At 38.0% G+C, this 72,089-nt stretch overlaps 3 protein-coding genes across 3 annotated transcripts; all 3 read left to right on the forward strand.

Annotated features, from left to right (window-relative positions):
• Positions 1 to 2,415: 2,415 nt before the first annotated feature.
• ACRALDRAFT_1071748 (uncharacterized protein) lies at positions 2,416 to 3,739 on the forward strand (the record flags this gene model as incomplete). Its single annotated transcript, XM_071017893.1, has 4 exons — positions 2,416 to 2,602; positions 3,381 to 3,424; positions 3,610 to 3,627; positions 3,722 to 3,739. Coding segments are annotated over 4 exons (267 nt in total), but the record flags the coding sequence as incomplete, so codon positions are not given.
• Positions 3,740 to 15,362: 11,623 nt separating this feature from the next.
• On the forward strand, positions 15,363 to 15,823 carry ACRALDRAFT_211903 (uncharacterized protein; the record flags this gene model as incomplete). Its single annotated transcript, XM_071023802.1, has 4 exons — positions 15,363 to 15,367; positions 15,446 to 15,624; positions 15,670 to 15,708; positions 15,753 to 15,823. The coding sequence occupies 4 exons, from the start codon at positions 15,363 to 15,365 to the stop codon at positions 15,821 to 15,823; spliced, it is 294 nt and encodes a 97-aa protein (XP_070874238.1).
• Positions 15,824 to 26,199: 10,376 nt separating this feature from the next.
• On the forward strand, positions 26,200 to 27,900 carry ACRALDRAFT_1051635 (uncharacterized protein). Its single transcript, XM_071015695.1, has 4 exons — positions 26,200 to 26,349; positions 26,406 to 26,658; positions 26,716 to 26,798; positions 26,874 to 27,900. Exons 1-4 carry the CDS (start codon positions 26,331 to 26,333, stop codon positions 27,593 to 27,595), a joined length of 1,077 nt encoding a protein of 358 aa, XP_070874239.1. The 5' UTR covers positions 26,200 to 26,330; the 3' UTR covers positions 27,596 to 27,900.
• Positions 27,901 to 72,089: the final 44,189 nt, after the last annotated feature.

The following is a 72,089-nucleotide window of genomic DNA, read 5'->3' on the forward strand; positions in this document are numbered from 1 at the left end:
CGAACCCGTAGGTAATCAGGGCTCTGACCGTATAAGCCCGGGTTACCGTCTTTATAATATACTCCCTTTAGGGACCAGCGAGGTCCTTAGCCACGAATATACGCCGATAAAAAAGAGACGAACTATTACTAGACATTACCTTCTTAAATAGATCCTATTCTATATCTGTATTAACGAGATTTAGCAGGCTATCCTAGACCCGGCCTATAATAGTAGCCTTAGAGTCACCTTAAATAACTTAGCCCACGGAATCCAGTTTAATATATAAGGCGCTACCCTTATTAGCCACTTTATACTAAATAAAGTACGAGTTTACCTATATCTATAATATTAGCTTACCCTAATTAGGGTAACACGATAAAAAGCATAAAAAGACCTTACTATTATATCTTAGACCGTTATAAAAATATTATACTTATTAACTATACCTGCGATAAGTCGTGTCTTAGACTAGAAGCATAGTATATGATAAACTAACTCTTAATAAGCCAGCGCTTCCTTACGCTTATAAGAGCTAAGATTATTAAGCCCCGTAATTAGAGCTTTAGCGGATCTTATTACTATTATTAAAGAGAAGTTTATAGGTAAAACACGATATTAAATCATAAGATAATATAAAGACGTAGAGCCTAAAAGATACGCCTCTGGCTAGCAGCCCTCCGCCTTATATCCCTCGGAGATAAATAACGTGGCCTAGCGATTTATAGTTTTAGTGACTTAAGGAGGCGTAGTTAAATAAATAGCCTATTTGAAATTATTAAAAGATTAGGCTTTAAGTATAATTCACGATTACTTCCCTTATATCGCTTTATTATACGGTCGCGACTATAGGTATAATAAAAAAGGTACTATCTAATCTTTTTATCTGATTAGATCGGTTATATAGTAAGCCGACTTCCGTATTTAGATCCCACGCCTAATTTACTAAGTTACCTTTATCCGAAAGCCATAAATAGTATTAGGATTACCCTTTCTTTAATAATCACGACCCTATTTAACTAGTAGCCGTAATAAAAACTCTAGTTAAAGCCAGTCTCGTAAAGGAGGCACTACCCAGAAATATTAGATATCGATAAAGGATAAATATCCCCTATTACTAGCTCTTATTAACCCGTTTTCCCTCTCTCCCTTTTTTTTCCTATATTATTAAGTTTATTTCCGACTTACCCCCTATTGGCTTCTTCGCTATTCATTACCCCTATACCCTTACCTATTTTTCTTATATTTCCCCCGCCTACACGTTAATATAATTAGGCTAATAGAGATATTCAGAATATCGCCGCCCCCGCTATTAACTACTAGGAGCCGGCTCCCGCTAGTCCGATCCTTACCGCTAATATCGTACCCGCTACTTATATCACTATTAATAAGACTATACGCCCCCACTATATTAGCGATCCTAGTAATAGCCGATAGGTGTTTGCCTAGTAAGGTCTGCTATATCGTTTATTCGATATCTCCGATAACGCCGCCCCCTTTATAGGTTTCCCCTAATAGCCTAAAGATAATATACGCGTAGTCTAGCACCTCCTCGAGAATATTATAGATAGCGAACTTAACGCTGCCACGATTAATATAATACTCCTTTATATTCCTATAATAAGTATATTTAGCGAGAGGTCTAAGGATCCTTACCTGGCAGTATAGTTATAATTTAGGATATACTATAACCTGATAAATAAGAGGTAGCTAGAGACGGGTAGTTTAGAGGATATAATACGTGTAATATTTAAGCGTAGATAGGAGGATAGCCGTCCTATAGCCTGGATTAATATTACGCCTTACTAGGAGCTAAATAGCCGGACGCTAATTTACTCTCCTTAGCCGCTTAAGGTAATTAACCGTATTAAGAGTAGTCGCTTTATACCTATTATTTATTACTTCGATAATCACTTTATTAGTCTAATTATATATTAAGAGATATAGTATATATATAGGTATAATAGTATTTAGAATACTAGTAATACTAAGGGCCGCCTTTAATAGTTATTTAAGTACGCTATAGGTTAGCTATATAGTATTAATATAGCTGATAAGGCTGTCTCTAGCCTTACCGGCCGTTTTTATATTATTCCCGGTCCTTACTGGACGGATAATTACTTATACGGCCTCTTCGTTATTGAGTAGATGCGAGCTATTATCTAAGAGGGCTACTTATTCCCTTAAAGCTTAAAGATTCACCGGTTCGTATAAGGACGCTGCTACTCGAATAATGGTATAGCTTATACGCGTTATATTAAGGAGGAAGGGCTGTCTTATATTAGAGTAATTCTTGGTTTTAGCTATTAAAAGACACTAGTAGTCCCGGTGGTCCCTTAGTCCCCTTTACCGCCACCTCCTAAGAGTATAGGTTTTACTCCTATTAATAAACCTATTATTAAGTCTAAGCCTGCTGCCCCTGGTTCCTCTAATTAGGTTAAGAAGAAGCCTTACGCCCTAGTTAGAAGCACTCCTAAGAAAGATACTAGTGTCCCGGTGCGTCCTAAGACACCTAAGGCTATCTTTAAGAAACCCGCGGGGCCGGTCACGCCTAAGAAGGTTACTAAGGTCACGAAGAGCCCTAAGAAGACTCCTAAGCCCTTTAAGCCTTCTAAGTTTATTGGTATTAACTTAAATAGTTATAAGATTATTTAGATATCCCTAAGAAAAGTCTTAGTAAAGCTCCGGAAGATTAATATTTAGGGTAAATAGACTAAGGATATAAAGGAGTAAGATAAAGGTATTAAGATATTCTATAGTTACCTATTCTATAGACTACACGACTCTTAGCCTATAAATTCCCGTATTAGCCCGATTAGGCCTAGCTTATTCTCCCGAGATAACTAGGTTCACTTATATAATAGTGTTTACCGCGTAACACTTTATAACGCCGCCGTTAATAGTTCTTTATATATACCGCCCTTATACGCGATTCCCTAGGAAGGATAATTACGGTATAATACTAGTATTAAGTAGGATAAGGATATAGTTACGGCCGCTATAGAGAGAGCTTATACCGAGAAAGAGGATTATATAGTTAGCGGACGGACTCTCCGTAAGCGTAAGTGAATTATAGAATAGTTTTAATAGATTATATTTAGCTTAATCAGGGTAACCTAATTATATTTAGAGTTATTATAGCCACGAGGATATAAGTCAGATAACCAGGGCCGATTATAGAGGGGTGAATCGGAGGCCTAGTGCTATATTATTAGGATATCACGTAATATTATAAGACGCGCGTATCGTTTTTTTCTATTTATCTTATATATTATATATACGTGGCGACGCTACCCAGACACAGAGGATACTTATTATCCTATATAATGATTATCCTTTTAACTCTAGGTTTTGCTATATTTATTATATTCACTTCGTTTAAGCTACGTTGCCCTGATTAGAGCAGCGCGCACCTCTAGGAACCTCTTTTAAAGGTCTCCCTATTGTATGTGTTGTTTTGGTTATATACACTTCGTCGTCTTAAGCACTCCTGTTATCGAAGGCTTATCCGAGTTTACACAGCCTAAGCCATTCTGCATAGTAACGGCTTTGCCTTTCTTTAATATTTATTTATAGACTTTTTTTATTATAGTTACGTAGCTATTATTATAGCTTAAATAAACTCTATAGTCTCTTAAAGATAGCAGAGTAAGTTATAGGCGGTAAACTCCTAAGTATTATTACTTAGTTCTTTATAGATTTAAATTAGGTTAATATAATATCTATACTCTAATAAAAACAGGCATATTTTCGTAATTAAGCTCTCCTGGTTATTTAACGCTAGTTATACTATAGGTAGTAGCTTATCCTAATCGTTTTAGGTATAATAAATAAACGCTCGGAGGTACGCTTATACCTTTTAATTAGCTTATTCGGGGGCGCTATCGGTCTAAGGGTAATAGACTATACTTAGTCGCTATTCGATTCTGGCTAGTTTATAAAACTATTGCTAAAGGCGGCTTATCTAGTTAGATCTTTTATCGCTTATAATCGAAAAGGGTATATTATAGAATCGGAAGTAATATTATAAAGACTATTTAGTATAGGCTTCTGCCTTTATAAAGTCTATCGCATCGATGGTAATAGCGTTCGTTAATCGGTCGGTTATAACCTATAGGTATCTATACTTCTTCCCTTTAACGGGTAATAGGTCCGTTATAAAGATTATCGATAAGTCGCTCCTTATTCGTTTCGGAATTAGTAATAGCCTTAAGAGTCCTTATCTAGTATTTCTCTACGCGTGACTTTAGTTGTAGATATAGTAGTTCTGTATAAACCTGCATATATCTTTATTTATCCCTAGCTAAAAGAAGCGTCTTACTATAAGAGCGATTATATTCTCTTACCCTAGGCGGCCTTTAATCGTAAAGTCGTGTATAGCCTAGACTACCGGAGTTTATAGGATACTCCCTTCTTAGGCTCCTGGCACCTATAGGCGGTCTTAGAATATTAATAGCCTTTATAAGGTAATCCCGTATTCTACGATCTAAGCTCGGAGACCTAATAAGGGGGAAACTATTAACCCCCTCCTAATATAGCTTAAGTAGCTAGGCGGTATTAGTTATTCTCCTTTACCGTGGAGTCCTATAATATTTTATAGGTTATTAATAGCTTCGAATATATATAGGTTCTCGCAAAGGATATAGACCCTTATCGGGATAAAGGCTTTTAGGATTAATTATATATACCGGGCTTATTCTCGTGTATCTAAAAAGTCTTTTAGCTTATTTTATTCTCTCCGTAAAAAAGTATCGGCGGTATAGTTATTAGCGCCTTTATAGTATTCTAGTATAAATTTAAACTAAGCTAGCTCGCTAGCCTATCGACTTTATCTTGTATTAAGTATCTTTTTCGTTATAAAATACTCTAATACCTCATAATTAAATAGGATTATAAAACGACTATAACTTAGGAGCTCGGCTCTTTAATACGTTACGTAGCTTATAATCGCTAATATCTCCTTACTATAAATCGAGTAGTTATACTCGGCTCCTATAAGTCGCCGCGAGTAATGAGCGACTATACAATGGTATCCTTATTTATCCTTCTAAGTTAAAGCGCCCCTTAACACGAATCCCGAGTAATCGGTTTCTACGAAGGTCTGGTTATTCGAGACCTATTATCGTAAGATTAGCTTTTTCCTGGAATTTCCTCTTAACCTCTGCGAAGGCAGCTTATTTATCGGGGCCCTAAGTAAATATCTGGTCCTTCTTTATTAATCTCGTTAACGCTACCATAATATAAGTAAAGTTCTTTACGAATATTCGGTAATAGCTTATAAAGCCTAGAAAGCCTTGGACTCCCTTTACTAAAGTCGGGGCTTCCTATTCTCGGATTGCTTTTACGAAACGCCCTAGCCGGCGGTAACTATAGATCCTAGATACTTTATAGTCTGTACGCTAAACTCGTACTTCGCTAGGTTAAGCGTTAACCCGACGTCGTTTAGAGATTATAGTATTAGTTTAACCTTTTTCTTATAATTATAAAGAGATCTACTCGAGTAAATAAGGATAACGTCGATATATACGATAATAAAATTATTAAGGGAATGTTAAAGAGTCTTATTAATATATCGCTAAAAGGACGCGGGAATATTACTTAATCTAAAGAGGTAGACTAACTATTTAAAGGAGCCGAACCGGGCTCGGAATATAGTCTTCGCTTTATAGCCGGCGGCTATTCGGATCTTATAAAAAGCAGTCATTATATTAAGCTTTATAAACTAGTTAGCTTATTCTAGGCTCCGGAGTATCTCTGTGATTAGAGAGAGAGGATAACAGTCTCTTTATATAATCGCGTTTAGGGCGCGGTAATTATAATAGAATTATAGCCCGCCCCCTAGCTTCTTTATAAACAGAACTAAAGCTCTAGTAGCTACGCTACTAGCCCGTATAAACCCCTTATAGATTAGGTCGGTAAGGGCCTTCGGTAGAACTAATAGCTTTTCTCTTAATATATTATAAAGAGGGCCCGAAGGTAGTTCTAACTCCTTTTTATCGGGTCCTCGTATAAGGTTTATTTCGTAGTCTACTCCGAGTCGGTAAGGAGTGTGCTGGTTCGCTTATAAGTCTAAGAATAAGGGGGAAATTATTATAGAATCTTTTCCAGAATATACTTCCAGGGATTAACTAGCGACTTATAACGGAGGACTTTATTAATATCCTTAATACTAATCACGTAGAGCGCTAGTTCCTTATTTCCGAACCGTTATTTCTTTTATAATCGATATATAATACCGGTAAATACTAAACCGGTTATTATTTAAGCTCTATGAATTTACTCTAATATTATCGAGCTTTTCCTCACCCTTTAGCCGGATATCTATCCGGGCTATTCTATAATAGAGGCGGCGCCTTTTTATATAGTAAGTAATATCGTTCTATTCTATCTAAGGCTTGCCTAAGTATATATTATAATCTAATGCTAGTATTATATAAGCGAATAGTTATTATATATATCTACCGATCTTAAGGTTATATGCGGTAATACCTAAGCTCTTAGTAGACCCTATAGGGTTAGCGGACCCTAAAAGGGGTTTTCTAGTCTTATCGATTAATAGGAGGCAGAGGCACTTTATAAGACGTTCGCTTATAGAGCTAAATAACTACTACACGACTAAGATATACACTCTTTCTAATCCCTTTATTCCTTTATAGTCGGCTCTAATGCCCGCTTTCGTATTAAAGCTATTTCTTTTCTAAGTCTTCCTCGTTATCCGTAACTGCTGTATAAATCGTCTTATTATCCGAGGTCGCCGAGACCTTAGCCACGCGGGCCTCTTTCTAACCTTCGGCGTCTTTTTTTTAAAGCGGTATATCCTGGTAAGGTATCCCTGCTTTCTATAGTTATAGCACTCTCTTATCTCCTTTATCTTAGTCTATACCTAATTAACTCCTCCTATACTTATATTGCCGTTATAATCGAGGGTATGGTTATTATTATTATTACGGGGTACTTAATTAAAATATAACCTTATAGCAAGGGCTTTAAGCCTTTAAGCGATACTCTATGCTTCGGTTACCTAGGCATGGTAATTATCGGGGAGTTTTACGGTGATAAGTATAGTATAGACTCGATTACTAAACGCTCCTTCTAGGAATATAATCTTTATAGTATTATCCTATTAGTCTTTATTAGTAATAGCTAGTTATTACGTAAACCCGGGTATAAAGCTCCTAAATACTTAGTTCTCGCGCTATTATAGTATCCTTAGGGTATTAACCGTATAAGGCTATTGATTAATATCCTTATATATATAAGCGAGGTAGTGAAGGAACTCTTCGGGATTATATTAGCCGTTAGTTCCGTCCGCTGCGTAAAAGGAAGCGATGACGCGGCGAGGTACTTCGTTAAGATAGGCGTTAATAAAGTACTATTTCTTATAAGGGCTCTAGAAGAGATATTAATTTAGTAGGAGTGTCTCGCGAACCTTAGATAACTAACTTATATACCCTAAGCATTTACTATTAAACTTTTATAGTAGTGGGAGTGCTTTAGTCTAAGGATTCGACCTAGGCGCTAGGTTAGGCGTGGACGTTTAAGTAGTCGGTTAGAGTCCTTATATAGTCTTTAGCGATAGGGTAGCTAGACGCGGCGTAGTTATATATTATTGGTTTTATATTACTTATAGTAGCTGGTTAATAGCGTTCTGTTATTCTTAGATCTGGGTAGTTAAGGTCATAACCTAAGTTTATGGAGGGTTAATAATCTCCGTCCTCCACTCCGTAGCCTTAGGCGACTCGCCCGCTAAGAGTGACTGTGCACTAGGAGGAGGTAGATTGAAGTAGTAGTCTATCTTTATTAGCGTAGCGCGTGGGTTTCTCTAAGCTTTAGATATATAAGCGGTAGGTTATAAGTTATTTATAAAGCAAGGCCGAATAATTGAATTATCTCTTGATATTATACTTGTAATAAGTAATAATTATAATAATAATAAGTATAATATCTAAGTTAGAATAGACAGTATATGGTTATAGCTATATAACTAGACGTTCACTTTGTAACCAGCTTAACGTATACCACAATACTAAACGTATTATACGTGTATATATACTTGGCTTATAATATATATAATATAAATACACTAGGTATCGTCAATACGATATCTCGGTTATTACTAAAGCTAATAACGTGGCATGATAACCGTCGCGTAGGCTATTGACGTAATAGTCGCTACCCAATCTTCTAGGGTCTTTTGCTAGCCCTGGATCCAGGAAGAAATCCTAGAAGTCAGCTCTTTACATAATCATAACACATATATAGCTTTATAGCTTTAAGCTCGCGTAATAAGCAGTAATCCTGCGGATCTACGAATTTAACAGCTTTTTACTTTATTATCCTCTTTTCCGAGCGTATAGCCTACTACTCATAGCTTAATTTATTAAAAGGTTATAAGCCCGGCTTAGTAAAGAAGGAAATCGACTCCTTTCCACCCTTTTATTCTACTAGAAATACCAAAAAGACGCCCGCTTTTTTCGGCCACGCAAAATACTAAAAAGACTCCTACCTGCCTTTTTAGGCCGTCCCTTTATCCTCCCCCGGTCGTCGATCCTTATCTCCGACCGTACGAAATCCCTTTATCTCCCGAAGATAGCTAATCGAATCGAACCGTTTATTCCGATACCACGGTTTAAAGCTCTTTATTCTTCCTAATACGGTTACTAAGAGCCGTGCTAAATAAGCTCTTCCTGACTAGAAAGAACTACACGATCGGAATAAGACTCTTTATTACGATCGGATATACTATTCCTTTGTTTTACGAAGGACCTTTTAAAAAAGAAGAAAAATAACGAATACGTGGATTAAACGCAGCTGCTTTTATGGTTATTATAGCTCCACGAATAACAGCTATATTAATTAAGCCACTTAACCTACCGCGCTGCCTATAATAACAGGATATCGTAACGTGGTATATAAGGCTTTAGTAAAAAGTCCGCCTATGGAAATCCTGTTATTCGCTTAGTACGAGTATCGCTTTTCTTTATGCTGCGAGATCTATAAATAGCTTCACCCTTTAGACCCACTTTTAGACCCACTTTTCGAACCTAGGCTAATCAGAACCTTACTTTCAGCTCGGTATTCTTTGTTTCTGTCCTTTATCGATAACGTAATAAAGAAAAAGAAATAAAGGAAAACGAATAAAAATAATAAAAACAAATCGTTAAATAACTTAGTTAATTCTAACCTAAATAAATAATAAAAAATATCGTTTTGCTACTTAAAAATGGCTTAATAAGAGCTAAAAGAGTTCCCTAAAGAAATCTCTCTCTAGTAGCCATAACGCACTTCTATAACTAACAATAATAATAATAATAATAATAATAATAATAATAATAATAATAATAATAATAATAATAATAATAATAATAATAATAATAATAATAATAATAATAATAATAATAATAATAATAATAATAATAATAATAATAATAATAATAATAATAATAATAATAATAATAATAATAATAATAATAATAATAATAATAATAATAATAGCAGTAGTAGTAGTAGGTTAGATGTATGAATCGGAAAGTATAAAGAACTGAATTCTGTAGGCCTTAATTAGTAGCAAACAGCTATAAAATAGAATCATCGGTCTTAATAAATATTATCCGAATCATTATAGCCACTGCCTTTAATTAACCCGAGGGATTAAATTAATCTAACGTTAAAAGACTATTCGGACAATTAAACGATTAACGATTATACTTAGTATTCATAGGTATATATAGTATTCCGAAACAGGGAAAAAGTGGATTTATATCAGAACTATAGTCGGAATATCCAAGTGGTATAGTCGGAATATCCAGTCTCTATATTTAATATCGTACTAATACTCTCTTATAGTCTAAAATAACTATAAGTCACACTTTATACGATACTAATATTCTGATAGTTATAGGCCCGGCGCTCTAGTAAACGCCTTTATTCCAGTCGATCTAATAGTTCTAGGCTCTAAGCCTCTTTAGTTTAAAGCCCTCTTTTTATAGCTCTTAATCGTTATAATTAGAGCCTCTCTTATTAAGCCCCTGCTCTATCACGGATAGAGTCCTCTACTAGCCCGTCCGTCTATCTATTATCACTAGGCCCTTTAACCACCTTTATTAATTCCTCCCCCCCCCCCCCCCTCTGTTATTCCACGCCATTATAATAGCTTCGGTTATACTAACCTTCTTTAAGGACTAGCATTCCTAGTATGGTAGGTTATAGAAGTCGCCCTTTCTAATAAGGTTACTAAGCTCGTGGACCCAGATCTTAACGATAATAAACGCCCGGAACGCCTCTAAAAGGTTGGCCCTCCCCCCGAAAGTAATGATAGAAGTTAGCGCTGAAGATATAAGCTATAGCTCCATGCCTATAATGAATATAAGGAGAAAGCCATAATTAAGGCGGTGCTAGGTTATATTATTATAACCGTGTACCGGAGTCTCGCGGAGTTCTATACTAGTAAACATAACCCAACGGAAATCCTACGAATCCTAAAGGCACGCCTTAAGCCTAGTAACGCTGCCTATAAGTATTTTATTAAGCGCTATTAGAAAAGTTATATATAAGTTACTAGGAAGATATCTTACTAACACTAGCTTAACGACCTCCCTAAGTTATATAAAAAGGCAAAGACGTATCAAGCTCGCGTGATCGATTCGAAGATAGACTAGCTTACCGGATTTTTTAACGCGATCGATTAATTTCTCCGGAATAGTTAGAAGCCCAGTTTTCTATAATACTATTAATATTAAAGATATAATAAAGAATACTCATAATAACGATAAGTATAATATCTGAGTTAAAATAAACAATATATAAATATAGCTATATAACTAGACGTTTATTTTATATCCAGCTTAACCTCTACTATAGTACTATACGTATTACACGTATATATATACTTAGCTGATAATATATATATTATAAATACACTAGGTATCGAAAATATATTATCTTAGTAATTACTTAAGCTATTAATGTGTCGTGATAACCGTCGCGTAGCCTGTTGACGTAACAGTCGCCACTCAATCTTTCAGGGTCTGGTGCCAGCCACGGATCCAGGAAGGAATCCCAGAAGTCAGACCTTTACACAACCATCTACACAAGAAGTAAGCCTACGGATCTATGAATTCAACAACAACAGTTATTTACTTGATTTTCCTCTCTTCCACTAGAACAACCTATCACTTATAGCCCAATTTATTAAAAAATACTAATGCAAGACGACGACTATAAACTACCGGATATTAAGGCCGTTATTCATAAGTACACTACCTAGTTATATTATAGACACCCTTTATATTTAGATGGGAAGCCGGGATCGTCGTTATTCTATATAGCCACGTTTCTAAGCAAGGATAAAGAAGGTTAGTAACCTAATCACTAAAAGGATTGTTAAGAAGGACAGGGTCAGGGTCCTTAATAGGAATTCATCTACGATTACTATATAACCTAGGAAACCCAAACCTACTATAAACTAATTTAGACCTGGCCGAATAGTAATGAGGCCCGAAAAGGGAGTCCTTTAAGATCTCTACGGAGATAGAAGAATACTATAACGAGGTTATCGCTAGCTGTTACGGGTTAACCCCCTGGATATAATCAGGTAAGGCACCGGATCTTCCGACTAATTATATCACGTACCCGGTGGGTCGCCGCGATAATATATTTAGGTAGTAAGCACCTACAGAGATGTCTCCTTTCCTCCTTTTCTCCTTAGCTTTAGATAATTTTAATAAATTAGGCTACCAGTAGTAGGCTGTACGCGCGGAAGAGAGGAAAATCAAGCAAAAAGCTATTGAATTCGTAGATCTGTGGGATTACTGCTTGTTGCGCGAGCTTAAAGCTATGAAGCTATATGTGTGTTATGATTGTATAAAGAGCTGGCTTCTGGGATTTCTTCCTGGATCCGGGGCTGGCAAGAGACCCTGAAAGATTGGGTGGCGACTGTTACGTCAACAGCCTACGCGACGGTTATCACCCCACGTTATTAGCTTAAGTAATAACCGAGATATCGTATTTACTATACCTAGTGTATTTATATTATATATATTATAAGCCAGGTATATATATACGTATGATACGTATAGTGTTATCATATAGGTTAAGCTGGTTATAAAGTAAACATCTAGTTATATAGCTATAACTATATACTGTTTATTTTGCCTTAGATAGTATAGTTATTATTATTATGATTATTACTTATTATAAGTATAATTTCAACACCCCTCCGTAAGCTGACTCTTATATAATAAGTGCAGCTTAGTCAGGTTATAGTTATGGTTATGTTATATCGCAGTAATCCTAGTCTATCTAAGACTAGAATACATAGAGGAAAAGAAATTAGAAGAAACCTCTTCTTTTGAAGTAAAGGGAAAATTCAAAGAACCCTTATTATTATTATAGTATATTATTCAAAGGAAAGTTCAGGAAAACCTTTGATATCTAGGAAAGCCGGAAGGTAAAAAACCTAGTTATACCCCCTTATAAAGAACTAAGAATTCTAAGTATTACAACCTAATATTTTAATTCTTTAATATTATTATACGGCGGCAAATCATATTCAGGCAACGTATCGTCCTTATAACCTAGGTTCATATAACCGCAAAGAGTATTATGAGTCTCTTTTGCTAGACCTTTAGTGATTATATCAGCTATATTAAATTTCGTATTTATATATATAATTTTTATATTATCATTATAAAGGTATTGCCTATAGTAGTGATACTGCCTATCGATATGCGTTACTGGTTTATAAATTTGAGGGTTTTCGGCGGGCTTCTTTACACTCTCACTATCTATTAAGATAGTAGGAATCTCGAGAGTTTTATTATTAGTATTATTAGTATTATTGCCTCTTATATTAGAATCTAGACCTAGATTCTATAGTATATCTTTATATAGATTATAAAGATAGATTCCTTCTTTAGAAACTTCTATAGGAGGCATATATTCGGCCTCTGTTATTAATAAAGCAACGACCTTTTTGTTTAGTTAAGGTCCAACTAATAGGGTTATTTACTCCCACGCAGTAAATATATCCTAAAGTCGAGGTTCTATCTTCGATTATATCTGAAAAGCTAGTATCAGAATGACTATAAATACGAAGGTCTTCTTTATTATAGTTATATAAAAGACCGATGTTAGGATATGTATTTATATAAGCCTAGATTTAATTTAACGCAGTAAAGTAATCTTATAAGGGATTACTTATATAGCGAGAACACTAGTTAACTACGTACGTTATATCAGATCTTGAATGCAAGGCTAAATATAATAAAGCCCTGATTTCCTGTTAGTATTTATTTATATTATTAGTTATTACTTGTTTAGGATTTAGTACTAGGACCTTCTTATGTATACAAGGGGTATTAACCCTTTTCAGACTTTGTTTATTATACCTTTTAAGTATCTTATTAGTATAAGGTAGTTAACTTATAGAAAGAGTCTTATTTTCTTTATTTATATGAATTATATCACCTAGAAAGGTATTTATTTCATCTAAGTCTTTAAGTGTAATATCTTTAGATATCTCCTTAAAGAAATAATCTAAAGTGTTCTTAGAAGGGCTCAAAGCCAGTATATTGTTAATATGGCACAAAACAATAGCTCGTTCTTCTATTCTTTTATTTTTATTATATTTATAAAAGGAAAAACGTCCGTTATTATATTCAGACACCCGGCAACCTAGCTTAGATAATATCTTAACCAGGTAATTATACCAGAGTCTAGGACTTTGTTTCAACCCGTACAAAGCTTTATTAAGCTTGTAGAGTGTTATATTATTATTATTATTTTCTAAACCATCTTCTTTCTCGAAGCATATAGGTTATACAGCGTATATCAGGCTATCTATATCGGTATAAACTAACGCGTTTTCAACGTCGAACTGCCTGAACTTCGAGCCGTGTGATACGCCTAGTATTAAAGCTGGTTTATAGCTTTCTGGCCGGCAGGTAGTAGAAAAGCTTTCTAGATAATCGAGACCTAGAACCTGATTAAACACCTGAATAACCCACCGAGCTTTATATTAAATAGCTTCGCTAGAGCTATTATATTTCATTCTAAAGACCTAACGACCTCCTAGTATATGGTAGTCTTTTTTATTTTATTATAATTATTAGGCGTGTTTTTATACTTATTAAGTCCCAGGTCTTCCCCTTTTCGAGTTTAGTTATTTCTGCTACTATCGCGTCTATTCATTTATCTTTATCTAGGCAGTTTATAACCTATTTATAGGTAGCTGGTTCGTTAATCGAATTTACAGTTGAAAGAAATGGGGAATTTTCTTAAAACTATAGGTTTCTAAGTATAGTATTGTTTATAAGGTATAGTGCACTATTATCAGAGGGTATTAAATCCTTATAGTCCGGTTTTAAAGGCTTTAAAGGTATGTAGACTTCTAGCCTGGTACTGTGGCTACTGTTATTATTATTAGCCGGGCTATAGTTAATATTATTATTATTATTATTATTATTATTATTATTATTATTATTATTATTATTATTATTATTATTATTATTATTATTATTATTATTACGAGCCTTATACTACCTCCTCCTGCTAAGTCACTGCCCGTTACCCTTTAAGCTCCTATTCGGTGGGCTTATAGGCGCGGGTCCTTCCTTTACGTGATTATAAAGCGCTATCGCGTTATTAATTAACGTTATTAATTAACGATATTATAATAAGTTAAATTGCTATAGTAGATTACTTTATACGTAGTCTAGAAAATGAATTTAATTATTATAGAGGGCTAGACCCGTGTTACGGGTCAGGACGTTGGATATTACGTGACTATATACGCGGTCCCAGGGATCTGGTCTTGTTCCGGCTATTCTTCGGAATAGACCCGTATATCTAGCTAGCCTTTCGGTCGATCTTTTCACGATAATAACCTATCACCCATCACAATCACACTTTGTATTATCCTTCCTTTTTCGGATATCTAGACGATCCAGAAGAGCCGACCCTATGCCCGCCTACCTATCTATAGCTATCTATTCCCCTAATCAGACCACTGCCGACCCTTCTAAAGGCCCGGCGACTATCTCCTCAGGACCCTTTAGCTCTAGATATGGACCCGTAACGAGCCTGACCCTCCCTTCCGCTAGCCTACTATTAGACAGTTATTTATTTATTTGTTTAGCCCTATGCGGAGCCATTCTGCATAGTAACGGCTTCGCCGTTCTTTAATTAGTGCTCGGAGGCGGATACAATCAGCGTAGGAGATCACAATCCTACGCATAAGGGTAGATCCGGCCTACCCAAACAAACAGCCTATCAGCGTTATTGATTAGCGATACGGTCACGTTTTCTTTATTCCATTTTAAGCCTTTAAGTCTTCGGTTTTAGCTTCGGTTTTTAAGTCTTCGAGATCTTATATTTTAAATACGATGCGGTTTCTAGTTAGTCCTCTAATAACGGGCGAAGGGCTTAGGATAAAGCCTAGAAGAATATCGCGTTACGTGGGCACTAGAAGAAGAGGTCCGAAAGAGGACGATTCCGTTTCTAGTTTTGATTCCGGTTACGATACAACAACAACAAAAACACTAAAAACAACCTATACAACAAAAACTACAAAAACAATATCCCAGGGCCCGAGTCTGCGGAAGAGCGATCCCGATAATACTTCGGAAGAGCAGAGGCTGCCTGCTCGTCAGCAACAGCCGTAAACCATCCCGACACAGAAACTGCCTATAGATCAACAGTCCGATACCAGTCCCGATTCGACGGATCCTAGTACCACGGATACGGAAAAGCAGAGACTGTCTGTACACTAACAGTCCTATCCGACGCAGAGACTGCCTACAGATTAATAGTCCAATACAAAAAGGAAGACGCATCGGCGTCTTAAAAGGAGGATATATACCGGTAGTCAGGGTAGTCAGAGTCACGCGTAGGATACGTTCCTATTACTCTTAATCAGGTTAACCTCCTTTTTTAAGGTCTTCGCGAGAGTCACGCTAGTGTAAAGGACCCTGCAGGAGCTATACGCTCTACGATCAGAAGATTCTTTACCGTTTACTTCCTGTTTATCTAATCAGACTAACAGTAACGTTACTCGTAGACAGCCTACCAAAGGCAGCTATAGCCCGAGCTAAACAGTAATTAGAAAAGCCGCCGCCGCGGTGGAAGTACGACTCCACGGCAGAGTCAGGAACTAAGTCCCCCCGCCCTGTAGCAAGAGAGTCCCGCCCGGCATATTCCTATTTACCTAATCAGGTGCTATTCCTATGCTTAGAAAGGTTACCGTCGGCGTATATACCCGAAAAAAGCCCTAGTAGCTGTATAATCCAGAAGAGCTTATAGGATAGCTCCGCGCTTTAGAAAAACTAGCGCGTTGGTTCTGTTAATCCTATTATTCCGGCGCTGAGCTCCCGTGCTAGCTTTATTATACCCGAGGCTTCGAAGAGCTCCCCTGCCTCCACCGATTCCGTGGCACTGGTCCCGAAGAGTCCTCCCGTGGACTCCGCGATAAAGGAACCCGCCGTTACCGCTACCACCGCCCCTCCCGCTATTCCTCTAGTCCAGAGTCCTCCCGTGGACTCCACCGTTCCCGCTATTCCGGCGCAGAGCTTCTATACTAGCCCTGCTATACCCATAGACTCCGTAGTAAAGGAGAGCCCCGTTAGCTCTATAGTTTCGGAGAGTCCTCCTATAGACTCTTCTATAAAAAGCCCGCCCGCTAATCAGACTATCGGTATTATCGGCTCCGTAACGGTAGATCGGGTAGTTAAATCTATTCCCACCGATTAGCCTATCGCTATTCCGCCTAGTAACCTGTTTTCCCTTTTACCTCCTAACTTCGAAATTAGTTACCTGGAGTAGTATAGACGTTACCTTAATCCGTACCTCCGTAAAGATATCGAAGAGATCTTCGGAGACTCCCTTAAAGCTATGCTCGAAGAGGTATATACGCAGATTGATAAAGAGATAGCAGAGGCGATCGAAGAGGCGCGACGAGAGCAGAGTCTTTATAACGGGCGTTAACGTCTTCTTTTTAGGTGGATTTACCTCTAGGGCCAAGGGATTTCTAATCCCACTTTTCCTTACTATCTTCCTCCCTCCTCCCACCTCTTTTTCCTCTTCCCTTTTTTCTGCCTCCTTTCCCTTTTTTATTTTCCTCTTTTCCCTTTACCTATTCCTTTACCTAATCAGGGTAACAGAATCGTTTTCGGAAGCAGAACTCGTTGGGGGACTCCGTAGGAGCTATTCTAGTTCCTAACAAGGGCCGCGTCTTCTAATCGACGGGGGCCGCGTTCATAGGCTCGTATCTAGGGCCGCGTCTTCCTTTTAACTACGCCCTAGAGCCGGATTTTTTTTTCCCGAAGCTGCTCCGTCAGCCTAATCAGGATTTTCTTTTATTATTTTACCCTTCTTTTTATTTTTATTTATTTTTAGGTTATTTAGAAAGCTGCCCTTAAGGGGACCTCTTCGTATAGCTTTAGGGCCGATAGTTAGAGTCATACCCTCCCGATTTCACCCTGCCTGCCTCTTTTCTTTTCCACACAAAGACCCTAATCCAACCTATTCTTTATATAGAAAGCTATACGCACAGGAGCTTCTACGTACAGCTTTAGAGCCGATAGACAACTAGGCCCGGGGCCCATCCCATAAGTCTATAGGAGGCTGCCGATTTTTCATAGATTTTTCCCAGTCCATAAGTCTATAGGAGCCGCCTACACAGATTCTCAGCTTTTCTTTAAACTATATCTTTTCCAGTTTTTCACCGTTCCTTTCGCTCGCAACCATATTAGCCTGATCAGGAGAAGACGAATCGAATAGTTCTAATTTCGATTAATTTAGGTCGCTAGTTATTAAGCTATTCTTATCGGGTAGTTTAGTGGTACGCATTGGATATCCTCGTTATATTTAAAGCAGACCACGTGCCACTAATCCCGCCCACTCTTTTTAATCCTGCCTACCGTTTTCTACCGGCAGAGTCACTATAAGCCTATCCTGCTTACCCTTTTCCCTCTCTTTTTCCTACTATTTTCACTACTCTTCTTTTCCTGATATCTTCATTCCTTTAATCGGCCCGAGTCTAATCCGCCTACCTACGGTTAATCCCGTTAATCATGCTACTATTCTTCTTCCTGTTACTTCGAGTCCGGCCACGATACTACCGCCTCGAAGAGTCCTGTTATAAGACCCGGTTCTGTTCTTCGCCCACCGACTCTACGAAGAACCGATAAACCGCGATACTTTCCTGCCTTTAACGAACCGACCCTCCTACGTGCTATGCCACGCCACTGCCGAAAAGATCCGACCTGCGTGCTTTACGCCTATAAACCGAAGTGGACTGTCTGCCTTAATCTAGGCAGTAGAAAGAGATAGATATACTCTACGAGAGACATAGGAGTACCGAGATACCTTCGTGTAGGCCCGTCGCTCGCGATCTTCCTATAGACCTCGAGAATATATAGTTCCGGAATCCTAACCAGTCTATAAACCTCGAGACTCTCTATTACCTACTTTTACAAGCTACGCCGTTAATTCTCCTATCACAATCTTTACGGCTATTTCTACCTAGTTCTGCGTTTTGCGTCGTTAATCTTTTACTAGGGCCGCCTGCCCTGTGTATACGCTTATCGTCACGGTCTTCTCGAAGACTACGCTAAGGCCGCCGCCTATTTTACCGCCGCCCGCGACTAGTACCGCCGCCGCGTTACTTATTCCTTATACAGAACCAAGGAAGCCGCCGCCGCCGCCTAGCTTATATACAAAGGACCTACGAGGTCGCCTTTATATCTTTAAGGTCACTATCCTTCGAGCCTGCGTCTTTAAGAGATATTATCAGGAATACACGCGCGACGAAAGAAGGATTGCTACTACGTGTAGCTAGAAGAGGTGGATAATACGGAAGCTATTACTATACAGGCTGCTTATAGATGCCCTGATCAGGGCGATAGAGATATATTAGGATAGTTGCTATTTATATTTAGAAATTATTAAGACTACGAGGCGTGGCTTAATAATTTAGGGCCGATTATAGAGGGGCAGACTCGTATTCCGGATCAGGACATTAGATATCACGTAACCACGTACGCGGTCCCAGGAATCTAGTCTTATTCCGGCTATTCTTCGGAATAAACCCGTATATCTAGCTAGCTTTTCGTCCGATCTTTTCACGATCATAACGTATCACCTATTATAATCATAATTTCTATTATCCTTCTTTTTTCGGATATCTAGACAATCCAGAAAAGCCGACCGTAGGCCCGCCTGCCTATCTATAGCTATCTGTTCCCCTGATCAGAACACTGCCGGCCCTTCTAAAGGCCCGGCGACCATCTCCTCGGGACAATAGCTCTAGATACGGACCCGTGACGAGCCTGACCCTCCTTTTAGCTGGCCTATTAGTTGGTTGTTTATTTGGCCCTACGCGGAGCCGTTCTGCATAGTAACGGCTTCGCCTTTCTTTATTAGCTAGAAAGGTGGGTCCACAGGAACTATAGTCGGAATATCTAAGTAGTATAGTCGGAATATCTAGTCTCTAAATATATACCTATAAGGAGGGGAAAAATACTATAATATATCTATTAGAAGTACCTTTATATTCGGAATAGTACTAAGGCTATATCGGTATATTTTATGCCTATAGGTCCCGTATATAACGCTATATAGAGCTAGGGAAATAGGTTTCGTTTTACTATAGTACTACCTAGTACTTTATAAATAACCCGCCCGCCTCGATCACTGCGTTATGTAGATCAGGCATTATACTAATCTTCTCTTCTAAAAAGTCTTTAGGTAGTTAATTCCACGCCTCTTACCTATTCGCGTAGCCGCGTTTTCCTGCGTTATTAATATCGTGGCAGGGAAAAATCAGGTTGTTAATATCGTGGAAAGGGAAAATCAGGTTATTAATATCGTGATATAGTTAAAAAAAAGGAAGTATAAAGGTAACGAGTTATAAAAAGATATACTAAAAAGTGTATATTCCTAAATAGGAAATAGGTGGGTCCCAGAGTACTTTCGGACATAATAAAACTTATACCCTTAACCTTCGTATACTAATATAGCACTAAGTAATAAGTACTAGTATCCCGGAGAACCCTATCTGGTATCTGGCATAGGCCTTACCCTTTTGGGCTAGGTTGCTAAGGCATATTTTCGGACACAAAATTAGACTCTGGGCCTAAGGTCCCGGTATATTATAGAGTCGCGAAACAGGGACGGAACGGGTTATTCCGTACCGAGATTAGAAATATACGAGTAACCTACAGGGTTAAGAGCAGAGTTTTTCCCGATCTTCTAGCAGATTAGATCCTTCTCCTACAGAGTCAATTACATTAACAGAGTCAATTAAATCAACAGATTTACTGCTAATTTTATATACGCTATTTATATAATACACGCTGCCCGGCGCCTGCTACGTCTTAGGATATAAGTCCGCCCCCCGACTAACCGCTTACCCCACCCTCCCGATTATATAACTTAAGGAAGCGACTTAAATTATTAAGACTAATAGTTTTAATTTACTAGCTATTCTAGTAGGAATTCGGAACACTATTCCTTAAACTGCCTCTCCTATTCCTCGGTAGCAATATTATGTAGCTAAATAAGCTACGTTCCACGAGCCTGCGCCCTCTTAATCGCCTCGATACTAATAAATCGAGTATTAGGATCCGGCACCACCTTTAGCTGTTTATACGGCCGTAAGCGCTCTATTTAATAGCTTAACTGATTAATCCGAGTCTCTTTTATAGCTAACTAGTAGTTTTTAACGTTAATAGCCCTTCCTGCCTGCTTGAGCAGTCGCCTAGACCGGCGCGGGGTTATAGCCCTAAGTCTTGTATATCCTAACGGCGTGGATATTAACGCCTATAAGTCCCTAAGCTCCCTTAATCTCCGAGGAGTTATCCACTGTATATCTAATGGATTTACCCGCTTTATAGGGGTCGTTAGGATTATAACGGGATTCCTATCCACTACTTAAGAACTTAATAGGACCTGCCTTCGACTAATAGGCCATAGCCCTATAGCTTTCTATCCCGCCTTGATATTCTAAGCCGTTAACGCGTTAATCCGTGCCTTCCGATAGCACTCCAGAAAAGCCCGTTTACCGATAGGCGACGAGTCTTCTAGATCAGCCACGTTCTTTAGATATTTTCGATACAAGGACTTTAAGGGACTAAAGACCGATATATTAAGAGGTTAAGTGATATGGCTGGAATAGGCTAGTAGAAATAAGGCTATAATATTCCTAATAAAGCATTGCTATATAAAGTTAGTTAAGACGTGGCTCCTATGCCTATCTATGATTAGAAGGCGTGGAGAATCGGCCTAAGCCGCTGCCCCTTTTATAAAAGGATTAAAGATATTTATAAGGTAATCTAGGCCTATATCGTTTATAGTCTAGCCGTTTTTAGTAGTAGTAAAGCGCTAGTTATCGTATCCGTCTATATCTTAGGGAAACCATTACTATTAGACCGATTTTCCCTTAAAAATAATAAGCGGCGGTAAGAACGTTCCTGTTATAGAGATATACTCGATAATCGTAGTCAGAGCATTAAAGAAAAATTACAAATTACAAATTACATTACAAATTACATGTAATGTAATGTAATTTATCCGGAGAAAATTACATTACATTACATGTAATTTGTAATGTAATTTTGTAATGTTAGGGGAAAAATACACTTTTTTGATATATAGATTAAGAGGGTATTTAAGGATATATAGTATATATAATACTATATATACTACCCTAGGATTATACTAAGTAATACAGACTATATATCAGAGTATAAGTGTTTATATTTCTATATATATAGAGTAAAGGTATAGGATTATAACACTTAATATATAAATATATACTCTATTTAATATACTTTAAGAGGATATTATAAGTGTAATAAGAATATAGGACTAATATCTTTATTATAGTCTTACGCTTTAGGGAGTTATCTCTTTAATACCTCTAAATATTAATATTACACTGTCTTTAAGTATTAAAATACTAGTATTATAATACTAACACCTAGATATAAGTACTTAGTCAAAGTCCAGCTTTCGGTATAGTAGGTTTATAATATCTATAGAAAATAACTAATTTAATAAAGTTTAATTAGCTATTATATAGTATATATATTAGAACTAACTTACTATAGTAGTATACTCTATATTATATTTTTAAAAGCTACTATTAGAGTAACTTTACTTCGAGACTCCTAAAATAGGATTATATAAGCCTAGGGCTAAGGAATGGCTAGATTCTATAATTACGGTATAATATATTAGAGTTAAGATATAACCTATAAGTTTAATATAAAACCGGAGATTAAAAACAGAACTATAATAGGTACTAGAGTGATTGGAATTAGAGTGAATTAAGTCGATTAGTATTCGATAGTATTTAATAATAACTATAGAATATACTAGCTAACTAGGAAAAGAAGATAGATAGAAACAGAGGGAGACGTAGTAGATATATATATCTTTATGCTCCTGATTCTTCTATCTCTAGCTATATAATAGTTATTAATAGCAGGTATTACTATAATATACAGTATATGTATAGAATAAGTATAATTAAGTATTTTATATATATATATATATAAGGTAGTATATATACTAGATCTAGTAATATAATTATATTAGATATTAAATAGTAAATACTTACTATCTAAGATATAAAAGTATTTACTAAGCTATTATACGTCTAAGTATTATAGACTCGCTATATAAAATATTATTACTATTTAGAAACTAATAGTCTAAGTATTTAAGATGCTATTTTCTAAGCCTCGGTAGATATATAGTAAAGGTCTCTATAGCTAGCTAGAAACAGAAACCTATTATTGGTTATAAGGTATAGTTAATTATACTAGGGAACTTAGTTACTCTAACTAGGGTAGTACCAATAAGACTAGATACTAGATACTACTAGTTATACTTATATATATACACTACTATATATATTATTTACTATATTATATATATACTAAATATTAACTAATAATATAAGTAAAATATTCAATTAATACTAGTAGCGATATACTTATATACTTATATTAATAATGTTAGTATATTAGATACTTATTATATATAATATAATAAGAGCGATATAAACTCAATGATTTGAATATATATTTATAGAACAATATATATAAGAAATTAATCTAAGCTCTAGCAGTATTACCTTATTAAGAAGAGGTAAGTATACTAGGTAGAGAAGTACTATCTTATAATAGAATTTAATATATAGACTAAAAGAATAAGATATCGTTTTATATATTTTTGTCTTAGTAAGATAGGATAGTATAAAAACTAATATATATATTAAAACTACGTTAAATTTAATCTTAGTATATTAGATTATTATATATCTATAACTATATTATTTATTCTTATCTTTTAACTTCTAATAGCCTTAGCGTATATAATATTTCAGGAATAGATGTATAATATTATAAAAGAATATTATACTACGTGAATATACGTATTATAGAACTATTAGAATTATAGCTAAGTGGATATTATATAAGCCAGTAAAAAGACATGGGATTAAATAAAAAACAGTAATAAGACTAATTCTAAAGCTACGCTATAGAAATCATTATTATAAAATCATTAAGTTATACTATAGGCTAAAAGATTAATAGTTCTAATTCGGGAAAGTATAATATGATTCTATAAATTAGATACTATCTATATATAGTAGTAGCTATTTATTAAAGGAAGCTACTCTATAATAGTCCTGAAATAAAGGCAACTTATTATACTAGTTATACGTCTTTTTATATAAATAAGTGTAATAAGACGACCGTAGAGCTGTCGGTATATTATTAGACCAATAGCCAGGTATAGACTACTAATCCGAACCTATATTATTATAAGTATTAAGAGATATAGTTTAATGCCTTAAGTTAAGGTCTTATTTAAAAGTCAGCGCTTAGTTAATAATAGTATAACGACTACTCTACGATTCTAACCTATTAAGCCTTTTCTATAATATCCCCTCATTTACTAAACTCTACGGACTTTCCTTTATTATAATAAGTTTAATAATCTATAAGGCTTTAATTAATAATATAAGTAGTTATCTAAACTGGACTTAGGCTATAGCCTATTAACCAGATTTATACGTTTTATAACTATCTTATCCCCTATAATAAGATTACTATTATATATTTATAAATATAGATAGTTTATTTAAAGTAAGTAACTATTAATAAAGTATAGTTGCCAAGAATATATACTATAGCCTGCTATTATTAAGCTATTCTAATTAGTATAACTTATATTAAGAGATATCTCGGCTAATATTATAGCTTTATATTAAGTGTTTATAGTACCTAGTATAAGAATAGCTAGTTATAGTAGTATCTTTAGCTATATTATATAGGATATATACTATTAAAAGTATCCTTATATATATATATATATATATCTGATTATAAGTATATATAGTGTATTATAGCCTATTTAGAATATAAAAGATATACCAATTTTACTCGTATATATCGTTTAATATATAGAAAAACTATACTAAAAAAAGTGTAATTTTTCTCCTTATATTACAAAATTACATTACAAATTACATTATATATAATGTAATTTGTAATGTAATTTTTTTAATGCTCTGATCGTAGTCTAGATCTTTGTTTCGGCTACTTTAAAATAGATCGACTTCCTCTTAGACTCTCTAATAATAAGGCCGTTAATAGTAAGCACCTCCTATATCCTAGTCTTATCTATATTAAACCGAAGGTATAGGAGAATATCGCGGAGGGCCGGAGCCTTAACCAGGTCGAAGAATCCCTGGATAATCTTAGTTATTATGCCTTCGACACAGTTCCTCGTAATTACCTTACCTCGGAGAGTCTTTATAGTGGTATTACGGGCAAGAAAGCCCTTTATCTATCGTTTTTTAAGGGGAACGTTATCGCCGTTTAGACGTAGGAGACGCGGCGAATTCGTAGATCTGGGCGTGGGTTAGGGCTATCCTAACGGACCCCTACATAATAATCTAATTAGCTAAAAGACTCTTTTATTCGGTGGAAAGCCTTTATAAGGGTATAGCAGCCTCCCGGCGCGTTACGCTGCCGTTTACACGGCCTCGAAGAGTAAAGAAGGGCACTCCCTAATCTCGGTAAGCTTATCGCAGGCTTTTACCCGCTAAGATATCGTTATACGCGTTTTAAAAGTCTTATTCTATGTATTTTAGTATACTAAATACGAATATCTAATTAAAAAAGGGGATTTATAATATTATAGTAGGAAAAACGCGGTTGGATTATGGCGTTATATAGGTGGAAAGGTTTGGAAAAGGGTGATCGGGAGGGTGGGGTGAGCGGTTAGTCGGGGGGCGGACTTATATACTAGGAATCCGACTTGTACCTTATTTGGCTAGGAGACCACCCGAGAGATATATAGGTACTTAAGCGTGTCCACTACTCGTATATTACGACGTGACTTAACGATGTACCGGGACCTTACGCCCAGAGTCTAATTTCGTGTCCGAAAATATGCCTTGGTAACCTATCCTAAAAGGGTAAGGCCTATGCCAGATACTACACCTCCGCCGGGGTTTTAAAGGTTAGCTCGTATACAAATAAATATGACTGGCCGGGGCCCACAAGTCGACCCGCAGGTGTAGATACTTACTTTTATATGTAATGTGCTAGTAATCATAAGTACATACACTTAAGCCGAAATCTTTGTTCCTCCGCTTAACACCATCATCAGTCTCATACCTGTCTATACAATCTTCCCCATCCATTCCAATAACCTGCTATAAATAATAAGGCATTATACGAACTAGAGCCTCTAAAAAGCCCGCCAAGTGCGTCCTAAGCAGCTTTAATAGCTACTCGAAGCTCTTCCCTTCCTAACCATTAAAGACCCTTAGTCCAGCTCTTTATCCAGAACCATGGTGATAGCTTCAATTATTATCCTGTGTCTTAACGTCACTCATATCGTCATAATCAGCTGTACCTCTCCATACAAATTTGTATAGGAAGATACCCATCGGCGGTATAATCCAATGAGAGGTTGAGATGTGGGGCGAAGTCATAACCTAACCTTTAAAACCCCGGCGGAGGTGTAGACAGGGTTCTCCGCGATACCGGTACTCCTAAATAATAACCAGATAGTCTTATCGGGGACCTTAGGCATAAATGCCTGACAATTAGTATCGTGACATAGTTGAAAAAAAAGGAAGTATAAAGGTAGTGAGTCGCAAAAAGATGTACTGAAAAGTGTCTGTCCCTAAATAGGAAACAAGTGGGTCCCACAGTACCTTCGGACATGACAAAACTTATTACGCCCTCTGCCTTCGTACACCAGCGGAAACATTTTGCGAGCTTGTTAGACCTTGACATTTTCTCCGAGCAGCCGATCGAGACAACAGAATGGCACCCGGTAAGCCAGGTATTAGCGGAGTCTATACCACATACATTACCTCTTCTCTAACACGAACCCTCCAGCGTCTCAATACGAACTGGCGCAACCGCCCGGTGATGCCGTCACGGCACTTGCCTATGCACCAGAGTCGCCAACTAAACTGCTTGCGTCGTCCTGGGACAAGCGTGTCTATCTTTATGACACTCGCAATGGTTCCGAAGATGCACAAGGGACTTTGCTCGACACATTTCCACATAGAGCCCCCGTGTTAGACGTGTGTTTTGGAGCTAGTGATACCGTGGCATACAGCGCGTGTCTGGATTGGCAAGTTTACAGGTACAGCAGCGTCCTACGACCCTCTTATATTAGGAGTGACCTCTAAATTCAGGACAGAATCGATTTGGAGACGGGTGAAAAGACGTCGGTCGCCCAGCATGGTGCGCCGGCCAGATGTGTGGTATATAGCCCGCAGCATTGTGAGTGTCTTCACCCCCTTCCCGGCTCCTGGACACTGGAGCTGACATTAAATCCTCTTCTTTTCCTTCTCCCAGCTCTCCTTATCTCTGCATCTTGGGACCAGTCACTCCAGGTTCATAACACAGAGGACCCGTCGACACCGAACATAACTATACGTCTCCCAGGAAAACCCCATGCTCTCGCGGCTAGTCCCTCCAAACTCGTCGTCGCCATGACGGCACGCCTTGTGCACATATTCGACCTGACCTCGCTCCCGTCCCTGTTTGGCTCCACAAATGCAGCCGAAGTCAAACCCTGGCAACAACGCGAATCGTCGCTCAAGTTTCTCACCCGCGCCGTCTCCTGCATGCCCAATGACGCCGGCTACGCAACGTCCAGCATAGAGGGCCGGGTTGCCGTCGAGTGGTTTGAAGACTCCGCGGAATCCCAGGCCCGCAAGTACGCCTTCAAGTGTCATCGGCAGACCGCACCTGCCGGCGAGAGCGGTGGTGGCGGCGATATTGTATATCCAGTTAACTCCCTCGCCTTTCATCCTATACATGGAACTTTTGCATCCGCAGGAGGCGACGGAACGGTGGCGCTGTGGGATGCCGAGGCCAAGCGCCGCATGAAGCAGTACCAGAAATTTCCGGATAGCGTCGCCGCCGTGGCTTTCTCGGCGGATGGAAGGTACCTCGCGATCGGCGTTTGTCCAGGTTTTGAGACCGGCATGGAGGATTATTCTGGTGAAGGCAAGACCAAAGTCTTCATCCGGGAGCTGGGCGACGGGGAGGCCAAGGGCAAAGGTGAGAAGTAATTTTTCTCCAGTTATATTAAAATCACTACGACGCAACGGGTGTCCAGGTGGATGTCTGGCCCATTAGCTGACGGATAAGCTGGCGCAAGGCGTTGGGGGCGGATCTGGCATCTTTCCTTTTATAGGCAGGGCACACGTGATATAAGGAAATGCTTGTGTTGATATCACACAGCCAGCGGGCTAGCAGTTAAACGACTAATGGAATATTTGGCTTACCCAGTATATATTATGAAATTGGGAGCAGCCTAGTAGAAGTTATATAAGGGGACTAGTTAATTATAAGAAACTATTTGCTATTTAATCTGCTATAAGGTTAAGTGGAGGTACTTACTTTCTTATATAAATATACTGTTTAAGGTGCTATTATTTAGAGAACTATAATATATCCTAATGATATTTCTTTCTTACCCTTATCGATATTTTTTCCTGTCTTCGGTCTCGGGATTATTAGTTATTATATCAGGTAGACTAGGGCAGGCATAAGATAGATTATTCCGTTCCGGATTAGATATAAGTTATCTTCTATACAATTAAGGGCAGAGTTTTCTAGTAGATAAACTAGTTTTATATAGTTAATTAAATCTATAGATCTACTCTTAATATAATATACGTATTATAGGATGTAAGTAAGGAGTAAAGGAAGCTATTATAAGACGAATAAGAAGGCCTACTAGTGGACTAAGGGAGGGGGTACTATACTAAGATTATTCGTTAAGTTCTCCTAAGAAGATATAGATATAAAGGTCCTTACTTATAGACCTCTGGGTGCCACTTAATAGGAAGGTATGAGTTATATAATCTCCTCTCGGAGTAACTAAAGGACCTTTATAAACTAAGTAGCCTTACTATCAAGGCTATTACCCCCTTTATATACTCTAAGCTAGCTTTCGTATTCTAAATACACGATAAGCCTTCTCTAAACATAAAACCACCTAGTAGTTATCACGTAAGCCTCTAGAACCTCTTCACGAGAGGCCTCTATAGCTTACGCGATAAGCTCGTACTAAGCACTAGTAGGAATCTTAGAGCCTTATAACCCGAATTAATAAGTCCTCTTTATGCCTCTTATAGATTTACCCCCCTCTCTTTAACTCCTGCCCTTAGGAGTAATAGAGGTCTAGAGGTGATAAAAAAGAACGACTCCCTTAGCCTAATAACTCTTCTACGCGGAGAACTCCGCCTAATCTAGGAACCTCTTTTTAACCCACCTATAGAATAATATCACCCCTAAAATAAGCATTAAAGAATAAGAGATAAAAGTAAGAGATAAAAGAAAAGGGGATAGAGCTTATAACTATAAAGATTCCTCTTAAACACTCCATGGATAAACGTGATTATAAAGAATAAAGTTCCTTAATAAAGAGTATTATCCTAAGATAACCTAACTAGCGGCTAATACTATAAACATAAAGGCCCTATAAAAGCAAAGAGACTACTACTAAGAACTCTTCTAAGGGATTCCACTATAAGCTCCTAACTTATTATCTAATCTTTAAATAACTTATATAATACTCTTTTACCTGCTAGAGGCCTATAACCATAACTTATAATATATAAAGATAGAAGGTGCTTCTAAAAAGGGAAGTTATAATATATAAATAAGGCTATTTTCTATAAGAGTTCAGGTGACTAGGCACCCATAGGCAGCTCCTAACTTATCTATAAGACCTTTTCGTTAACTCCTAACTTTTCTTATTTTTCTTCTTCTTATTCTTTTAAAGAGCACCTTACTTAATAACTATAGAGCTACTTATCTAGTAAACTCGCTTGACCTCCTTAAACCTAGTATATTTATTCTATTTAATAGCGAATATATTAAGGCCGGCACGACTTTATTTCCGATCTTAGGCCACGGTACCCGAGTACTATAAGAGATTTTTAATAGCGCTAAAGGCGCTTTAAAGGTAGATTTAACGCTAAAGAAGGTGGCTATTATTGAGGGGTTTTATACGAATATAGTCTTAGAGGCTTTACTACGAAAGGTTAGGATTTAGGTCTAAGCCTACGATTATTCCTTATACTACGGGACTCTAAAGAAAAGCGAGATTTTATTAAAGATAAGCCGCCAACATAACCTTACCTTCCTTAAATATAAGCCCCTTTCTTTATACTTCTTTTCTTCCCGTTTAGGCCCTAAAAGCTAGGGGGTAATTCCGATCCGTATAGACCCTATCTAGCTATTCCTGGCAGTAGCTTACCGACTAAGGCCACGCTTTTATCCTTCTCGAGACCCTCTATATCCCCCTATCGATATTAAGAATCTATAGTATCTTAGGGCAGGTTATCTTAGGCTAGAGGCGCTCCGCGCGCTAGTTAGGAATACCCGAAATATATAGATTTCTAAAACTAAGCGGCGTAACTATAAGACCTACTATATAACCTACTAAACGCGGGTTATCTCTTAGTAGAAGTTAGAGAATCGCTTACCTCGCCTATTTTAGCGTGTCCTATGGGATATTAGAGACTTGCTGTTATGGGTACGATTATATATATATCGATTACGTGATCGGTTATTATATTATAAATATATTAAAGAAAGGCGAAGCCGTCACTATACAGAACGGCTCGGGCAGTATAATCTCGGATAAGTATTCGATAACAGGAGTGCTTAAGACCACGAAGTGCATATAACCAAAACAATATATATAATAAGGAGACCTTCAGAAAAGGTTCCTGGAGGTGCCCGCTGCTCTGATCAGGGCAACGTAGCTTAAACGAAGTGAATATAATAAACGTGGTCAAACTTAGGGTCAAAAGGATAATAATTATATAGGATAATAAGCATCCTCTATATCTAGGTAGCGTCGCTATGTATATATAATATATAAGATAAATAAAAAAGATACGCGCGTCCTATAACGTTACGTGATATCCTAACGATATAGCACTAGGTCTCCGATCTACCCCTTTATAACCGGCCCTAGTTATCTTACTTATATCCTCGTAGCTATAATAACTCTAAATATTATTAGATTACCTTAATTAAGCTAAGTATAATCTAGTAATATTATTCTAAAGACTTACTTACGCTTATAAAGAGTCCGTCCGCTGACTATATAATCCTCCTTCTTAGTATATACTCGCTCCGTAGCGGCTATAACTATATCCTCGTCCCACTTAATTCTAGTATTATATCGTAACTATCCTTCCTAGGGAATCGCGTATAAAGGCGGTATATATAAAGAACTATTAACGGCGGCGTTATAAAGTGTCGCACGGTAGATACTATTATATAAGTAAACCTAGTCGTCCCGGGAGAATAAGCTAGGCCTAATCGGGCTAAGATAAGAGTCTATAGGGCGAGGATTATATAGTCTATAGAATAAGTGACTACGAGATATCTCGATACCCTTATTTTACTCCTCTATATCCTTAATCTATTTACCCTGGATATTAATCTTCCTAGGCTACACTAAGACTTTCTTTAGCGATATCTAAATAATTTTATAACTATTTAAGTTAATACTAGCGAACTTAGAAGGCTTAGAGGACTTAGGAGTCTTCTTAGGACTCTTTATAACCTTAGTGACCTTCTTAGGCGTGACCGGTGCTAAAGGCTTCTTAGAGATATTCTTAGGCGTCTTAGGATATACCGGAATACTAGTATTGTTCTTAGGAGTACTCCTAAGTAACGCCTAAGTCTTCTTCTTAACCTAATTAGAGGAACTAAGAGCTATAGGCTTGGATTTAATAATAGGCTTATTAATAGGGGTAAAACCTATACTCTTAGGAGGAGGCGGTAGAGGAGATTAAGGGACTACTAGAATTACTAATATCTTCTAGTAGCTAAAACCGAGAATCGCTTTAACGTAAGACAGCCATTCTTCCTTAATATAACGCGTATAAGCGGCGCTATTACTCCCCTAGTAATATCCTTATATAAACCGATAAATCTTTAAGCTCTAAGGGAATAAGTAGCCCTCTTAGATAACGGCTTATATCTACTCGATAATAAAAAGACTATATAAGTAATTATCCGTTTAATAAGGGCCGGGAATAATATAAAAACAGTAAATAAGGCTAGAGACGGCCTTATCGGGTGTATTAATACTATATAGCTAACCGATAGTATACTTAAATAACCGTAGGAGGCGGTCCTTGGTATTACTGGTATTCTAAATACTATTATATCTATATATACACTATATCTCTTAATCTATAATTAGACTAATAAAGTGATTATCGAAGTAATAAATAATAAGGACAAAGCGACTTCTCTTAATACGGTTAATCTCTCTAAGCGGTTAAGGAGAGTAAACTAGCGTCCGGCTATTTAACTCCTAATAAGGGGTAATATTAACCTAGGCTACGGGACGGCTATCCCCTTACCTACGCTTAAACATTACACGCATTATATCCTCTAGACTGCCTTTCTTAAGCTATCTCTTATTCGTTAGGTCGTAGTATATCCTAAACGATAACTATACTATAGGATAAGCATCCTAGGACCTCTCGCTGAATATACTCACTATAGGGATATAAGGGAGTATTGCATTAATTATAGCAGCGTTAAGTTCGCTGTCTATAGTATTCTCGAGGAGGCGTTAGACTACGCGTATATTATCCTTAGGCTGCTAACGGAAGCCTATAAAAGGAGCAGCGTTATCGGGGACATTAAATAAACGGTGCGGCAGAGCTTATTAAGGAAACACCTATCGGCTATTATTAGGGTCGCCGATACGATAGGGGCGTATAGTCTTATTAATAGTAACACGAGTAGCGGGAACGATATTAACGGTAAGGATAGGACCGGCGGGAGCCGGCTCCTAATAATTAAAGGTAAGGGAAGCAGATATTCTAAATATCTCTGTTAGCCTAATCACGGTAACGTATAGACGGAGGATATAGGGGAAAATATATAAGGGTAGCGGGGTAATAAATAATAAAGAAATGGGTGGCGGGGGTAAGCTAGAAAAACGAATTTAACGATATAAGAAAAAAGAGGAAGAGAGGGAAAACGGGTTAACTAAAGCTGGTGATAGGCGATATATATCCTCTATCGATATCTAATATTTCTAGGCAGTGCCTCCCTTATAAGACTAGCTTTAACTAGAGTTTCTATTACGGCTACTAACTAAATAGGGTCGTGATTATTAAAGAAAGGGTAATCCTAATACTATTTATGGTTTTCGGATAAAGGTAACTTAGTGGATTAGGCGTAGGATCTAAATACGGAAATCGGCTTACCGTGTAACCGATCTAATTAGATAAAAAGATAAGATAGTACCTTTTCTATTATACCTATAATCGCCACTATATAATAAAGCGATATAAGGAAGGTAATCGTGAATCACGCTTAAAGCCTAATCTTTTAGTAACTTAAAATAGGCTATTTATTTAACTACGCCTCCTTAAGTCACTAAACTATAAATCGCTAGGCTATATCACCTATTATCAAGGGATATAAGGCGGAGGGCTGCTAGCCAGAGGCGTATCGTTTAGGCTCTACGTCTTTATATTATCTTTCGACTCGATATCGTGTTTTCCTATAAACTTCTTATTATTAATAATAATAATAAGATTATCGATATATCCGCTAAAGCTCCAATCACGGGGCTTAATAACCTTAGCTCTTATAAGCGTGAAAAAGCCGTGGCTCGTTAGGAGTTAGTCTATCCTATACCGTGTTTCTAGTCTAAGACACGACTTATCGCGGGTACGGTTAATAAGTATAATATTTTTATAACGGTCTAAGATATAATAGTAAGTTCTTTTTACGCTTCTTATCGTGTTACCATAATCAGGGTAAGCTAATATTATAGATATAGGCAAACTCGTACTTTATTTAGTACGAAGTGGCTAGTAAGGGTAGCGCTTTATATATTAAACTAGATTTCGGAGGCTAAGTTATCTAAGGTGACTCTAAGGCTATTATCGTAGGCCGGGTATAGGATAGCCTACTAAATCTTACTAATAGAGATATAGAATAGGAGTTATTTAAGAAGGTAAGGTCTAATAATAGCTTATCTTTATTTCGTCGCCGTGTATTCGTGGCTAAGGACCGTACTAATCCCTAGAAGGAGTATATTATAAAGACGGTAACCCGGGCTTATACGGTTAGAGCCCTGATTATCTAAGGGTTCGGGGTTATTAATAAGGTACCGTGCCAGTACTATAAGGAATAGTAATCGGCTATAAGTAATTAGGTTAATAATAAGATCACTTATCCTTTCTTTAAGTGCGTATCGCTCTAACGTAATAATCGATTTCCGGACTACGCTAACTACTATTTTTATAAGATAGCTTATATATATCGTGATAATAAGCTCCGGAAATAGTTCTATTAGTCTAATCAGGAGGTCTTATAGCTAGATAGTAACTATATAGGTATTAGTCACTGTAATCTATATACTAAAGACTTACTAGTACTGCTATAGTCTATATATAACGATAAGATATATCCACGGCTTTCGCCTTAGTACGGTGTCTTCGTGGTAAGCACTATTACTCTATACTATAAAAGTGCTCGGCAGATATATAACGTTTATAAAGGAAGGGGTCTTAAACTATGGGACTATATAATAGCATAGGTCCCTATATTAGCGTATAAATATAAGGACGACCTTAAGAAGTTCTATCGCACTATTTAGAATAACCCGATAAAAAGGGATTAAGAAAAGACGGTGGAGTGGTATTATATCCCTTTTATCTCTAGGGCTTAGGCTTAGCGGTATAAGTCGGAAGTATACGGCCCTAGTAATAGTGATTATAAGACTAAGCCGGAGTAAGATATAGATAGGTGATTCGGGTAGTGATTACTATAATCAGGGTAACCTTAGTGTGATTAGGATATTTTTATTTCGGTGCGCGGCGTAAACGGATAAAGGAAAGCTAGATAAATAATAAATATTTTTAATAGATATATCTTTACGGTATCTACTTAGTTAGTGCGTATAAACAGAAAATAGTAATAATAAAATATAAATAAAAGGAACTAATAAATAAAATAATAAATAAAAGGGCGTGGAATAGGGTAATTAGGGTAATAAAGGGTAAACGGGAAAGAAATAGGAAAAAGAGCGAGTTAAGGAGTCCTAAAAGTAGTGTTTTTATTTTAGGGGGTAGTAGTTAGTTTTCGACGATAAATAAATAGCGGTACCTTATATATCCTCGGCCCTAATACTATATATAAGACTCCTATTAAATATAGTATTACCAGGATCAGGTTAACTAGGTAGGAAATAATAATAAGGGATAAAGTATAAGGTCCTAGTATAGTCCTTATACTTACTTAGGTTAAAGTCAGGATCTCTAGGGATATAGACTTTGACTCTTCCCGACTATATCGCTTTCCGGAGCTTTGCTTTTAACCTCTTATAATACTCGCCTAGTAAGTCCTAAAGTCTTACTAACCGTTATAAAAGTACGTTAAGGGTCTAATTAGGGGAACCTGCGTCGTCTTAACGCTTATTATCCTCGGCCCTAGTATCTTTATTAGTGGATTCACCTAGGAGGAGGGGTGCTTTAACTAGCTCTTTATCGACAAGGATACCACGGGCAGGGTATATAATTATTAGTTCTTTAGCGTAGTCCCTTTCCAGTATCGTCTAGTCCTCCGGCTCCTAGTATCCGTCTTCGTCCTAGATAAATTTCTTAAGGCGGTTAGCGGTAAAAGTAACGCCCTAGAGCTCTTCCCCTAACAAAGTCGATAGCCTAAAAGTCTTATTATCCTAATTAAACGATATAATATAAAATAAGCTATTCTAGCGGTAGTCCAGCTTCTTATCGCGGCTTATATTAATAGCTAGCTTAGTATCGTATATAAGGATAAGGTCGCCGACTTAGAGTCTTTACTTACACAGGGTCCTAACTCTTAAACGGTTAATAGAGTCTATCTTCTATTACCGTTACTTATTAACTATATCGGCAGTAATCCTCTAGTCGGCTTTTAACTAGGCGAAGGCCCTTAGGCGCAGTAATATCTTTTTTTCGGGGGTCTTAACGCGGCCCTAGTCAAGCACTCTCTAAGTAAGGCAGGTCGTCTTAATAGGCGTGATAGCCTTATAGCTATAGAGGAGGTAAAAAGGGGTCCTTCCGGTGGATACTCGGATAGTTATACGGTCCGCGAAAAGGACTATAGACAGGATCTTATATAACGTACCGCGGTAAATCTTCTACTAGATAGTAAGCGTGTAGGCGATAGGCTTATATCCTACCTTATTTAGACTATTAGCGCGGGGGTAATAGGTAAAGATAACCTTACGCTTTATTAAGTATACCCGATTTAGCTTAATCATGCTACCCTTATTCTTAGGACCTCCGTTTATAATAATATACTAGTATAGTCTATAGCGGTAGATAACGTCTTCCTATAAGAACATCGCGATAGCTCGCGATGTATTCTTCCGTAGTAAACAGGCTTTAACCTATCCCGTAAATATATATCGAGCTTCTACTAAGTAATACCCGTTAAGATACTAGATATTAAGACTTACCTATATAAAGGGGAGGGCTTATTAAGGTAGTTAAGTAGCGATTAGGGGATCTTCGTGTGCTTTGCCTTAGCGGCTCTAATACTTAGCGTATACTTTAATAACCTCCTTAGTCTGCTTATAGATCCCGTCCTAGGTATATAGGGGGGTAAGCTTCTAGTATATCCGGTCCCTTATATAGTGGCCTAACTCGTTATAGGCTCTCCTGATTAGGGTAACCTAAGTCTTTTTATTATTAATCCACCTTTTAGGAGTCGAATCTTTCTTAGTAACTCTTATTTATAGTAGACTATCCTTTATAAAAACACGGGTCGATTAATCTTTAACGCGGCGGGCGTTATAAGGGTCTATTCCGGAGGGTATCCGCAGGCTTATTAAATATAAGGCCACTTATTAAAAGAACTAGCTTTAGGTAATATCCGGGTCTAAAACGTCTTCGGCCAGGGTAGGGTTATTAAACCTCTTATCCGTATCTATAAGGAAGATTCGGCTATTAATAAAGTCGTTAATATCTCCCTTTATAGCGTCGCTAGCCTAATTAAACAGAGTGGTAGGTATCCTCGAAAATCCGTCGGCTATAGTATTCTTAGTTCCCTTAATATACTTAACCTTAAAGTCAAAGAGTCGGATCCAGGTAATCCACTAAGTAATAAATACGCTAGGCAGGTCCGTAGCAGAACCACTAAGCTAGGATATTAAGGCTTAAGTATCTGTTTCTAGTATAAAGCGGACTCCGTAAAAATAGTTACGGAGTCGGCGAAGCACCTTTAATACTCCCTTTAACTTTAGCTTACCGGCGTTATAGACCTTCTCCGCCGGGTCCTATCTACCGCTTTTATACCAGGTAATAGCTCTCTTCCTATCGATATACTAGCCTAAGATCCCGCCCTAGCCCTCGATATATATATTAATAATTATATAAATAATACTAGCCCTTTACCGTACTTAATAGTGATTAGAACTAGTATAGAGGTTAAAGTAACCTTAAGAGTATCTATAGCGTACTACTAAGGCTCGCTTTATAGGAAAACGGAAATCTTCTTTAGCAGGTCTATTAATAGCCCCGCGATAATAGCGAAGCGGTAGATCCAGATACGGTAAAAGGTGGCGAGACTAAGAAAAGAACGGACTTCGGAAATAGTCCGGTACTTCTACTACTTAGTTAACTTAGCTACCTTAGCCTGCTTAGGGGAACGACTATCGGTTCCGTATATATAGCCCACGATAATAGCCGCTTTCTAACACTATTAGCTTTTAGCGCCTACTATAATACCTCTAGTAAGCTCTATATTAAGAAGGACTTTATCGATATTACTAATATACTCGGCTATATAGCGGCGAATTCTAGGTTTAATTAGGGTATCGTTATAGGTAGTTATCGGCCCTTTAACCGCGATATTATTAATAAAGAGTCGATAGCACTAGGGAATAAGGTCGTAAAGGATACGAGTTATAGTATATATAAACTAGGCCACTAAGTTAGTCGCCCCTTATAAAAGGGTATATATCCAAAAAAGTCCTAAAACCGTAGCGAAGGTTATTAAGTCCCTTAATTCCTTATCGAGGGTAACCTAGTCGTAGCCGGAGAAGAAATCCAGAAAGGAAACTATCTTATATATACCGAAGTCCTCGGAAAACTTATTAGCCCTAGGCGGGATAAAGGCATCGCGTAGGGTAATAGTATTAATCTTAGTAGCAGAGTTAATAAGGCGTATATTACTATCTTTCTTCTTTATAAGTAACCAGAGGTTTTAGTAGGCCGCGTAGCTTTCTTTAATAACCCCTTTATCCTTCCTATCCTTAATTATCTTAACGATAATAGACTCTAGGGCTCTTAGGATAGGGATCCCTTTCGCCTACTATACCTTATACGGAACCACCTTAATCTTCTATAGCGGGGCGACTCTAGGGTCGAGTCTCCTATACTCTTATTAATCCTATATAAGGGCAGCTTCGTGGTTTAGGAGGGTCTTTATTAAGAGCTCCTTTTCTATAGGTAGTAAATAGTCGGTAGAGTCCAGGATATCTTTAAGTCGCTCTTCCGTGAGTCTTAAGTAAGGGGTAATCTTAGAGAACTTTAGGGTGATTAGGCTAATAAAACGGTTATCTTCCTGCTCCTATATATCCTCGGGAATTTCCGCTAAGATCTTCTGCTTCTAGAGGGGGTCGCCTTCGGGGACGGAACTATCGGATAGCGCGTTATCTATAGGGTAAATCTTAAGGGCTTTCGGCTTATATATAGTATAGATAGCCTAATTAGGCTCATAGTATACCTCCTTAATTAGGTCTTAATACTTTCCCCTCTTCGGGGTTTATAGCTTCTTTATAGCCACTACGGCGGCGCTAATAATACGCGTATCTTTAGCCCTTAGAGGCGATAACGCTAATAACTAATAAGACTTCCACGCTTCCGACTTAAAATTAACGCAAATAATTTAGTATAAATTAGGCTAATTAGGGTAACTATAATAAGGATTTATAGAAAAATATAGTAGTAAAGGAAGAAAACGGTGTTTACGGTATTATCGGGCTTCTTTATTATATTTCTTATACCCTCGGCCCTAATTCTATAGTATCGCCCTTAAAGCCACGTATACCCTTAGTAAAAGTGGCTTAATCTCCTTAAAGAACACGAAGGCCACTAAAGATACTATATCTGTATCCCTAATTATATATTAAATCTTATCGCCCTCCTTTAATACGTCTAAAAGGTAATAGTTAGCCTTTTCCTTAATAAATAGCGAGGTAGCGGCCCTAAGCTAATAGGTAGGGTCGCTATTCTAGAGCTAATATTAATTAGCCTAATTAGACCGATCTTTATCGATCTAACGCCTCTTATTAGCCTTATAGTTCGGCTAGCTTTAGTTCCTCGGTATCTCCTTAATCTACTCGTAATAGGCGATAGGTATAAGAATATAGGCGTTACTAAGCATAAAGTCGGTATCGATCTAACCGTCCCGGAAAAAAAGGACGCTCTGGTCTCCTAGATCCACGGTATACTAAGTAGTATATCGGGCCCTAGACCGGGGAGAACTTAGAAGTTAAAGACGCTACTCTGCTCGCCGACCTATAAACGCTCCTTGAGGTATCTAGTACACGGTTATCCCTCCTTGTTATTAAGGCTCTTAATTCGGATCTCGGTCTAGCTAATACGATATTCTAAACCAAAACGTCTTATAATAGCTATAAAGATAGTATTAAAGGTGGCTCCTATATCGATAATAGCCTTTATAAAAACGTTAGGGTTATACGTTATAGCACCCTTTCGAGTAAGCCGGCACTTTAAGACTATATACCGGGTAATAACTAGGGGATTATCGGTTTTAGGGGCTACCTCTCTCTTAACGATAATAAGGGTACTCGAGCTAGTATTATCGGGTTAGGCGAATAAGACGGTGTATCCCTTTAATAAAGGTAAGGGAGGAGGTATACTAGGGGGACCTTATTTATTAAGGAAAAAGGCTTTATAAGCGGTTAGATAAATAATCTCGCGTTATAGTTAACTAGTCTTAGCGGCGTATATCCTCTTATTATTTCTTAGCTTCGTATCCGGGTCGGTAAGAAGGTGGTACTAGATAGGAACCTTAATACGGAGGTCCTTAATTTACCTATCCAGGTCTAATCAAGCTTCCTCTAGGTTATAAGGCTAATCCGCGGAGTAGCTAGGCTTATATTTACTAATAGTCTCTGGTTACTATTACTTATACTATATCGGCGCTTCGTCTATATCCACTTTTTTATTAATAGTCTTAGCTATAAGTAGAGTCGGGACCCGGTAGCCTAAAGTAGGGTTTAACTTTTATAGGCGCTATTTAATAACTTAATTAGGGAAACGGACGGCTTTAGGAGTGGCTTTAACGACTCTCCCGCTCCTAGTCGTGTAAAGAGGCTATAAGGGGGGCTGCTTTTTCCGAGTATCCTTTAACGCCGTATAGATATCCGCCTACTAATAATCGGATATAATAAACACGAAATTAACGCTAGCGCTTATTATAGGAGCCTTAGCCTTCGCTTTTTCCTCCTTTAGCCTAGTATAACATTCTAACGTTACTCTTATAACGTCTTTATCTTAATAAGGAGGCTTCCGGAGTTAATACTAATATAGTAGGCTTTAGCTAGGTCTTTATACTTCCCTTAAAGGCGCGTGCTAAGCTAATAGAGGACGGACCGCCGGTACGGCTAGTCTTATTACTTAAGGTATATATCCTAGGGCCAGGGCTACTACTCGTTATTCTAGTCTAAGGGGAGGTAGTCGGGATACCTAAACCTAACTAGGTGCTGGGTCTTATCTAGCTATAGTACCGCGCACTGCTTATAGCAGTAACGCTCCTATCTATAATAAAAGTAATAAAGGGGTAGTTTATTAATAGGGTGGTATTATAACGGACCGCCGGAATAGGGGTAGGAATTCCTATTCCTATACCGCGGTGGCCCTTACCCGTACTATATATTATCCTTATATATACCGATATTAATCTAATTAGGGGTAATATAATAAGCTACTAGAGTAGCGTCCTGCCTCTCCGAAGTAGATTACTTTACGGCGGCGTAGAATAGGGTCTTTAGGTAAGGGTCGGCAGCGAGGATCGCGTTAACCTTATCGGCTCTTACTTAATATAAGAGGGCCACGACTTAGGGAACCGTCTTCCTAATAACGCCCGTATTATCGTAAACTATAAAAATAGCGCACTTCTCTAAAAGCTCCGTTAACTTATCTATATCGCTCCTTATCTATATAGCCGGTTTAGGCACTATAGTAGGCCTCCCTAAAATAGTCGGCGTGTACGTTATCGGGTTAGCCTGATTAGGCTAAGGCGTAATAGCTAGTATCGGTTTAGTGGTTAGTATAGGAGTAGGAATATCTATAATACTCGCTACTTTATTAATAGGCCGCCCGTCGGCTACCTAGACGTCTTCTGCCTACTCTTTTAGTATATCCGATAAGTCGTAATACCTGCGTAGCCGGTTCTTTAGGTTAACGAACTTATACTTTATCCGATTTATAAGCTATATATTAATATCTTAGTATAGGATAGCGAGGAAGATATTATAAAGCTCGTGGTCCTTGACGAAGGTACCGCTAACTTCGTTAGCTCTCGACTTCTATACCGTAACGCTCGTTAATAGCCGTTTAACTTATTAGACTATCTTAACCTTCTTGTGCTTATAAGTAAGTCGTAGTTAGAGCACTTTATTACATAGGTCGAGCTGCTAGTCGGGGTCTAGGTAGGAGTATTTATTAATAAGCCGCTGCTTTAGGTTCTTCTATCGGCTGCCGAATACTTTAATTAGTCGGATTATTTTATTAACCGTAGGACGGATATTAGCCTCCGTGAATAGGCTAATATAAGAGATTTTATCGGCCTCGCTAAGGCGGTTAAGCTTAGCGTAGTCTTAATAATCCCTAAGGAAGGTGGATAGGGCCCTCCTATTAAAGCGAGGGGCTCCCTTAGTAAAGGGGTTTAGGGGCGCGCGAGATATAATAGTAGCTTTATCCCTCTTATCGTCGTACAGACTAATATACTAGTGGATAGCCGCGAGCGTCTTTAAGGTAAGGCTCGCCTTAAAGTTCTTTAGGATGTTATTAGGAGGTATAATCTTTATACTAGGAGCGTGGGCCTGCTAGGGAGCGCTTAGTCCGGGGGAAACGGGGGAAACGGGGGAAATAGGGGGAATAGGGGGAATAGGGGGAACGGGGGGGGCTAGCCCGCCGATAGGGGTCGGGTTACCCTGACTAGGCGAAGGGGAAGCCGATACGGCTCTATAACCGGACGCCGGGGCGCCCTAACCGTAAAAGACGGTCGTTAATAGGCTAATACCGGGGTCTACGTCCCCTTACCTAAGCGAGGCGGTTATAAAAGGAGGGTTAGCTATAAAAGCGGCGTTACCCTAATTAGGCGTAACCATAGTCGCTAGGGTTAGGATAGCCGCGTGTATACTATTATTATTAGGCTTAGAGTCGCTATAGACTATAACCGTAGGGGGAGGGTTATAATAGTCGGTCCACTACGAAGCCGTTATATTATTAAAAGGGGGGGGGGTTAATCTATTATAGTAACTAGTTTAGGCAGATTAAGGGAATCGGGGTCTTTAAAAAAGAAAGGGTTAAAAAACGAGAAGTAGTCGTGTATTAAGTCTATAAGTCTAAGGATAATTCCACTTAGCGATAGGGGGTAGGAGAAGCCCTTTTTTTAAGGGCCCTAAAAGATATAATATAAGTATTCTCCGCGAAGGCTTAGGAGGGAACCTATTATAGTTAGACTAACGGAGATACCTATAAGGAATAGGATAAGGTATCGCTAGCTATTATAGGAGATTAGTTTAAGTCGTATCCGGGATCCACTAATAGGTTTACCTAACCGCCAGGTCTATAAGGGCGCGGTATCTCGGGCCTTCTTAATAGGTTCTTCTAACTATTAGGGCCTTATATAACTAGATTTTCTTAAAATTCTCGGGGCTAGGGACTCACCGCTGTTCGTATAAGCCTTTATTACCCTGATTATAGTATAGTTAACCCTACGCCTTTATTATTTCCTACTAAGAGGGTCGTAGTAAAAGATCTTTTTATATTTAGGCTCTACGGCCCCTAATAGTCTATATCCGTAGCTTTTCTTATTCCGGTAAAGGAGCGCTCCCTCCGTATCTATATCTATACTATATCCGGAATCTATCTTATAGTTAATCCATTCTTTATTCTATTTATTATACCTTTTTCTTAACTATTTTTCGCTTTTCTATCTACCTTTACCTTATCGGCGGTAAGGGCCTATCTCTCCGTCTATAGCTCTTATCTTATTTTTAGTAAGGAGGATCCGTCCCCGTTTTCTGGTTATTAGGGTTTATTAAGGCTATATAGGGGCAGGTTTCCTAGGCTATTATCGTAATCTCTATACTAATTTTAAATATTAATATTTTATTTTTAATCTCGGCCCCTTAGCTATATACTTCCTTTCTTTACTCTTATAATTACTATATAGTTTATTTAGGTAGGCCGGAACTCCCCTTAAGTACTTTCGGTTACCTTAATTAGACGGTCAGGACTTCTTAGGCACCGAATAGATCCGCCTCCGAGTATTAATTAAAGAAAGGCGAAGCCGTTACTATACAGAACGGCTTAGGTAGTATAATCTCGGATAAGTCTTCGATAACAGGAGTGCTTAAGACCACGAAGTGTATATAACCAAAACAACATATATAATAAGGAGACCTTTAGAAAAGGTTCCTAGAGGTGCGCGCTGCTCTAATCAGGGCAACGTAGCTTAAACGAAGTGAAATATAATAAACGTGGCAAAACTTAGGGTTAAAAGGATAATAATTATATAGGATAATAAGCATCCTCTATATCTAGGTAGCGTCGCTACGTATATATTATATATAAGATAAATAAAAAAGATACGCGCGTCCTATAACGTTACGTGATATCCTAACGATACAGCACTGGGTCTCCGATCCACCCCTCTATAATATAGCCTCCGAACCCCTCTTTAGGAGGAGGCCAGAGTTTAATTTTCACCTTGTTAACACCCCCCTATAGGGGTGATGTCCCTTTGCCCTGTGATACTCTTCTTTTACTCCGCGCGCGAACCCCCCTCCTGATATATTGAACTCTCTACCTTTTAAAGGGCGCGCCGACCGTTAGGAAGTATCGCAGGGCAACCAGGTTAGTTTTATCACGTCTTCTACGTTAGGCTTACGTCGCCTAGGGCAGTCACGATCATTACGTCTTTAGTTATATCTTTAGTTACGTCTTCGGTTACGTCTTTAGTCACGTCTTTAGTTTAAGTAGTTCGATTAGTTCGAGCAGTTCGATTAGTTTATTTAGTTATTTAGATCGTTTAGGTTAGTTAGGTCTTATATACGCGCGGGCGATTAACTTATTACTAGTAGGCAGGTCCTAGAGGGACGCTGCGCTGCTATAGAGTATTCGTGCTATAGGCTATTATAGACTAACTGGCTAGAGGGCGGGGCTGCCTAGGAACTAACTGGTTAGCTGATAAATTAATTAAACTGGTTAAACTAATAGAACTAATAGAATTAATTAATTCGAATCGCGGAACCGGGCAGGCCTTTACGAAGGACCCGGGTGATTAAACTAATTAAACGGATTAAGCTAATTAAACCATATAACCGTGGTCCTTTGCGAAGGACCTGGCCGGTTGTTTTAAGCTGTTTAAACCGTGTGACTATAGTCCTTTGTATAGGAGCCGGGCGGTTATTTAGAGCTATTCGAATCGCGGAACCGGGCAGGCCTTCTTAAAGGACCTGGGCGATTAAATGAATTGAACTGATTGAACCGCGCGGCCGCGGACCTTATTAAAGGACCCGGGTAATCGAAGCGATTAAACCGATTAAATCGATTAAACCGATCGAAGCGATTGAACCGATTAAACCGAGCGACCGGGTAGACCTTTGCGAAGGATCCGGGTAGTTGTTTTAAGCTATTCGAACCGTGTGGCCGGGCAGACCTTTACGAAGAACCCTGGCGGTTATTTTAAGCTGTTTGAATCGCGGAACCGGGACCTTATTAAAGGACCCCGGCGATTAAACCGATTGAACCGATTGAACCGATTAAACCGATTAAACCGAGTAACCGGGTAGACCTTTGCGAAGGGCCTAGGCCGGTATTTTAAGCGATTGGATGGACCTTTTTAAAGGCCCAGATTAATAATTCGATGGATCGATTCGATAGATTACGCCTAATGGATTTTAATTGATTTATTCAGTTATTTTGGATTGATTTTGACTGCTATTTTAAAGGCAGCTCTTTTGCTTCTTTTGCTCCTAAGGGCAGGAGTATATTAGAGGGGGCGCTATGTTATGGGTATGATTACGTATATATCGATTACGTGATTATTTATTATATTATAAATACGTGGCCTCCGAACCCGTTTTTAGGAGCAGGCCAGAGTTTAATTTTTACCTTGTTGACACCCCCCTATAGGGGTGATTTCTGTGTCCCTTTGCCCTGTGATACTCTTCTTTTACTCCACGCGCGAACCCCCCTCCCAATATAGGACTAAGGGAGGGGGTACTATGCTAAGATTATTCGTTAACTTCTCCTAAGAGGCTAAGGGAGGGGGTACTGTGCTGAGATTGTTTATTAAGTTCTCCTAAGAAGATATAGGCATAGAGGTCCTTACTTATAGACCTCTGGGTGCCACTTAATAGGAAGGTATTAGTTATTTAATCTTCTCTCGGGGTAACTAAGGGACCTTCGTAAACTAGGTAGCCTTACTATAAAGGCTACTACCCCGTCTATATACTCTAAGCTAGCTTTCGTATTCCAAATATACAATAAGCCTTCTCTAAACATAAAGCCACCTAGTAGTTATCACGTAAGCCTCTAGAACGCCTTTATAAGAGGCCTCTATAGCTTACGCGATAAGCTCTTACTAAGCACTAGTAGGAATCTCAGAGCTTTATAACACGAATTAATAAGTCCTCTTTATACCTCTTATACGTCGCTACGATTAATTAAGCCTATCGTTACTATATTTAATTAAGCCTACTATCGCTATAGTTAAATAAGCGTATTATCGTTATAAGTAAATAAATATATCGTCGTAATAAATAATAAGTATATAGTCGGTATCGTTGCTATAGTTAATTAAACGTATCGTCCCGACGATTAATTAAATTATATATAGAAGTACCTGGTTATAGGCAGTATAAACGGGCGGGTATTACCGGCTATTAATATAGGACTTTAGGAATATTTAATTATCTAGTTAGATTATCCTTACCTATATTATAATATAAGGCAGTGGCTTAATAGTTATATCTTATTATTATAAATAAGAATAGAAAGCCTTATTCCGGCTAGATATTAGACCTAAGTTATTCTATAAAAGTAAGGCCACCTTTTATAGTAAAGAGTAAAATAGTCTTATAGAATTAATTAAAATAATAAATGTATTACTAAGTTTATATATACTATTTATATTAGACCTAGTATTATATTAATAACGTATTATTAGGAGGTTCGCGCGCGGAGTGAAAGAAGAGTATTATAGGGCAAAGGGACACAGAAATTACCCCTGTGGGGGGGTGTTAATAAGGGTGAAAATTAAACTCTGGCCTCCTCCTAAAGAGGGGTTTAGAGGCCACGTATTTATAATACAAATCCGATCACGTAATCGTATATACGTAACCATACCCATGACACGACGATACCGATAATGGAGTTATTTAATCGTAATAACAATACGCTTAACTGATTATGCGTGTCTATAAGTATCTAGGTACTAAAGGAAGTATTAGCGGCTGGTGTTAGGCGTTATTACTGCTGCCCTAGTCGGAATATCTTCACCCTATAATATACTAGAATAACTACGCTAATAACACTATACATTTAAATACATATACCTTTTTGAATTCTACTTCTAAAATTTTATAATAATATATATATATATATATATAGCTATAGATACTAAATATTATATTACATCTTTTCTAATAACGCGTATACTACGCCCTTACCGTAGTATATATATACACGGCGAGCCTCCGTGTATCACGGGTATAATTTATTAAAGTCAGGGATAGCCTAAATAGGATGAGATAATATATCTTAATAGCTATAAAGGAGATTAGATAGGGTTATAATACTCGGAGATAAACGGCCTAGTCGGCCCCGGGGCTAATATTATCCGGGCTAACTTAGCATGATATAATAGGGAGGACCACCGGCGGATAGATCGTGGCTCTAGGAATATCTTCGAGGGGAGTCCCCGGGGTTCTTAGGAGAGAGGCTCTGGTTATCTATAAAAGGGATAAGTAAAGCTAGACTCCTGACTTAGAGGTTTAGCGAATCATTTAACTCTTAATTCGACCTATTAGTTTTACCCTGCCTTTCTAATTATCTTATAACGTCTCTTTACTCTTTACACGAAAACCCCTAGTATATTATGCGCTTAACCGTTCTAACGGGTATAACGACTATTAAGAGTTATAAATATAATTCACCTTTATTAGTTAGCTAATAAATAATTATACCTCCTTATATATACTTTAATACTACTCCTCGCAAGGATAGAGATCACGAATCGGTTCGTAAAGACACGCCACCTCCTAGTCCCGAGAGTGATACCACCGCGCCTTTACCTAGAGACCAGGCGACTATTATCCCATAGAACCCTCTAGAGCTATAGCCAGAACCGCCTCCAGCACCTTAGCATAAAATACCTATAGCTCCCTTATCGAACACTATAAAGCTATAACCTAACCCCTAGTCGAGTATATATTATAATATCGAAGAACTAAAGAATTATCCTACGGATTAGCTATTTCCCGAAAAGCTAGACTTTCTCTTAAACTACTATAAGGAACATAAGGAACATAAGCATAAGTTAAAGCGCCTAGAAGCTATTCGTTTCGGCGAAGACCCGGAGGCTACCCTATCCCTTTATAAACCCTTAGCGAACTAATATTAGCCTTAAGGTAGTCGTGGCTATAAGCGGCTGGTTATAGGTTCATCGCACTAAGGAAGCCTGAATAATTATATTAGCTAGAATTAAGGAAAGGAAAGGAAAAGGTCTACGGAGGAGTACAGGATTTACTAGGTTTATATGAATCCGCGGTAAGGGCAGCGCGAGGTCCGAGCATCGGATCTACGCGCTAATTAGCGGTTCCGGCCTTATACCGGAACTATATAGTTAAGGGGTTAACCCGTGATATTACCCCCCTCCTCCCCCTCCCGGGTCGCGATAACTAAGGGCCGGTTTCCTTTTTCGTCCTAACGGTTCGCGAGGGAGGCGTACTTCCTCCCTTATATTAGGCCGGTTTATATCGCGCGCTACTCGCCGCGACTTTATCCATAGGTCGGTAATACTCCGAATTCTACTAACTACTTACTAATTATATGAAATAACGCCCGGTTACTCTTTCTTCTTTATTTAGAAACTACTATAATAAATAGCTTTATAGACTTTTATTATATTCTATAGCGCGATATTATAATATAAGCATAGCTTTACCCGGATTTTTATTTATCGTTAGTTCTTCCCTTTATAAGCCTATAATATCGTTTTAGTAATAAGCTCCGTCGCCGGTTTTATACTGAAAGCCTTATTATTCTACACTCACTTATAGTATAATTATTCCGTCCTTATAGTTATTTCGTTAATTCTATAATCTATATCTTTTTATTTATCCCGCCCCTATAGCGCACTGGTAGTGCCCTGGTATATAACCACGAAGTGGTTAGGTCGGTTTAAATCTGGCTAGGGGCGCGCGTAAAAAGTTTTTTTTTTTACGTTACCCGGCCCTGTTCTCGGGTGGCCCTTATCTGTCTTAGTAAGCAGGATAAGGGTTAAATAGGGGGGCCCGATAGCCCTACTCTGCCCGGCTCGTAGCTAGTCGATAATAGGCGCCGGCAGCTCTGCCGCTAAGGCCGATACGCCCTATATCGCTAAACTAGGGCAGGTAGGCCCTACCGTTAATAGGGCCGTAACGGATTAGTCGCCCGTTACGCATATAGAGACGGTACCGCGCTCTGGAGCGCGTAAAAATATCCCGGCGGGACCTACACGAAATATAGGAGCTACGAACCGTATGTTATACTATATATAAGGCCGTCTATAAATAACGTAAAAAGCTTAAATATAGGTCCAGGATACGTTAAATCCTATAGATAGGGTTACTGGCTTAGGATAGAATTAATTACTAAGGGTCTGTCTTAGTAATAAATAAAAGGATAACAGGGACTAGGACAAAGGAGTGTGTAGCTTATATCAGTGGCTTCGTAAAACGAACAGTGTTAAATACAGCGGCCGTATAGTATCTTCGCGGCGGCCGCGCACGTGGAACGAATTTTATTACTATAAGAGGGGAGGGGTTTTTATCCGAAGAGGTTTTCCCCCCTTCTAAAATCTAAGAGGGACTATTGCCTAGAAGGCTAGCCTAGTATTAGCTAAGCGATAACAGAGTAAGAATAAAAAAAAAAGAATTATTTATCCCTTTAACTATTATTATTATTATTATTATTATTATTATTCTTTTACTCCGCTATCCTAACTAATCTAGGAACCCGGCTTAGGCTATACAGTCCTTCTTAGCTAGCTATAGGGGGGAAAAACCCGTGCGGGTAGAAAAACCCCTATACTCTCCTTATTAGGATCGGTGCCGCGTCGGGGCCTCGACGGTCCTAGTAGTGACTCGATACGTATCAAGATTATACCTTTAGTCTGGTAGCTAACAGGAAGGTAGTAGGCTAGGGATTTCCGGTTAGCCTAGGGTGCGGTATACTATATAGGGGGCCGAAAGAGGTCCGCGGCGGTTCCGTATTTTGGGAATCCTCCCTATATCGGGGTGGCCGGCTTTATTAGCACCTTCCTTTTAGGCGGGGGATCTAGTAGGGGCTCCTGCCTTTATTATATGTACCCGCCGAATTTAGTAGCCTTCTGTAGCTATAATTAGGTTAATTAAAAAGTTCAAGGGCCTCCGCCCTTCTTTTTATTTTTCCTCCTTTAACCCTCTCTTCCCGATATTATAGGTTTTCCTTTAAGCTACCCGCCCCTTTATTCCTATCTCCGCCCCCGACTCTATACTATAGTTACTACTAATACGCGTTCGGCGCCTTATAAATAGATAGGGTCTTCTTTTCTTTTTAGTATTATTCATTTATAAGTAGTAGCGTGGGCGGGAAGCCGGTAGTCTTAGGGCGGGCTAATAGGATAGATTATAGTTAGTTAAATAGTAATAGTTAGATTAATTAATAACCTAAGTCCGTTACTATAAGTAAAGGGGTGCTATAGGGGGCGCGTGTCGGTTTCGGGTTCGGTGCTAACTACTTCTAACATACCTCCTAAGAAAAAATAACCTAAAAAGAAAAATAATACGCGCTACTATAAGGCCGGTGCTATACGAGTTCTGCTATAAGTGTTCCCGGGGGCGCCTTTAGGGTGCCAAAGTAATACCGATAGCCGGCCGTTTCTAACTCTAAATAGTTATCTTAGATACACTAAGCCTCTTAGGGGCGAAAAACCCGAGGATATAAAAGTATACGCTAATACTATTTAAAAGGGAGCGGTATACTACTAGTATTCTAATAGTCGTCGAACTTATAAGGATATAAGTTGGTCTCGTAGTAAAGGAAGTCTTCGGAGTCGTATTAACTATTAGTTCCACCCGCGGCTTAAAAGGAGGCGACGACACGGCGGGGGGCTTTATTAAGGTACGCGTTGATAAAGTACCACTTCTCGCGAGGGGTCTAGAAAAGATATTAATAGAGCAGGAGCTTCTCGCGAATCTCGGATAACTAGCTCGCGTACTCTAAGCGTTTACTGTTGAACTTCCACGGTAATAGGAGTGCTTTAGTACGAGGGTTCGAAATAGGTATTAGCTCGGGTATATACATCGGGGCAGCCGGTTAGGAGTCTTATATAGCTTTTTCGAATAAGGTAGCTAGGCGCGGTATAGCTATATATTATTAGTTTTATATCGCTTATAGGAGCTAGTTAATAGTATTTTCTTATTCTTAGATCTAGGTAGTTAAGGTTATAACCTAAGTCTATAAAGGGTTAATAATTTCTCTCCTTTACTCCGTAGCCTTATACGACTCGCCTAATAAGCATAACAGAGCGCTAGGAGGTAGATCGAAGTAATAGTCTATCTCTATTAGCGCAGCGCGTGGGTTTCGCTAAGCATTAGATATATAAGCGGCTAGTTACGAGTTATTTATAAGGTAAGGCCGAATAATTAACTTATCTAAAGCTAAGGAGAAAAGGAGGAAGAGGAGAAATCTCTATAGGCGCTTACAACCTAAATATAATATCGCGGCGACCCACTAGGAATATAATATAATTAGTCGGAAGATCCGGTGCTCTACCGGATTATCCCCTCGGGGTTAACCCGTAATATAAGCTAATACCGTAGCGTGATAACCGTCGCGTAGGCTATTAACGTAATAGTCGCCACCTAATCTTCCAGGGTCTTATGCCAGCGCCGGATCCAGGAAGAAATCGCAGAAGTCAGCTCTTAACACGTTCGCGTAATAAGCAGTAATCCTACGGATCTACGAAAACAACAGCCTTTTGCTTGATTTTCCTCTCTTCCGTATGTATAGCCTACTACTTATAGCCTAATTTATTAAAAGGTTATAAGTCCGGGTTAGTAAAGACGGAAATCTACTCTTTTCTACCCTTTTATTCTACTTAATATACTAAAAAGACACCCGCCTTTTTAGGCTACTTAAATACTAAAAAGACTCTTAGCTACCTGCCTCTTTAGGCTATCCTTCTATCCTCGCCCGGTTGTGGATCCTTATCTTCGACTATACGAAATCCCTTTATCTCCCGAAGATAGCTAATTGAATCGAACCGTTCGTATCGATACCACGGTTTAATGCTCTTTACCCTTCCTAATACGGTCGCCAAGAGCCATGCCAAGAGCCCCGCTCTTTATTCTAGACCAGGAAGAACTACACGACCGGAATAAGAGTCTTTATTATAATCGGATATATCTTTCCTTATTCTACGAAGGAATGTTTAAATAAGAAGAAAAACAACGAATACGTATATTAACAGCAGCTGCTTTTATAGTTACTATAGCTCCACGAATAACAGCTATAATAATTAGGCCACTTAACCTACCGCGGTGCCTATAATAACAGGATACCATAACATGGTATATAAGCCTTTAGTAAAAAGTCCGCTTATAGAAATCCTGTTTTTCACTTAGTACGAGCATCGCTTTTCTTCGGGCTGCGAGATCTATAAATAGCTGCACCGTTTAAACCCACTTCTAGACCCACTTTTCGAACCTAGGCTAATAAGAACCTTACCTTTAGCTCGGTATTCTCTATTTCTATCCTTTATCGATAACGTAATAAAGAAAAAGTAATAAAAAAATAATAAAAATAAATCGTTAAATAACTTAGTTAATCCTAACCTAAATAAAGAACAAAAAATACCGTTCTGCTACTTAAAAATAGGTTAATAAATGACTCTTAAAGAAATCTCTGTCCGGAAGCTTTAGGGCTGTATAGACTACTAAAACTGGATTATAGGAATACACAGTTACTTCGCTCGTAAAGGAAAATATCTAGACGACGTTATAAAGCCCCTTCTAGTAAATCCTTCTATAAAATAGAAGGAGGAGTCTCTACAGGTAGCTAGAGATATACTCTGTGCTCTTTAGACGGTCCCTTAACCCAGGTTTAAGGAATAAACAAAGCTTCTAAAGTATAGGATAAACTAAAGGATTTATATAAAGTAAAGGGATTCTAGGCCGACTGTATCGCCCTAACTTCTTTTTTTAACTTCTCGCCTTGAGAATTCCCAAATCTCAAAGCGTATTTATATAAAATATAAAAGAGACTACTTACCTTAAATTAAAGAGATATATCCTTTTCTGATAAGGTCGTCTTTACCTGGATTCTTAATAGTCTTGATAAAAGATACGAATCGGTAATAAGGCAAATAACTTAAGCTCTCCGTTATAATATTACTAGTTATATACTGGATAAATTAATAGCGGAATTAATAGACGCTTTAAGAAAGGTCGATTACCCGTCGAATACTCTCCTTATATAAGGTTTGAAATCATAGAAGAATAAGAAACCCTGGAAGAAAACGAAGGGTTTCTTCTATGACAACTATAAGGAGCCTAGCTATACGCCGCCTAACTATTACTTTCTTTATCCTAAAAAAGCACCTAAGAACTAGGTAATAACGGATAATTCAGGATTAAGAAAAAATACCTAGAATAGGGTAAATAAATCCTAGTCCTCTTGAAAGGATAAGGAAAAGAAAGGAGGAAAGACGAGTCTCTCTCGAAGAGAGAAGCGTGTAATAAACCTTATACCAAAGGTAAAGGAATAGCACGCCTTAGATACGTCTTTAGAAGAAGAGGAGAATGACGATGAGTCTGCTGCGGTTAATATAATTATAGATTAGTAAAATTAACTATAAGATTAGCCGCAGGAAAAAGACAATGAATGGGAAGACGATAATAAACATAAAGAGGCCGGCGTTATCTTTGATGACGCCCTCCCTCCTCCTTTCCGTCTTCTAAATCGTCCGAATTTTTATAAAGGAGCTAATAGATATAGATTAGGTATTTATTATCTCCTCTAAAGATGATAATAATAAGATAAATACTAATAATGTTAACCTTAATATAGATTAGTTAGTAGAAAAGATTTATAAAATATACGCAGTAAATAGTATTAAATTAGATCTGAATTCCTGTGTGGATAACGGGCCTATAGCGTATATTACTATAAATAAAAGACTCTTTTCTACTTATAATACTAAAAAAAGAACTATTTATTAGGGTTAGGCAACGGAAATAAAGATGTAAGGTGAAGGAGACTACGTGATAAAATTCAAGGATACTAGAAAGCTTCTGCTTTTAAAAGAGTGCCTTTATATACCGGAAATAGGCACTAATATTACTAGTCTCTCTGATCTTAATAGTGAAGCTCGCGGTCTTACTAGAAATAAAAACCTCTTATTATCTAGTAATAAAGAGCCCCTTTTTCTTTATATCCCGGCTCTGCTTTATAACGGGCTATACTGGGCTATAGCATGGGCACTCTTGTATAGGGGGGCTGAGTCTCTGAAAATAAATATAATAAATATGAAGGAAATACTTAAAAAGCAGCCAGGGGACTTAACTAGAACAAAGAGGTTTTAAAGGTTTAAAAACAGGTTTTAACGGACCTAAATAAATAAGGAAATATAATAAAAGAGTTAGTTAAACCTTAATAAAGAAATAATATACTAAAGAAACCTTAATCTCTATAGCCTCTTTAACCTTAAGAAGAGCTTTATAAATAAAGAGACCGTAATAACCGTCGAAGGACTACTTCTATAAATAAAAGCACAACGCTATGGCATAACAGGATAGGTTATATAAACTCTGTTACCTTAAAAAGTCTCTATACTAATACTCTTTAAATGGATTATAATATAACTAACGAAGAGTTAACTAAAATACACAGCTATAATGCCTATAAGAGAAGTAAGTCTATTACGCTTCTTAATAAAGATCTCGTTAATAAATATAAAGACTTTTCCTATTTAGAAAAGGTTTATATAGATCTTTACGGGCCGATCGAACCTCTTTCTTATAATAAAAAGCGTTGGATTTTATTTATACTAGACCGTTCTACCCGGTTTCTATAGGCATAACTACTCTTAGATAAGTCTAAAACGATGGTAGTAACAGCTATAAAAGAGTGGAAAGCTTGGGTAGAAAATAGTAATAATAATAAATATCACTTCTTTATTAAAGAAGTAGATACTGACGGTGGAAAAGAATATAATAACGCCTCTTTTTAACGCCTCTTTAAAGGCGTAAAGCATAATATAAAACCACTATACACTTATAAAGCTTAAAGCTCTATTAAACGAGTTACAAGAACTATAATAGAAAAGGATCCAGATTTCTCTTTCCACTCAGGGCTACCTAGATATCTTTAGGGTGAAGCTATACTATTAGCTGTTTATATATATAACAGATCACCTAATTCAGCTCTTAATTCTTAGAGTTTCTATAAGCTTTTACAACGTTAGAAACCTAATATTAATAATATACGGGTTTAGGGTTTTAATATTTATTATCAAAATAACGCCCCGAATATAAAGAATCTAGATATAAGGGCACTACGAGGTGCTTTAATAGGTTTTAACGACTATAACTATAAGGCTTATAACCTAGTAACTAGAAGGACTAGTTGGTTTCGAGACGTTTATGTCTTAGAAAATCAGGTTCTTCACTTTTCTTTAGATAACTATAATAATAACTATACGCCTAAAAACTATAATAACCTCCCTCCTTATATTAATACTCAGGCATATGATCAGGCTTCTAACCGCGGGTCTTATTAGCCCGTTGAGTATAATAAAGGAAGTACTTTTAGTAAAAATACCGGTTAATTTTTATAAAATATTCCTTCGTGCGTTTCGAAACGTTCTATTGAGTCTATTTAACCTGAAGAAGAGGATAATAATAATAGACGAAAGAGGCTACGGGCAGCGGGCTATGAAGTTCTAGCTATTAATAATAATAATAATAATAATAATAATAATAATAATAATAATAATAATAATAATACTAATAATAATAACTATAGCCCGGCTAATAATAATAACAGTAGCTAAAGTACTAGGCTAAAAGTCTAAGTACCTTTCGAACTATTAAAACCGGACTATAAGGATTTAATATCCTATAATAATAATACGCACTTACTATATTATATAAAAGATACTATACTTAGAAACCTATAGTTTTAGGGCTTGACTGGAACGACCGTAAGTCCTACTACTACGACCGTAACTTATGGGTCCTGGTGGGTCTATATAGTGACATATTGTATCGCATGTACAGAGTTGGGTCGGTACTTTCTACTTCGTATAACTACCTCCTGTCTCGTCTACTACCTTACGAAGGTTGAGGGCATAAGTTTTGTCATGTCCGAAAGTACTCTGGGACCCACCTATTTCCTATTTAGGAACAGACACTTTTCAGTACATCTTTTTACGACTCGTTACCTTTATACTTCCTTTTTTGTAACTACATCACGATATTAATACCTGATTTTCCCTTCCACGATATTAATAACGCAGGAAAACGCGGCTACGCGAATGGGTTACAGAGGCGTGGAATCAACTGCCTAAAGACTTTTTAGAAGAGCAGATTAGTATGATGCCTGATCGATGCAACGCAGTGATCCAGGCGGGCGGGTTATTCACAAAGTACTAGGTAGTACCATAGTAAAACGGAACGTATTTCCCCAGCTCCATATAGCGTTGCATACTGACCCACAGGCACAAAACATACCGATATAGCCTTCGTAGCCATATACAGGTATAATAAGTATTCAATTCATATCGTCCTTATAAAGGTAGGTAGGTAGCCTCCTTATCAATACATCCATTTCACCCCTAAACTCAGCTATAATAAGACCTAAATTATGATATAACGGGAATCGTCTACCTAAGGCGTTATCTGCCTGTGTGGTTTCCTGTGTTGCCTAGGTACCTAGGTACCTCGGAAAATTTTGATAATTGATAAGATAAGGGAAACACGTTGTATCTATGTACCTATAGTGATTTTATGTACTTGTATATACAAATTGGGTGTGATACATAGAGAGGTCGGGCGTCATGTCATTGGCCCACTAGTTACGGTCGTAGTAGTAGGACTTACGGTCGTTCCAAACAAGCCCTAGTTTTATAAGCGGCTAGTCATAAGTTATTCACAGAGTAAGGCCGAATAATTGAATTATCTAAAGCTAAGCAGAAAGGGAGGAAAAGGAGAAATCTCTATAGGCGCTTACGACCTAAATATAATATCGCGGCGACCCACCAGACACGCGATATAATTAGTCGGAAGATCCGGTGCTCTACCGGATTATCTCCATAGGGTTAACCCGTAATATTACCCCCCTCCTCCCCTCGGTAAGCTATCGATTTTCGGTGTATTAGTAAAGCGTTATTATTTAATTATATAACAGCTCTTTATCGATTAAACAACGACCTCTAGCAGCTCTTCTACCCTAACTAACCCTTTTATTTATTAAAGGGCACTTAAGGCGGGCTTTCTTTATAGTTATAAGGTTAATTAACGTGTTATATAAGGATATTATTATTATTCGTAAGCGGGTCGTAGGATCGTTCCTTCTATATAAGCAACCGATATACGTACCTTCCCTAACTATATAACTCGCTTATTAATAATACTAACTTTACCGTTACCTCCGTGGTTCTATTTTTCTTCTTTTCTTTAATAATATCCTTTACTATTAATAGTACGTTTTCTATCGCCCACCACCCTTTCGCACACCGTTTTATTATTCTAACCTATTATCTCTCTCTCTAGAAGATATTTAAGTTTTTAGGATTATCTCCGGCCCCTAAGGTACGTCTTCTTATTCTTCTTATAAGCCTCGCGCGACGTTTACTAACTTATATATATAATAGAGGGGGCTAATAATATTAATAATAATAATACTAGCAAGGAGGCACCTACTCCCGCCCCGGCTAGTAAGGAGATTATTACTCCTGCCTCGGCTATAGACCGCCGCGCCTAGCTAGCCCGAGCCGCTAAGGCTAAGGGTAAGCGTTCCGCGGGCGGTGCTTTTATAGTGGTTAAGAGCCCCGTAAAGCGCGCTTATAGGATAAAGCATCCTCCTAAAGGAACCCGCGAGGACTTTTATTTCACTTATATAAAAGCAGTTACCTCCGGCCAGGATAGGCGGCGCTATCGCGACTAGTCGGGACCTACAGCGAGGTTAGCCGGCCCTAAATACTATAACTACTTAAAGGGCGGTTATAAGTGCCTTCCTCCTCCGCCTAGGATAGCTAGTTTATCGGCAGCACTCTTAGAGGCGGCGAAGGTAGTTAATAATAACCCCTTCTATAGCTCTAAGGCGATAAAGGCGCTCGTAGCGGCTTATTTAGCCTTCTAAAAGGCGTCCAGGGTCTTAAAAAAGGCTTCTAGCACTTTATAAAAGGATAAGCCTATCTTAACGCCTATCGACTTAGGACCCAGTAAGCCTCGCTTATCGGTATAAGCCACCGCCTCCCCCCCCGGGGGGACTCCTATATTATAGCAGGTAGACCTATAACTATTATAGCGCCTCCTATTATCGTTACGCCCGTTCCTAGCGTGACGATTACCTTTATAGGGGTAAAAGGCCTACGCTGGCTTAACCGGTTCCTATAGGTAGTTAAGAACGTCGTGGGGGTTATAGTTAAGGTAAAGGACGTTAAGTCCTCTAAGGGAAAGAAAAAGGATAGGCCGGCCGAGGTCGCGCTATCTATATCGTCTCCTATTATCGCCGAAAGCGTTAACGGTTATAAGGATAAACGTAATAATATTAATCTTAACGCCTAAACCCGGTAGCTAGAGGCGGGGCTTATCCACTCCGATTTAATTAATATAGACGGTTTTACTATTATTCTAACCTTTATTTAATCCTTACCGCCTTTCCTATAACCTTTTTTCTTTTTATAATATTCGAGTAATCCGTTATTAACTTTAATCAGGCTATACTTCTTTTCGTAGCGGTCTAGGGCAGTTAATTCTTATAGGGACTCCGTCGGTTCCTAAGATATCTAGGCGTATCCTTCTTACTTTACTAACGCCTCCCTTATTACGCCTTTACCTACCTTCCTATTCCTAGTATATAGGATTTCCTCTACTATTCATTTATTTTCCTCTAGACCGTCACGAATCGGTCCGGGTTAGGGGTTATATACGACTTAACTAGGAAGCGGGTCTTCGCTCGTATATCCTAAGAGGTCTATATAGAACCTCGGGTATATATTCAAAGGTACGTCTAGTTCTATAATATACGGGTTAATAACCTTAGTAACCCTATACTTCCAGTATAGCTAGCTTAATTTACGCGATAATCGTGGAGTAGAATGGTTTATAAGTAAAAGCTATATAAGGTCGCCATTATAAAGCCGTTTAGTAAGGATCTAACGCTTATTCGCTAACTCTTCTTATTATAGCTATATAACTGCTATTAAGGCTTAGGCGAACGACGTAGCTTCTTAAAGGCCGCGGAGCAGGTTATAGGCTACGAACTCCTAAGTATCGCTACTTAGTTCCTTATAAATCTAGATCGGGTCGATATAGTAGCCGTGTTTAAGGGAAAACGGACTTATCTTAGTAGTATAGCTCTCCCGATTATTTAACGCTAATTAGGCGGCGGGTAGTAACTTATACTAATTATCCTGGGCGTAGTAAATAAAGGCTCGGAGGTACGCCTATACTTCTTAATTCGCTTATTCGGTGGTTTTATTAGTCTAAGGGTAATAAGCCGTGCTTAATCGTTATTCGATTCTAGCTAATTTATAGAAGTATCGCTAAAAGCGACTTATCCAGTTAAAGCCTATATCGCTTACGATTAAATAAGGTATACCATAGAACCGAAAATAATAGTATAGGAACTATTCGGCGCATGCTTCCGCTTCTATAAAGTCTATCGCTTTAAGAGTAATAGCCTTTATAAGTTAATTAGTTATAACCTATAGGTACCTATACTTCTTCTCCTTAGCAGGGGGCAGATCCGTTATAAAGTCTATTAATAAGTTACTGCTTATTCGTTTAGGAATCGGGAGCGGTTTTAAGAGTCCTCGTTAAGCGTTCCTCTATATATAGCTCTAGTTATAAATATCGTAGTTACGTATAAACCTATATATATCTCGGTTTATTCCTAGCCAGAAAAAGCGTCTCGCTATAAGAGTAATTATATTATCTCGTCCTGGATAGCTTCTAATTATAGAGTTATATATAAATTAAATTACTCGCGTTCGTAACGTGCTCCCTTCTTAGGCTCCCGGTATCTATAGGCGATCTTAGAATATTAGTAGTCCTTATAAGGTAGTCCCGTATTCGGCAATCTAGGCTTAGAGACCTAATACAGGAGGAAACTATTAATCGCCCTTAGATACGGCTTATATAGCTTAGTAATACTAGTTATCTTCTTCTACTATAGCGTCCTATAGCTATTATAATTCGTTATCGGCTTTAAATACTTATAGGTATTCGCGAAGGAGGGGGATCTTTAGGGGGATTAAGGTCTCTAGGATTAACTATATATATCATGCCTATTCCCGTTTATCAGAGAAGTCCTTTAGTTCGTCTTATTCTCTTCGCGAGAGAGTATCGGCAGTATAGTTATTAGCACCCTTATAGTATGCTAGTATAAAGTTAAACTAAGCTAGTTCGCCGGCCTATCGGCTTTATCTCTTATTAAGTATCTTCTTTATTATAAAGTATTCTAAGGCCTTATAGTCGGACAGGATTATAAAGCGACTATAACTTAGGAGCTCTACTCTTTAATATATTATATAACTTATAATCGCTAATATCTCCTTATCGTAGATAGGGTAATTATACTTAGCTCCCGTGAGTCGCCTTAGTAATAAGCGACTATATAATAACGTCCCTATTCGTCTTCTTAAACTAATATACCTCCTAATATAAATCCCGAGTAGTCGGTTTCTATAAAGGTCTTATTACTTAAGACCCATTACCGTAGGATCGGTTCCTTCTAAAACCTCTTCTTAACCTCTTCGAAGGCCGCTTATTTATTAGGACCCTAGGAGAATACTCGATCCTTCTTTATTAGTCTTATTAGGGCGGCTATAATATAGGCGAAGTTCTCCACGAATATACGGTAATAGTTTATAAAGCCTAAGAAGCTTCGGACTCCCTTTACTAAGGTCGGGGCTTCTTACTCTCGGGTCGCCTTTAGTTTATCAGGGTTATATAAAACACCCTAACCGGCGGTAACTATAAACCCTAAGTACTTTAAAGTCTTTACGCTAAACTCGCACTTGGCTAGGTTAAGCGTTAACCCTATATCGCCTAGCGACTATAGTACTAGGTTAACCTTCTTCTCGTGGTCGCGTAGGGATCTATTTAAGTAAATCAGGATATCGTCGATATAGGCGGTAACGAAATCGTTAAGGTAACGCTATAGCGTCTTATTAATATATCGTTAAAAGGATACGGGGGCGCTATTAAGTCCGAAAGGGTATACTAACTATTTAAAGAAGCCGAATCGGGCTTAGAATACTATCTTCGCTTCGTGGCCGGCGGCTATTCGGATCTTATAGAATATAGTAACTATATCGAGTTTTATAAACTACTTAGCTCGCTCTAGGTTTCGGAGTATCTTTATAATTAGTAGGAGAGGGTAGCGGTCTCTTTATATAATCGCATTTAAGGCGCGGTAATCGTAATAGAATTATAGCCTACCTCCTAGCTTCTTTATAAATAGAATAGGAGCTCTAGCAGCTAAGCTACTAGCTCGTATAAACCCCTTATCGATTAGGTTAGCAAGGGTCTTCCATAGGACTAGCAGTTTTTCTCTAGATATATTATAAAAAGGGCCCTAGGGTAGTTCTAGCTCCTTACTATTAGGCCCTTATATAAGGTATATTTTATAGTTAACCCCGGGTCGATAAGGGGGAAGGCGGTTTGCTTACGAATCGGAGAATAAGTTAAGAAATTATTATAGGATCTCCTCTAGGATATACTTCCGGGGGTCGACTAAAGACTTACCTCGGAGGGCCTTATAGATATCTTTAATACTAACTGCGTAAAGCGCTAGTTCCTCTTTTTTAAACCGTTACTTTCTTTATAACTAACGTATAATACCGGCGAATACCGACCCGGTCATTACTTAAGCTCCGCGAATAGCTCTAATATTATTAGGCTCTTCTTCGCCCTAGAGTCGGATATTAATCCGAGCCACTCCGTGGTAAAAGCGACGCCTCTTTACGTAATAAGTGATATCGTTATATTCTATCTAAGGTTTCCCTAGGAATATATTATAATCTAATCCTAGTATTATATAGGCGAATAATTATTATATATATCCACTAATCTCGAGATTATATACGGTAATACCGGAACTCTTAATAGACCCTATAGTATTAGAGAACCCCGAGAGGGGTCTTCTAGTCTTATCGATTAACGGGAGGCGGAGGGACTTTATAAAACGTTCGCTTATAATAGCGTAATAGTTATATCTAGTATCTATAAGAGCGGTAATTAACTTCTTATTTATCCACGCTTATATAATAGCTAAGTAACTACTTCGCGACTATAATATAAACTCTTTTTAATCCCTTTATTCCTTTATAGTAGGCTCTAATACCCGTTTTCGTACTAGAGCTATTCTTTTTCCGAGTCTTCGTCGTTATCTATAACTCCTATATAGGTTATCTTGTCGTCTAAGGTTACCGAGACCTTAGCTACACGGCTCTCCCTTTAATCTTCGGCGTCCTTCTGTTTTAAACGGTATTTCCTAGTAAGGTATGCCTTCTTTCCGTAGTTATAGCACTCTTTTATCTCTTTCCTCTTAGTCTATACTCGATTAACTCCTCCTATCTTTATATTATTATTATAGTCGCGGGTATATTTATTATTATTATTATTATTATAGGGTATTTAACTAAAATATAGCCTCGTGGCGAGGGCTTTAAGTATCTAAGTAATACTCTATACCTTTACTACCTAAGTATAGTAACTATTTAGAAGTTTCGCGGTAATAAAAGCGGCACGGAGGCGGCTACTAAGAGCTCCTTCTAGGAACGTGATCTTCGTAGTATTATCCTATTAACCTCCGCCCGCGATAGCTAGCTATCGTTTAAAGCCGGGTATAAAACTACCGAATACTTAGTCTTCGCGTTATTATAACGTTTATAAGGCGTTAGCCGCGTAAGGTTATTCGTTAACGTCCTTATATATACGATTAAGGTAATTAAGGAAGTCTTCGGGGTTATAATAACTGTCGGTTCCGCCCGCCGCCTAAAAGGAGGTAACGATATAGCAAGGGGCTTCGTCTAGATAGGCGTTAATAAAGTACCACTTCTCGTAAGGGCTCTAAAAGAGGTATTAATCTAATAGGAGCTTCTCGCGTATTTCGGATAACTAGCTTATATACTCTAAGCGTTTTCCGTTAAACTTTTATAGTGGTGGGAGTGCTTTAGTTCGTGGGTTCGTAGCGGGCGTTAGGTCGGACGTATATATCAGGGTACGCATTTAGGAGCCTTATATAACCTCCTTTAATAGAGTGGCTAGGCGCGGCGTAGCTATATATTATTAGTTTTATATCGCTTATAATAGTTAGTTAATAGTATTTTATTATTCTTAGATCTAGGTGGTTAAGGTAGCGACCTAAGTCTATAAAGGGTTAATAATCTCCCTCCTCTACTCCGCGGCCTTAGGCGACTCGCCCGCTAGGCGTAACAGAGCGCCGGGAGGTAGATCGAGCTAATAATCTATCTTTATAGGCGCAGCGTATAGGTTTCGCTAAGCTTTAGATATATAAGCGGCTAGTTATAAGTTATTTATAGAGTAAGGCCGAAAAATTAAATTATCTAAAGCTAAAAAGAAAAGGAGGAAAAGGAGAAATCTCTATAGGCGCTTACGACCTAAATATAATATCGCGGCGACCCACTAGACGCGCGATGTGATTAGTCGGAAGATCCGGTGCTCTACCGGATCATCTCGACGGGGTCAACCCGTAATAAGTTTTAAGAAAATTCCCTATTTCTTTTAACTATAAATTCGATTAACGAACCAGCTACTTATAAACACGCTATAAACTGCCTAGATAAAGATAAATGGATAGACGTGATAGTAGCAGAAATAACTAAACTCGAAAAGAGAAAGACCTGGGACTTAATAACTATAAAGAATACGCCTAATGATTATAATAAAATAAGAGAAGACTACCACGTACTAGGAGGTCGTTAAGTCTTTAAGATCAAATATAATAGCTCTGGCGAAGCTATTCAATATAAAGCTCGGTGGGTTATTTAGGAGTTTAATTAGGTTCTAGGTATTAATTATCTTAAAACCTTTTCTACTACGTGCCGGCCAGAAAGCTATAAACTAGTTTTAATACTAGGCGTATCATACGGCTAGAAATTCAGGCAGTTCAATATTAAAAACGCGTTCGTTTGTGCCGGTATAGATATCCTGATATACGCTATAGAACCTATAGGCTTCGAGAAAGAAGACAGTGCAGAAATTAATAATAATAATAATATAACACTATGTAAGCTTAATAAAGCTTTGTACGGGTTCAAATAAAGTCCTAGACTCTGGTATAATTATTTAGTTAAGATATTATCTAAGCTAGGTTGCCGGGCCTCTGAATATAATAACGGACTTTTTGCTTTTATAAATATAATAAAATTAAAACAATGGAAGAACGAGCTATTCTTCTGTACTACGTTAACGATATAGTGGCTCTAAGAACATTAGATTATTTCTTTAAGGAGATGTCTAAAGATATAACACTTAAAGACCTGGGTAAGATAAATACCTTTCTAGGTTATATAATAAACATAAATAAAGATAATAAGACTCTTTCTATAAGTTAACTACCTTATACTAATAAGATACTTAAAAGGTATAATAAATAAAGTCTGAAAAGGTTTAATACCCCTTATATATATAAGAAGGTCCTTATACTAAATTCTAAATAAGCAATAACTAATAATATCAATAAATACTAATAGGAAATCGAGGCTTTATTATATCTAGCCTTGTATTTAAGGCTAGATATAATTGATATAGTGTGTGTGTGTATGTGTGTGTTTCTATTTAACGCCTTGGCGGTAGCCATTGAAAACTAGTACCGCGTCCTGTTATCGGGATATTAGGCGGTAAGATATCTATATATTTATACCTGGGCCGTATAGTGCTAATCGCTTAACCCTATGCCTCCTGAATTATAATAACTAATAATATATATACTATATTCTTAAAGAAAGTATATAAGATAAAAGAAAGTCCCTATATCTCGCCGTATACCCTCGGGGGTCTGCGTGCCTATAGTTATCCCACTATCTACTAGTCACCGTCCACCTTCTAGCTAATACTCCTTTTATACGAAGGAATCGGGCAGATCCTATTACGGAAGCCCGTTATATCCGTTAGCGCGGCAAAGGCCGCGTTATTTATTAGGATCTATATAAGGGTCTCCTAGGGGTTAAAACAGCGAGTTTTCCTCCCGTCTTCGTAGTACCAGAGTTCGTCTAGCTATCTACGGGAGCTTCTAACCTTATAGTAGTAGGCGAAGTGCTCCCGAGTGTTTATATAGCCGTAACCGTAATAGGCCACGTAGCGATTATGATAAAACCTTTTATAGTATTCTTTAAAGCCCTTATATCCTATCCTTACTTAGATAAGGCGTATTAGGGTCTTTTAGGAGAGGGTTAGTTCTTTTAGTTCTCTTTAACTAAACCCTAGCTTCTTCTATATAGCCGCTTTATACCGGTATAGCCGGGACTTAGCGTGCCATTTTTAAAGCCTAGTCTTATAGCGGGCTATTATAATAGCTTTTACCCTAGCCTATGTCGGCCTTTTATTTTCGGGTAGGATCCCCTGGGCGTGTTTACTCGAGTACAGCTTATCTGCCTATTTATTACCCGGGATTCTTATATACCCCGGTAATTCCCGTAAGTAGGTCGGGTAGATTATTACTAGGCGCTACTATTATAGGAACTCTTATAGCGATAATCTAAATGCTATACCGGTAAGCCCCTAGAATACTACTTAGTTATGAATATAATAGATAATCTCTTTTATTCCAGGGAGGCGGACCGCTATGGCTAGTCTCCTAGCTACCCCCGTTACCTCCCTATTAAAAACCACTATATCACGGATATATCCGTGATTAAAGGTAATTTCTTTTCCGCCGCGCTATATTAGGTAGGCCTAGGTTATATTTTAGCCTCTTTATAACCCGTCTAAGAATACTAAGGTACACTCCGGGTCTACCTTATCGACCTACCTATTAAAAGTCTCCGTGGCTTTTTCCTTAGTCCTATCGTTAAATAGGACCTTATCCTAGTAGCTTTATCCCGTAAACTAGGGTCTTATTAGTTAATACTATAGCGGCCTTATATATACTAGTTCCTTTATCCATAGCACCCTTAACCGCCGTGTTAGGGCCTTAGTCCGTCTTGTGTCCCCTTAAATAATCGGGGAGATACCTTATACCACGGGGTAGTCCTTCTCGACTCTAGCGATTTAGGTTATATACCTTTACCGTAAGTACTCCGCCTGGTTTTGTATTATAGGGATCCCTGATTCCCGGTATAGGGCTAGCACCGGGACCGATTTCTAGGCTAGGAGTATAGTTCTAATTATAATTATCTATACTCGGGTTATCGTATTAGGTTTAGGTAGGTATCCGGAGGGTAACTAGTATTACTTTTTATAGATAACGTTATAGCGGCCTTAGGCCAGGGCCCGGGGTATTATAGGATTCAAGTAAAGAGTAAAGGAAGCTATCACAAGACGAACAAGGAGGCCTACTAGTGGACCAAGGGAGGGGGTACTATGCTAAGATTATTCGTTAAGTTCTTTTAAGAAAACATAGGCATAGAGGTCCTTACTTATAGACCTCTGGGTGCCACCTAATAGGAAGGTATTAGCTATATAATCTCCTCTCGGAGCAACTAAGGCACCTTTATAAACTAGGTAGCCTCACTATAAAGGCTACCACCCCCTCTATATACTCTAAGCTAGCTTTCGTATTCTAAATACACGATAAGCCTTCCACCTAGTAGTTAACACGTAAGCCTCTAGAGCCTCTTTACGAGAGGCCTCTATAGCTTACGCGATAAGCTCGTACTAAGCACTAGTAGGAAGCCTAGAACCTAATAACACGAATTAATAAGCTCTCTTAATGCCTCTTATAGATTACCCCACCTTTGTTTAACTCCTGCCCTTAGGAGTAATAAAGGTCTAGAGGTGATAAAAAAGAACGACTCCCTTAGCCCGGTAACTCTTCTACGCGAAGAACTCCGCCTAATCTAGGAACCTCCTTTTATCCCACCTATAGAATAATATTACCCCTAAAGTAAGCACTAAAGAATAAGAGATTAAAGCAAGAGATAAAAGAAAAGGGGATAAAGCTTATAACTATAAAGATTCCTCTTAAAGACTATATAGATAAACGTGATTATAGAGAATAAAGTTCCTTAATAAAGAGAATTATCCTAAGATAACCCGATTAGCGGCTAATACTATAAATATAAAGGCCCTGTAAAAGCAAAGAGACTATAACTAAGAACTCTTCTAAGGGATTCTACTACGAGCTCCTAACTTATCGTCTAATCTTTAAATAACCTATATAATACTCCTTTGCCTGCTAAAGGCCTATAACCATAACTTATAATATATAAACATAGAAGGTGCTTCTAAAAAGGGAAGTTATAATATATAAACACGGCTATCTTCCACGAGAGATCAGGCTACTAGGCACCTATAGGCAATTCCTAACTTATCTATATGAACTTTTCGTTAACTCCTAACTCTTATTGTTTTTTCTTCTTCTTATTCTCTTTAGCTATCGTCTATGTTCTTAATTTAGAATATTAGATAACTATATATATAAGTTAATTCCCTCCTGGTAGTATAAAGCTATATATTCAGCTTAAAGTCTCTTATTAACTTCGCGGAGTTTGTTATCGGATTCGAATTTATTCCTAGTAGCCGGGCGGTGGAAAGTAATAGATAGAACTAATAGAGAGACAGCTTCTTATAATAATAACTCTTATAACTTAACTAATTTCTCCGTAATATAAGTGCCGTGATAGTGCCCTATACGTGACCGTTACTAATATTGTGGAAGCCACTATGCCTAATATCAGTAATATTAAGAGTAAGTCCGCGAAAGCGGCTTGTAAGCTGGCTAAGAAAAAAGCTTATAAGGTGGCTAAGGCTATTAAAAAGTCCTATAGGGTGGGTAATAATAACGCCAGTAATAGCATTAATTAATCGAGTATACAGGGGGACGTTGATATTATAATAAGCGGCGCTAACGGAGGTTATAATAATAAGCGCTATAAGGACACTGCAACGGGCGGCGATACCGCTATAATGGATACTAACGATAATGCTGCTGCTAGTAACGAGGATAATAGTGCGGGTGGCTACTAGAATGCTACCTATAATAATAACGATAATATAGTAAACGAGGCTCCCGAGCCTTATATTATACGTAAGAAGGTTAACGGACTTAAGGTTATAATACTATATAGCCGGTATACTCGTTATTAGCTAGAACTAGAGTTGGATAATAAAAGCCGTTGGGATATTAAATTCGCGGCCTGCCGCCATAGCGTTACGGCCTCGTTTATATACTAACGATACTAAGTGCGTAAGTTAAAGCATTACTGAGTTATGAGTCTGCTATTCTGATAGACTACTGGGTGGGTGCTAATAAAACGGGGACTAGCTTTCGGTTACCGCTACTCGGGTAGCTACCGGGCTATAGAAGATTCTGCTAAAGGCCATCGAGAACGGCGGCTTAATTAACCGTGAACGGGTATATCGAACTTAGAACGTGGTGCCCTACTACTATTAACTATATAATAGGTTAAAGGCCTGACTAACCAGACTAAGCTGCGTAAGGCGCTATCGGAGTTTAAGGCTAAGAACCGGGATAGGGCTAAAGATAAGGCTAATAAGCGGCGTCGGGCAGAGTAAAAGGCGGTTAAAAAGGCTAAAAAGAAAGCTTAAGCTAAGTAAGAGTGGCGTAATAAGATAGCGGATTACGCCTAGAGGATTACCTATAGTGTTAAGTACCTGATATAGCGGGCTGAGTAGGCAGACGAGTAATAGGAGTAAGGGATAAAGGGGGGTAGTAGGCACTATAAGTGCTATATACTAAACGATGCTAGCAATTTTTTGTTTTTCGTTTTTAGAGTATAAAGATACTAATAATTAACGGAGTTACTATTATATAGTAACCTTATACTAATAACGATTAACTGACTTAACGTGGTGTCTAACTATAGTATTATTCTAAGAGGGAGTCCGGTAAGTGGCTTTTAGGTTCCTAAGTATAATCTTCGAATCCGTAGTCCGCCCACTTAATAAGATACTCGCGGCGTTTCTTATTATAATAGTAGCTAAGGACTTTTTCGACTTTATACTTATTCGACTCTTAAGGCTTAACGTCGACTTCTATAGGGATAGGTGGAGGCTGATTATCGCGAGAGACCTAAGATTCTAAAAGCGAAATAAGGAAGACGTTATAAATCTTTATAGACGGAGGGAGTTCTAACCGGTAGGCTAATCCGTGGTTACCTATAATACCGATAACTCTAAAAGGACTAAGGAACTTATCGGAAAATTTACGACTTAGTTAACCTTACTTAATATTCTTCGAAGAAATTAACACGTAGTTACCTACTTAGAAGTGCTAATAGGTGCGACCGGCGTTATAGTAATATTTATAGGTCCTCTATGCACGCTGGATAAGGACTTATATAGCTTAGCGGTTTTATACTAGGTGACTAGCACGCTATTCGGCTTAGGCAGCGCGGACTTCTCCGGACTTAGGTAATTTAATCTTATCGGAACCTCGGGAGTTAAATCCTATTAGGGTAAAGGCGGGGGTCTTACGGATAGCAGAGTGCTAGGCTATATTATACGTAAACTAAGTAATAGATAACTTTTCGACCTAGTTATCCTGCTAAAGGCAATAATAGGATCGAAAATAGTATTCTAAGTTCTGATTCTAACGTTACATCTAACTATCGGTCTATAAATAAAAGGCGGTGGATAACCGGCGGCTAATACCGAGATAATAATAAAAGGTGGTCTAAAACTTATTAATAAAAAGAGAGCCTTAGTCGGAGATAATCCTATTAGGGAGGCCGAAATTACTAAAAACGTGTAACTATAAAAGGTCGGCGAGCCTGTCTACAAATAACCCGCTCCTATAAGGGATATATAGGGTATACTTAGTTACATAGTAAATAACCACTAATACTATATCTCTCTTTTTACCCTAATAGGTGACCGGGGGGAGGCTAGTAATAAAATTAATCGATATCTTTTAAAAAGGACGGCTAGGAATAGGTAAACTAGTAAGACAGCTATAGGGCTTATAGTGCCTAGGCTTAGTATGCTAATACACAGGATAGCTTAGGATAAACTTCTTAATATCCTAGGATATAAACTCCTAGAAAAAGGTATTAGAAATACGCTTACTGGTTCTGCCGGTACTATAGTGGCTAGTAATAGGGGCGTCGTGGAGAGCCTATATAACTACGTCTCGAAGACCGGACTTACCGGGGATAAAAAGACGATCACGAAAATAGACTATACTATTAGTATCCCGAGTCTACTAGGTGGGTAGTTTAGTATCGGCAGAATAAAAGAGTTTATTTTTCTAGGCTTTAATAGCTTCCTCCCCTAGACTTAGCAGGGTAGGCTTCTCCCTATTAGCGAGCTTTAGGAGGCTAATAATAAACTTCTTTATAAACTCTTTAATAGGATAGCGCCTTTTTTAATCGATTTTAGCGGGGTTAGCGGTATACTAGGGTGTACGGGATAGTCTATTAGCAGGGTTCTAGACGCCCGGATAGTAGCGAATTTCGAAATTATAAACGGCTAACTCCTCTAATTAGCGGGTATATTATACCTTAATATAAGGCTTATTTAAGAGGTAGTAATAGTTTAAATAGTTAGTAAGCGCTTTAACTAGGGTCTAGGTATAGGCTATATAGTATCGCTAATAACGGAACGCTTTATAAATAGCTATAAACTTAGTATTAGAGGTTAGGTAGTTCTACTTAACTCCTCGAAGCTTATAAGAGAAGAACGCGACGGGTCGCTAAGTACGGTCCTTTAGTTAGCTAATAACTATGCTAATTATAAAGTTAGAGGCGTCTAGCTTGATTCGGATGGGAAGACGGGGGTCGAAATAGCGGAGGACGGGGGCGTCTTAGAATATATCTCGGAGCTTCTTAAAAGACGTTGTTTATTTATTAAAAAGGGTAAATACCCCTAGCTAGCTATACCCTTTTAATAGGTCGGTTAGTGGCCTAGCTATCTTAGAGTACCCCTTAATAAAGCGGCGGTAGAACCTAGTAAAACTAATAAAAGCCTATACCTTATAAATAGAATTAGGCTCCTCCTACTCGCGAATAGCTTCTACCCGCTAAGGATCTATATAAATACTATTAGCCTTATCAATAAAACTAAGAAATTCTACTTCCTAATACTTAAAGACACACTTTTCCGGATTCGCGTATAAAGACTAATCTCTTAACCTCTAGAGGACCTCGCGTATATACACACGGTGGGTATCCTCCTCTAAACTATAAATCGAAATATCATCTAAGTAAATAATATAACTAGTATCTATAAGACTATATAATGCCTCGTTAATATATCGCTAAAAACTAGCAGAGGTATTATAAAGTCTAAAAGGTATAACTAAATACTTAAAGTGACTATACTTAGTATAAAATATAGTGTTCCACTTATCCCCTTCTTTTATACATAGCCTATAATAAGTATCTTTTAAATCCAACTTAGTATATACCTTCGCTTTAGATAAGCGATCCAAAATCTTATAAATTAAGGGGAGGGGGGTACGATCCTTACGAGTAATCTTATTAAGTCCTTTATAGTCGATATAAAGATAAAGCTTACCTCCTTTCTTTAGGATAAAGAGTACGGGGCTACCTATAGGGCTAATAGAATTTCGAATCTAACCTTTAGCTAAAGCGTCTTTAATATACTATCGTAGAGTCTCTAACTCTTCCTCGGTAAGGGTATAGATAGGACTAAACGGTAGGGTCTAACCGTCTTCTAACTTAATAGCGTGGTCCTACCTATAATACGGCGAGAGGCGACTAGCCTTAATAATATTAAAAACGTCGGTAAAATCTCGATACCATTCGGGTAAAAAGGACTCGGGTAACTTCGGGAGGGCGTTAGGGGCAGGGGTAACGTCCTTTAGGGGGATACTGGATTTAGGCGAAACGGAATCGGAATAGGCGGCCTAGTCGGAATCAGGAACTATAACACGGCCTATATAGAGAGTATCTCCTAAAGGGACCACCGCTAAATTAACTAATCGGGTAATTACGCGGGCGCGTTTTCTTCCTTTTTTAATTTCTTTAGGGCTTTAGACTATCCCTCTTTTACTAGTAGCTAATCTAAAGTCTTCTTTATCGATACGAAAATTCTAAAGGCGGTCGGTCTAATCGATATACGGGTTATAGGTAGTTAATTAGGGGATACCTAGAAGAACTTAGGAACCTTCAGTAAGGTTAATAATACGGAATAAAGTGCGATATATACGAGTACGGCCCTAATCGTCGGTGGCCTTAATAAATAATATAATAGAACCGTAGGTGCTTTTTTTAACTTTAGAAAGTCCCTAATTTAGATATTCTAGGGGGCTAATTAGGTTAATACCTAGAGGCAGGGCGTGGCGGTTAATAAGGTTAATACTGGCTTTATAATCTATAGATATAAGATATTATCTCTAACTACCACCTAGCCGTACTAGGAGCTTAGTCTTAAGGGTCCTAGTTTCTAGGGCCGGCGAGCTAGGTAGGGACTAATCCTAGGGGGCTATTAGCGGGTTATTAGCTTAAACTTATCTAACGATTTATTTCTTCGGATTAATAGGCTAATCGTTAGGATTAGACTAAGGCGGGGGCATAGAGCGGGTAGGCGGAGTATAAGTGTTATACAGTTAATAATTACTACTGCCGGGCGTGTTAGAACTAGAGGGATTAGTAAAAGATAAGTTAGCTAAC

Source organism: Sodiomyces alcalophilus, assembly GCF_042370955.1.
Source record: "Sodiomyces alcalophilus JCM 7366 unplaced genomic scaffold ACRALscaffold_5, whole genome shotgun sequence".
Taxonomy (NCBI): domain Eukaryota; kingdom Fungi; phylum Ascomycota; class Sordariomycetes; order Glomerellales; family Plectosphaerellaceae; genus Sodiomyces; species Sodiomyces alcalophilus.

Excerpts from the sequence above, each read along its gene's own strand:
- ACRALDRAFT_1051635 (XM_071015695.1), top strand. Across the intron at positions 26,659-26,715 it reads CTGGATTGGCAAGTTTACAG|AATCGATTTGGAGACGGGTG; the intron begins GTACAGCAGCGT and ends AATTCAGGACAG. Across the intron at positions 26,799-26,873 it reads GGTATATAGCCCGCAGCATT|CTCTCCTTATCTCTGCATCT; the intron begins GTGAGTGTCTTC and ends TCCTTCTCCCAG.